This window comes from Vanellus vanellus (genome assembly GCF_965231255.1).
Source record: "Vanellus vanellus genome assembly, chromosome: 4".
In the NCBI taxonomy this organism is placed as follows: domain Eukaryota; kingdom Metazoa; phylum Chordata; class Aves; order Charadriiformes; family Charadriidae; genus Vanellus; species Vanellus vanellus.
Window position 1 is genome coordinate 36289087 of NC_138909.1, and position 71753 is coordinate 36360839.

The 71753-nt window shown below is 44.9% G+C and overlaps 1 protein-coding gene across 1 annotated transcript; it reads left to right on the plus strand.

Moving 5' to 3' along the window:
• Nucleotides 1-5295: 5295 nt before the first annotated feature.
• FHDC1 (FH2 domain containing 1) lies at nucleotides 5296-36560 on the plus strand (the record flags this gene model as incomplete). The annotated part of the gene is made up of 11 exons (XM_082482714.1): nucleotides 5296-5778; nucleotides 13177-13238; nucleotides 13823-13925; nucleotides 22718-22803; nucleotides 22889-22989; nucleotides 25653-25723; nucleotides 25826-25933; nucleotides 26835-26905; nucleotides 29109-29226; nucleotides 31332-31496; nucleotides 34515-36560. The coding sequence occupies 11 exons, from the start codon at nucleotides 5296-5298 to the stop codon at nucleotides 36558-36560; spliced, it is 3414 nt and encodes a 1137-aa protein (XP_082338840.1).
• Between the last annotated feature and the right edge of the window lie 35193 nt (nucleotides 36561-71753).

Sequence of the window (71753 nt, forward strand, 5' to 3'; positions counted from 1 at the left end):
CATGAGCTGCCTCGTGTGCCATAACCCAGGGCTGCGATCACCTCTGAAATTGGTCAGAAGTTCTCTCACGCTGTCCGCGCTGGAGACTGACTCTCAGCCTGCTGCTGACAGGAGGGGCTCTGAAGGCTGGTTTATACCCCCATCTTGCCTACATGCTCCCACCTGCTTGGCTGAGTAGGTGGGGAGCACCTGGGTGAGGAGGAGGTGGTACGGGAAGGGGATGGGAAAAGGGATGGAGAAGGGGGGATGGAGCCTGGGAGAGAGCGCAGAGGGCTTCTAACCGAGAGCGTGGCCCATAGCGCTGCTGTCTTGTTTCTATAGAAATAGTTCTTCCTGTGACTTTGGTGGCAGCACGTGGTAAATGATATATTTATATACCCCTCAGAGAGCTTATATCTCTCTCGCTTACACCCAGACCCGCGGCGGACGGCCCTGTCCACCCCCGCAGCCCCCGGCGCTGGGCAGCGGGCCACCCTCCCCCCGCACAGACCTTTCGGTAGCACCGGCCGCTCTTCCGAGGGCCGGGGGCGCTCCTGGGGGGCGCCGCCGCCGCTGTCACCTGCCGCGGCCCCGCCCGCGCCGCGCCTGCGCGCTGCCCCGCCCCCGCCCGCTCCGGCGGCGCGGCCGCGGCGCGATGGGAGAAGGAGGCGGCGGCGGCGGCGGTACCGGCACCGGGCCCTGCTGCGCGCGGCGCCGCCTGCTCCCGCGGGCGCGGAGGTGAGCGGCGGCGGCGGGAGGGACGCGGCGCGGACAGGAGGGGGTCTCCCCTCGGCTGGTCGGGGGCTCCGCGCTGGCGGGGGGGGGGGGCGCGGTCAGAGAGCGGAGGGGAAACGGGCTCCCGACCCCGCGGTCCAGCACCACCCGCCGCATCCTTCACCTCTCCGCCTCCCCCCTGTCAACGGGCGGGAACCGCCGCCGCTCCACTTGCGCGGGGGGGCGGGGGGCGTATGCGGCCCCGCGGGGACCCCCGGCTCTCCCCGCCGGGGCCGCCGCCGTTGGGGAGGGGGTCGGGGCGGGCGGTGGGCGCCAGGGCGCCCCCTGCGGGCGGGGCCGGCCCGGGTCCGGCTGCTGGGGCGGGGCGCGAGGGAGCGGCGGGCGTGAGGCGCCTGCGGGAGCCTGAGGTGAGAGGGTCGCCATTGTACCCCGGGGCGGCAGCTTCCCCTCCGAAAAGCCCTCGGCGCTCCCTCCTCCCCCCTCCCCAGGGCCTGCGGTGTCTGGTCGAAGGGAGTCGGGTCGGCAGGAGCCGCTCCTCGGGTGGTCACGGCGGCGCCTTTTCTGCGCCCCGGCCCGAGACCCGCTGCAGAGGGAAGGTAAGGCAAGGCGGGGGGGGGAGACGGACGGACGGACTCTTCCCCTGGCGGCCCCCTTCCCTGCAGCGGGGTGAGCGCAGGGGCTAGGAGCCCTAGCCAAAAAATAGCTGGAATCGAGCCCCCCTGACAAAACCCGTCTGGTCCCTGCCTCGTCCCGGGGCCCTCTGTCCGCCGCCCGTCTCGCTGTGGGGTTCCCTTCCCGGCATGTCTGGTTGTCGGAGGAAGGGGGGGGGGGGGGGAGGCGATGGCGCCCTGTGAGGGGCTTCGTTGGCTGCGTGAGGTGGTGAAGCACCAAGTCGCTGCGATAGCGCGAGCTGTGTCTTTGCTGTAACCCACGCGCCTCGGCAGGATGGGCGGCTGGTCGTGCGGGGCAGCGCTCGCAGCTCCTCTGTCCGCGGGTAGCAACTGGTTGCTCCCTTTGCCTTGTTCGTATAGCCGTTGTCGGGACCCAGACATCCAAATGCTGCGGTTGGGCTTTGGTGTCAAAGATCGGCGTTGTTCTCATGAGAATTTGGAGGACGCCTTGACGCAGAAACGTGGGCAGCACAGAGAACGTAAGGCGCGAGTTAAAGGCAGTAATATCTTGCAGTATGAATTATGAGATGCCCTTCAGCGCATCATGCATTTCACCTGTTAATTTGTGTATGTAAATATAATGTATGCCCGTCTCTGGCAACTGCCTTTTTTGCAAGAAACAAATTACTGTAGAGTGTTTGTCTTCTAACCTGGGGAGAAAGTTGTCCCCACCCTCCAACTTTGAAATACATTTCCAAGTTAGATTAGGTTGGCTAAAACAATGAATGAGACAAAGAAGTAAAATATTTCTTTTATGCCAAATGTGGACACAATTAAAACGTGCGGTAAAGACGTTACTTTCGAGCTCTTGCGCTTCTTGGGCTGTTTTGGATAACAAACATGCAATAATGAAGTGTAATTGGGACATCTTAAATGTTTGTTCTTGGGTCCCTTTTTTTTTTTCCCTTTAATCCTTTGAAAAGTGTAGAGAGGCTCCTTAGGAGTTAAAACTTTGCTTGGATTTTATTACGCATCCCCATCCCGGCTGTGTGCCTTGGTAATCTGTAGTTCACATTCAGAACGGCTGTGTTGTTCCCCACCTCCTCTCACTGTACTTCCTGCTCAGAGGCACCTGCTGATGCCAACAAGCAGCCCAGAGCCTGTCCTGGCTGCCAGCTTCTCTCTTCTCCCACCCATGATAATGGTGGAGGCACCGGGAACGTCTTCGAGCCACTCAGCAGCAGAAAGGAATTTTGACCAGTCTCCTGGTAACTTGAGATCACCTTCCTTTTTACAAGCAGGTGACCTCTATCACCTGCATCATGCTTATCTGTCAGAAGACAAAGCTGAATGCCAGCCTTTATGCTGTGCCTTTTCTTTCGTGCCTTCCTTCCAAATGCTGATTCTTCCCCTTTCCTGGTTCTGGGTGACGGTTACCTCATCTAAAGCAGTACAGGGCTCATTGGCTCAAAAACAGTTTTTCTTGTTCTATCTATCTTTACATCTAGGTTGGGGTGTTTTCTTCCCTTTGCGTTCTCCACTCCTTTCACTAGGAGCGTCCCTTGTCTAACTCAGAAGCACTCGTGTCTGAGATCAGCCGTTTTCCACTCATCTCTGTTAGCGCTGGGACTCTGGTGATTCATCACCTACAACTTTGTTTCATTAGGATTTGATCCCGTTTTTCTTAAAGCATCTAGCTTTATTGGAAGTTTCAAAATGAGGTTCTTGCACATTGCCCAGAGGCATGGTTGGTTGGTCTGTCTGTCTCTCTCTTCTTTCTTTTTTTTTTTTTTTTTTTTTTTTATTAAATCTGTGGGAACGTAAGTTAAAAAATAATAATTGTTGAATAATGCTTTGTGATGGTGGAAGACTACCTAATACATTTTTCATTTTTAAATAAGTGGTAGGGAGGAAAATATTTTTTCCTAGTTGAGTATGTCTTTAAATTAATGCAACACTTAATTGCTCTGAGTGCTTAATCTCTTTCCACCACCTTGCACCTGCTTTTTTATGCCTCTCTGAGTCTATGATCATGAACTTGGGAGAAGAGGCATGAACATACAGAGAACTCTGTAATAGCAACTGGGTATTAAAGCTGATTTAAATTGGAAACCCTCTGTCCTGATCCACTTTCTTTGTAGCTCTTCCCCTTTTTACCCTGCCATTAAAATGTTTTCCATCATTCCTATGACTTAAACCTCATGCAGATTTTTATATATGTTTTCTATTCTTGCGAATAGCTTGATGACATAAGGTGTAAGGTTAGAAAATCTGAAGCAGAGCAGAGGAGTTTGTTGCTACCTATGCAAGCTTTTGAGAAGAAAAGGTACAGTGGATTATTTTGTATTGGTTTCCATTAACTTCAGTGAAGCTGTGAGTGACTGAGTCCTTGCAGACCAAGAGAGAATTTGCCCTAAGGCTTGTTTCTGTGACTCGGGTCTGTTTGTTCGGGTACACTCTAATGACGGATCTCTGGCAAAGATAGTGAAGGTTTTTCATCACTATTATACAATGTCAAATTGATCTGGATTGCTATTAGCTCTATGTGAACCCTGCTGGAGAGGCATATGGCTGAATCGGTGCCAAATTTCTGATTTTATATTGTTCTTGTGCCAGTGCATTACTTCAACTTTTTCTGTTGAGTTTTCCTGTGACTGATTTTCGCTCAGAGACTCTTTCCTCTATCTAAATTTTTATTGTGCGGTATCCTAAAATTTTTTTGAGATAACTTACAAATTTCCATAAAATCATGGAATCTTAATTGGTCTATATTTGAAATACCTTAATTTGTTTTCTCCAAGACTTATGAAGTAAATTTGTTTTAATAGATGTGGCTTGTCAGTTGTGCTTTTTACAGAAGTCAAACCCTTACTTGAAGGTTTACTGTCAATAACAGAATCTTCATTGAGTAGGTGACAGTATAAGAAAAATTTCTCAAAACTATTGTGATTCCTGTTAAGCTGTTTCATGAGGTAATTTAGATGTAAAAGCTTTCCTAACAATTTAAAGTTTTGCATATGTACAGCACTTAGGATGTGTAGGTTACTGTTCCTGTCAGCTCTTCTCTCTCTCTCTGCTTATTGAACTGGCTGTGTTAACCTAGATACTGAAGTAAATTATAAGGGGCGGCTTAATCAAACTGCGGTCTGTCTTCTCGTAGTGTGTTTTGGTAGGTCGTGTAACCAGACCAGTAATGGTAAAATGCAAATACTCTAAGTTTGTGCTCAGTGACCATAGAGAGTTTAGGGACTTCACACTGTTTTTCCCTTATTGACAATTGTGTGAAAAATACAAAGGCAAAAAAAGCAGTACATTGGGCTAAATTGTTAAATCATCGACATATTGTTCGCTATTGTAACGCAGCTTGGATTTAAGCCATGAATTAGAAGAATTCAAACAGGGTCTGTTTGATCCAGCTAATCCAGTATCATAGTTAGTACTTATATTTTCTAACTGTGTGTAATCACCTTTTTTTAAAAAAAAATCTAAAATTAGGAGTGGAATAATATTTATCTGTTATTTTCTCTTACAAAATTGCAGTGAACTGAGATTAATAGATGGACTTGGTATGTACTATGGGTGATTTAAGAGCTATTCTTATTTTTAGATATGTTTTTGAAATATAGGTGTCCAAAGCTATTTGAAATCTTGGTGTGGATACATTTTATACAGTTGTCCTGGGAAAGAATTTTGATTCACTAATTTTTCTTTCTGGATTAAAAACTTGATAGCTGTTATACCTTAATTTTAGCGTCTTTTCAGTGCGAGGGACAATATCCAGTCTCTCTGATCTGAATCTCCCTATTGTCCTTTGTTGTAGGTTGCAAAGATGGTACAGTCCCCTCTTGTGTTGCTACTGCTGGCAGACTAGAGTTTGAGAGAGCGTGATATCAGTTGCTGTTGCACTCGCTATTCAATGTTTCGAACCCGTCCAAGGAAGTAACGCTCTCCTCTTTGGAGAGGCCATAAAATGCATGTTATGAATTGTCTCTCCTTGGTCAATGATAAAGAAAATGGGGCTATTCCAGTTGCAACGGGATTAATGAACGAGGAGACGACGACAGCATCTCAACTTTCGCAGCCTGCAGCACCACCGCCCCCTCCGCCATGTCCCCTGACAGGGGCACCCCCAGCCCCTCCGCTCCCCCCGGGGATGCCGCCCCCACCCCCTCCTCCTCCTCCACTGCCTGGGCCAAACATACCTCTGCCTCCGCAACTGATAAATGGGCATGACAACCACAGCAAAAAAAAACGAATGCGGAGCTTTTTCTGGAAAACTATCCCTGAAGAACAAGTCCGCGGTAAAACCAATATCTGGACGATTGCCGCAAGGCCGCAGTATCAGATTGATACAAAGACAATCGAGGAACTTTTTGGGCAGCAGGAAGAAACCAAGCCCCAGGACCCTAGAAGTCGACCTTTAAAGTCTTCATTCAAAGAGACTAAAGAGGAGGTAAAAATTGAAGTAAAACTTTTCTTTTACATAATGCTGTAGGAATTGGTGTGAATTCTCACTTGCCTTTGTCTCTTTCTCTGTCACCTTATGTCCTTATGGCAGATTTTTCTTGGTTTGAAGGGGAGGGGAATGATGGGGCAGATAAACTCTTTGTTCTTAGTGACACACACTTGTTTTTCAAAGAGCTAACTGTTCTGTTATTTTAATTTGGTAAGTGCTGTGATTTGATCACCTGTTAAAATAAATATAAATAAGTGAAGGGAGCGGAAGGCATCTATATTTACTCATGTTGGATAGCCCTTGAGTTTTCAGTGTGAAACACAGGTGTATTGTAACTTTTCTCTTCAGCGCTTCCACTATGTCTGTTGTGCAAACAAAATGTTCTACATGCAAACATGCACCAGGTGGGAGGGAAGAGAATCATATTGCAAGGATTAATGCTGTATATACTCTCGATGTCCTAGAGACATCACGAAGGGAAGTCCCAATATGACAGCAAGGAAATAAAATACAATATAGTGATCAAGAAAATTTCATATTTAATTGAGATAATTTTAAAGTTTCAGCTTTCATAAACATTGCTGTCCTGCTAATTAAAACTTTATTTCATCTACCCTGCTTTTTCTGGACACTATAATAACCTCCCAAGAAGGTCTGAAGATTGTTTCTGATTTCTTTTCTGGTGGTGAGAATGTACATGCCAAGCACTTTCAGGTTCAAACGCTCTCTGGTGAACTGATAAGTAGCTTTTCTAGTTCTTAGATCCTGATTTATAGACAGCGTCTTTGTGAAGCCTGAACTGAATTGTCTCAAGTGATCTTTCTGTGAAGTAATTGGAGGGTTGAAATGCAGATTTAATCACTGGTGTGTGTCTGTATATGTGTTAGCTTGTAAACAAAATACAGAGGGCATGGGGTTAAGAGATGTAACAATGTATCAATTTTTAGTGAGAAAATAGGGACTTGAGGTTGGTGGAATCTTTCAGGATTCAGAAGATGTCAAAATAAGATCAGCAGGGACAAGATGAGAGGCCAATGTACTGATAGTGTGGGTGTTGTACATAGACTAAAACAAGGGGTTTAAAACAGGAATGTGTATTGTAGAGTATGAAACCCTGACATCGGGAAGGAGTAATTGGGGCCGTCATCAGAGGTAGTCATTAACCTCTGTGCTGTCTTCAGGATATGTTCATCTTCGAATCAGGATTGCAGTGAGTGGACTTCCTGTACTGCCTACAGAGGTACACAACTCCAGCCCCATGTGTTTCCTTAGAAGTTCCTCCTTTCAGGACTGCCACGTGGTGAATATCTAGTTATAGTAAAAATGGTGATGAGTTTAATAAACTGAATGTGGCCCCTAGCGTACGGTAGCTGGGGCAGAAAAGACCCTAGCGTGCTTCAGAACTCACACGTTTTCATGCACAGCTTGAAACTCGGGGCATCCTGGGGAGGTTAAGAGCAGTGTTAGAGATTAAAATTACAGGCCTGCAAAACAAGGGTTTCTCCAAGATACAGTGCCTTGGAAACAAAAGTCTGCCTTGCTACAAGTTAATGTTTTCGTGCATCCATCTGGAGCTGATATAGTGGTCCAATGCATCTTTACTGCTTGATGCTTGTCCACCCTGGTTCAGGGCTCCCACGGTGCCTTTGCAAATGGCAGGTGGTGAGGCAATAGGACTTGCCTCTGAGTTACGCTACTTAAGTGACAAAATGTTCAACTCCGTTGCTAAGCTTTGTCAAGCATGCCGCAGCAGTGTGTCAGACAGTGATGAGCAATTTCTTGTGTGTTAATGGGCTTTGCAGTACCAGCTGCTTAGTAAGGAGGGAAGGAGATAATCCCGAAGAGCTATGTGTTATTGGAAGTGCGGAAGCAGAGGTACGCAACAGCTCACATGTTTAACATTACTACAGGCATCATTCAGCAGGAGTATGGAGATTTGAGGCATAGGCAATGTTTGTGACTTCTGTCATTGGTGCTGTCAGCTGCTGTTCAATTACTTTAATGGTATGATGGTTATCCCCGGTTCACTGCAGTAAAACCTAAGGAGGTTGAAAGGAGTTGGGGGCAGGCTGAGGTACACAGCATCCGGGTGACCTTGTGGAGAGCGCATTAGCGTGAGGCTGAGGAAGCTGTGGTTCTGTTCCTGGCTGCGTCACTGGCCTGACAGGGGAAGGTGGACAAGACATTTTGTGTTTCAGTATCTCTATTCTTTTTGTGTAAGTAAAACACAATTAATTTTAGAAAGTGCTTTATGGTCTAACAGTGGAAAATGTTCTTTGGAGTTTAATAGTGGAATTAGTCTAAGTGCCATAGTATGTTAACAGTGATATTTCAAGATAAATTCAAATATTGCTTTGATCCAAACCTGAAAAAAACAGCACATGTCCAAAGTGCTGTACAAAAGTGCATGGCTGGAGAGTCTGCTCTTTTGGCTCAGTGGGGTGGTTCTTGGTGCAGTGGCATAGCTTCAGTGGGAGCTGTAAAGAGTGACTCTTCAGAGTTGAGGGCACTCCTCCAGACTCTGGTGGAGATACAGTTTTCGTACCTTCTCCAGAGATTGCTGTTGATTATGAAATCATGGGCAGTTTCAGAAAAAGTTCTTTCTTGCAGAACTGCATGTCCTTTTAACTCCTCACTCACCAGTGTTTTATACAGGGAATTTAGATGCCCAACTCAGGTTATTGAATCCCAATTCTGGAGGTTCAGCGCTAAACATCATCATTATAACAGCAGTCCCTTTTGAGATTTGAGTCAAACTCCTACAGCAAATGCTTTCCTTTTTGTAAACAATCCCTCACCAAACCCGTGGGAGATTAATTAACATGTTCCCTTGACTAAAGGCTTAATTTGCCCTATGGTTTCATATAATTGGAGCCTTTGAAAAATAGGGGGTATAGAGTGAAGTTTACACACCGATTTACTTTCTCCATCCTTAAGTGGTGTCACAGTATGGCACAACATATGCTTACCTAGGCTAGAGCTGGCCTGGCAGTGGAGCGGGCAGAACAGCATGTTGCCAGCCAAGGGAGCTGGCATTGCCTTCTCCTTTGAACCTTTCCTCTGCTCCCGTCCCTCACCTCCCCCTATCTGTGTGCTGCCTCTGGCAGACATTGGACACTCTGTAAACAGATTTAAGTCAGTAGCTTAGCAGAATGCTGTTTGAGGGTTTTGTTTGTTTTCTACTGGAGTACTTTTCTGCTGTTTTAGTGAGTTTTGATGGCTTGTGAAAGGGTGCAGTGAATTCCAGAACCTGTGCAAGGGCTAGTGAGAGGAGGAGAGAAGGAAGATGGAAGGGGTGAAGAGGATGTCTCTTCTCCCCTCACCTGGCCATGCCCTCTCTCTGTTTTCCCCGTACTGGCTCTGATGCTCCTTCCACCTTCTTGAGAGCTGATTCAACCTGTTAATCCAGTAGAGGACTAACACAGCAACAAAACAATGAGATGAGTACCAGTGCCTGCCTAAGGGAAAGAGCAGGATAGGAACGTGACAAGGAGGGTGACATGGAGCAGGACAGCCTTGTAGTGAGCTGCTAGGTTCACTCTGCCACACTGTGGAAGTGCACCTTTCCTCAACCACTCCAGGCAGTGCATGTGGCTTGGAGAATAGAGGCCAAAATATTAAACTCAACAGTGATGGTTAGTGCATTGTAAAGTGAAGTGGAAGCTGAAGCAGGAAGCTGTTTCTATTCTTCCTGACGACCGGCACTGAGCCTGTGCTGCCAGGCTCTTCTGTGCTTGCTGTAATTTGTAAACTGTATCTCACCATATGAAACCCCATTGTTCTTATCCAAAGAATAATGTTTTGCTTTTACTAATCTGTTATAAATCCACTTTGTCATGTTCCTGTTCCTCATTGACAATCTCATGGTAAGAAACTCTTATTTGCATTTCTGCAGCCACTACAAAGTCAGTATTGAAGGAGGTCTTTTTGTGTCTCCCAGAACATTCCTCTGAATCTTTCCTGTTGATTGCAAATTTCTGTCAGAGTTCAGGAGTAGATTTCCTCTTACCATCATCACAACTTCACCATGGTACTCCAGTTAAATTTCCCCTTCTCTTAAAACAGTGAATGATTCAGTGGTGGATTAACATTTGTCAGACTGATGCTGTTATTACCCCATATGATCTGCGCCTGCCGCAGTTTTCAGAAACAGGCTGACTTGAGTAGTGTGAGGATGAGAAGCAGATTCATGATTGAATCATCTGTTCTTGCTTCCAAGATTGCACTGTCTATGCAGGAGAGGTGGCAGTTGTGTTGAGGCAGTGACACTTGCATTGGCTGGCAAACTGCAGGTGTTGAGATGGTGCAAAGTATCTGAGGGAACTGTAGTATTTCAAGAGTAGGATCAATAAAAATTTAATAGTTTTCTCTGGCAGGAGAGTTGAAGAAGATGAGAATGGAGAAAGGTCTCCTGAATTTATCTAAAATAAATCATAAGAAACTATGTAATAGTTTTCTTTGGTATAGAGGGTCCCAGTGAGACTAGGAAAATCTCTTCTCAATTCTTATAGTCCAGTGTAATTTCTTGAGTCAAGAAGGCAAAGGATATCACTGGTGGATAGCACTTTAAAATCTCTTTAGGATCTTGAACAGAGATTTGGAACATGGTGTGCTGGCACCAGTGCTGGAGGTGTATATGAATAGAAGATCGGAGCAGACTTTGTAGAAAGCTGGGTAATATTTAAAGGGTAAAAAGCGACAGCTTGCTAGGAAGTCATATGCAGTTTTCTGCCAGGACAAAATTGAATGAAAGCTTGGTCGGGAAGAAGAGTAGACATTAGGAACAGATGTTAAGGCTAAGATTGTGAATCTAATATGCAATATGGTGGTATCTTCCAGCTCACAGTCAGTATGTTTGTGTGCAAGGAGGAGGAACTTGTATTTATGGTGTATCTGCCAGGTTCCCCCTTTTTCCTCCTCGCACTCCTGTCTGGAAGCTCCTTGAAGGTAGTTATGCAATGACAGCTTTTTCATTCACTTCTGATAATCTTGAAGTGGACACAAAGCAAAAAATGGCTAAAAACTGAGCCATGTGTTTTGATTGTGTGCTTGAAAAAGAAAATGGGGAAAAAAATAGAGCACAATCATATATAGAGCAAGAAGTGTGTAAGATGCATGTACTTAAAAGAGAAAAACAGTTATGACATTTGTTTTATGTTGTGCTGATAAGGCAAATGCAGCTGTATGTGTTGCCATCTGTTGTTTTCCTTCAAGGGAAGATGTTAAAAAAAAAAAAAAATCTCTATTTTTATTGAGTTTGTACTGTAAATCCAAGTTGTGCCATGGAAACCAAAGGTTCACCCAGCTGATGGTTAGTCTTATTGCATTAGTTACCAACTGTGACTGTAAGTGATATGTACAGAAGGTTAACTGTGACTATGCTTTAAAAAAACCCAGCAAACCAAAAGCCAAATCATGATGGCAAAGCTTATAGGCTTAAACTAGTACAGAGAAATCGGAGAATTAGGAGTGACCAGAGCAATTGGAGACTGGAGCTGCAGTTTGAGAGGTCATTGAGAGGTCCCTGCAGTAAAGCATTTGAAAAAGATTAGATACTGCAGGGGGAGAGATAGTTGAACCCGTCCTATGCTAAGGGGCTTTTCCTTAATGATCTGTTGGGGGCCTCACAACTCCTAAGATAACAGGAGAATAAACTACAATCTGTCCTCTTATCTTTGCATATGTTAAAACTGAAGGGTTTCAGGCTAGCAGTCATCTAATTAAAACTAATGCACCGATGTTTCCTGTGTTTTCCAGTCTTTGCTGGTTTCAGAAGAGAGAAAATTCCAAGATTTCAGAGAACTTTTTAATTTGATTCACTCTTTTCAGCAGATGAGGAGGCTGTCTTCCAAGTGTATGTTGGGGATAGCATGTTAATCATACCTGTATTTTCACTGTTACTAGCTGACTGCAGGCTAATTCAATTTTGTGATGATGCCAACATTGCATTTATATATGTATTCCTAATTTGTGCACTGTCACAGAGGTCAAGACACCTTTCCAGTTGTCACAACGTCAAACATCATGTGAATCCAACATCAGTCTTGAACATCTGTGTGTACTGAGTTGTTTTATTGTAGCAGTCGAGTGGCTCTGTTCACGTGAAACAATTCTCTTGTCCTTGTAAATCTCATGACTTTTGTAGCTGTTATCACCAAAATAGCTGTGGTAAAATTTTAACCTTGAGAACATGATCTGCTACAACAGCTCAAACATCTCAGATTTGAAGTTGTATGCATCTACAGGAAGGAAAACTAGTATAAAAAGAATTGATGCTTTTATTTAATTTTTTTAAATGAATTAGGGGAAAAGAGTGATTATTTTTTTTTCCTCTGCTTAATCTCTAGGATTGTACACGTAAATTGATATAGCAAATCAATTTTAAAATATAAAGCGGGAGAAGACTATTAGTTTATTTTGGGTTTCTGTTTGCTTCTAGATAAAGCAAACAGATTTGAGCATTATCTGTCTCGGGTTTTGATTCAAGATTGACTTACTTATCTTTCCATGGATCAGCGTGGCTGTTAGTTTGCGTAAATGAAATCAGTAGTGCACACTGACCTCTGCTTAGAAAGCCCATCCTCACATTTGTTACAAAACCTCTGAAATACGTGGGTTTTAAAGTGTGGTGCTCACTAACCATGGGGCCTCCAAATGTGAATACAACGTATTACTTAAGAAACAACATTTTGCAGATGCAGTGTTATAAAATGTTAGAAGACTGTTTTTACTTCGTAATGAAATAGAACTTGTCTTGATTTCTTCCTTCTATAAATTGCTATGTTTTTTTTGTTTTACTTGAAAAAAGGTGATGTGGGTGTGTTGTGTATTTCCTTGATAAAAACTAGTTCTGTAACGTATGATCTTCGCTGACAAGAAGTGACTCTGTATTGAAGGAGCTGGGACTGTTTAGTTTGAGGCGGAGGAGGCTGAGGGGAGACCTCATCACTCTCTACAACTATTTGAAAGGACACTGTAGAGAGGTTGGTGCTGGTCTCTTCTCCCAGGTAATTAATGACAGAACAAGAGGGAATGGCTTCAAGCTCCAACAGGGTAGGTTTAGACTGAACATTAGGAAAGAATTTTTCACAGAAAGGGTGGTCGGGCATTGGAATAGACTGCCCAGGGAGGTGGTTGAGTCACCATCCCTGGATGCGTTTAAGAGACGTTTAGATGTGGTGTTGGGGGATATGGTGTAGAGGAGAACTTTGTAGAGTAGGGTAGATGGTTGGACTCAATGATCCCAAAGGTCTCTTCCAACCTAGACAATTCTATGATTCTATGATTTGATGGCAACTGCAAACAATTATCTGTAGCAATTTAAGGAATGATATCTGCATTATATGCTATTTTCTTAGGTATTAGTAGATTAATCTCTCTTGTTTTCTCTCTCAGGTTTCCATTTTGGATGCAAAAAGAAGTATGAACATTGGAATATTTCTCAAACAATTCAAAAAGTAAGATTTGATTTTTCCATGCAGCTAGTGCAGGCTACAGATGTGTCAAATTCTTTGTAGTTCTTATCAAATGTAGTGTATATTGTGCTCTGTTCCTTGTGGAGTTTACATTTTTATACAAGTTCATCATAAGTAACTATATTTCATAATTTGTTTTCTAATATGTTTAGTTTTGAGTGCCGTTGTGACTTAGCACTAAACATTTGGAGTTTGCTACTGTTAAACCAGATGAAGTGAATTTTCAGATATAGTTAAGGAAAACCTTTATATCTCATGTAATACTGCATGAGAGCTGCTTTTTGTTGTCTGTCTTTCTTTATAAAGAATTAATAGAAAGGGGTGAGGTGTTTATTTTTTTTTAAGAGCAAGCTGATTCAATGCTGTCTTTATTCACTGATAATGTTGCCCTTTAGTAAAGGCATCACTGAAAGTGGTGTTAGAACAGTGCTGCTGCAAACACTGATACGTAACCTTATTATAATTCCTTTGAATAGCCCAGGCATGGTTGTTTTTTTTTTTTTCAATTTGTGTAACTATTCACCCTGCAAGTGTTAGAAATGTGTATGCTCAATTGTTTTTTCAAGGTCTGCTGAGTCCATCATTGAAGATATTTATCATGGAAGAAGCGAGCCCTATGGTTCTGAACTGCTGCATGAATTTCTTAAATTATTACCAGAAGCAGAGGAGGTAAATAATGGTTTTACATGGAACTTACTGTTTTGTAGAGTTCTACTGCCTGGGATTCCAACATGAAGGTTTGTAAAAGAGGAATCCCAAAGCCTTCCTGAGGTCAAAGGATAGGAAACCACTGAGTGCAGAGGTTTGATCTTCATTTGACCTGTGGTATTGAGGTTGCAGTGTAGTCGCTCCATTTCACCTACTTCTATGCTTCTTAATTAAGTTAGTGATAAGGTATTTTTGTTTCTCTTATGTCCATTATGATGTCCCTTTTTTCCCCTAAGCTTTTTACTAAGACCTGGAACTCTTCTTTGTGCACTGTAGATAACTCTGCTCTGGGGTTCAGAAAACTTGGAATCAAAGTATATCCTAACACAAATTAAGTTTCACTTTTTTGGCACCTGCCTCATGCTTTCCTGTTGCAGTGCCTGCAAACTGAATATTCGTAGCCCTATGCAACTGTCTCTTCTCCCTTCTTGATTGCTACCTGCTTGGTGCATCCAGGACCTGCCTGCTCTTGGGCCTGGGTCATCAGGTTCCAACAGGGCAGAAAGGCTGCTCCACTGTGCAGCACCCATAGAATTTACTAACATGGCTTAGTGCTCCAGAGGAGACATGCTGGAAGGCACAGAATTACCAGCAGCACCTTCTGCCATGTCCCCGTGCTCACCATATGACCAATATGCAAGTGCTGCTTTCTCCCCTCCCAGTCCTAACCTTCAAGTGCATTCACCGGATTAAAGGGGTGAAGCTTCATCGACTGGCCCGGGAGCCCTGCTTAATGATGCGCAGTTCCTTGTCTGCTCAAGTATTTGCACTGACCCATTTGTATGTACTTGAGAGAAAGGTATACCACAAACTTGACAAAATTAGCATTAGAATTGCTTGAGTGATTCACATCAAAGCCATGGCTGAAACCTGGGAAATTGCTAGTTAACATCCATATATAGATCAACCTCAACTCACATGCTTTACCACTTCAAGGTCATGCTGTCGAAGCACTCTGTTTCCTCTGTGCAGCAGCAAATCTCAGATCCAGTCAACAGCAAAACACATATTATTTTGCTATCAAATATATAACCCTAAATTGCGCTGCTTTTGCATGGAATAATGCAAAAACTGTGTTATGTTATTATACTTGATTAATATGTTTTTTAGAGTTGGGGGTATCAACAAGTTGAAATGTAATTACTCTGAGAAAAAAAAAGAGGTGACAGTAGTTCTGGGAGCTCAAAACTATCCCCCCTTCCTTTTGTTTGAATTTCAGTACATATTCATGTATTGAAACAGAATTTATCTCCTTCCTCTGAAAGAGTCAGACATAGGAGCACTTAAAGTGACTCCTGGTTAACTTTATGTATATATTCAGCAGATTAGACTGAAAGAAAGGTTTTTTCTTCTTTTCCTCTTTCTGGTTTGGATCTTGGTTGGTATTTTAGCACAAGTAGAAAATCTTTCAAGTAGTGTACTTCTATGTGATATACATGTTGTAATTCAGCCAGAATTGTAATGTAGGTTGTTGAATTTTATCTTTTGGTGCATGACAGAAGGGAAAACGTGCCCTTCTCATAACTATTGGTAGGTAGTGCGTGGTTTCTGCATCCACAGGAGATTGTCTGCGATACTCAGCTAGATACTTTAGATACCCGGTAGGTGCTGCTAAGAGTGAAGAGGTGTATTTATTTCCCAGTAGATGATTTGACGACAGGCCTGCCCCTCAGGATAGTGGGTCCAGAGCACTTAAGAAGTGCTTTTAAGGAGGCGTTTGAGAAATTAATAGAAGAGATTTTGTGGTACAGAGGAGTATTAGAAATTAAGGGGCATTAGATGTTAGATTTGTTGCTATTCCCAAGGGAAAGCTGGAAAGAGACTTGTTCCCAGCGTGCAGGTGTTTGTATGTATTTAATTAGTTCCATGCTTCAGAGATCTCATTGCTCACCATCAGGAAAAGGAAGGACCCCCTTTCCCTTTGTTATTCTCCCTGTAATTGTTTCACTTCTTGGGAGGTTTCCCTGCTTCCTGGAAAGTACCACAGCAAGAACTGGGGTGGGGGCGCAAGACAGGGACAAGATCCTGAGTGTAAGGGACTGATACTTCTGTTGGTATGAAAACATGTTTCAGTGCCTTCATGTCCTCAGGCTTCAAGTGTTCAAAGAATAAGTCAGTCCAATAACTTGTTTACTACTGCAGCTCCTAAAATTTTAGTGTAGTCAGTTACAAAATTTGTTCTTTTTAGGAGCTTCAGAGCTTTTATTGTTCATCTTTCTCAGCATGTTTCTTTCCCTAAATATATATTCATTGTTCTTCTTGTATGTCTCCACCTTTTTTGTTAGTTTATGGTCTTCCTCCTTGTCTGAATACTGCTTCACTGCTTGCTAAGGGGAAGCCACTGGAACCCCTCATGTACAAATAATCACTAGAGATACCAGATGAAGTGGTGTTATTTGTTCCGCTGTTCCCTATTCTGTTCAATTGTCCTTAATTTCTTTTTGATCTGGTGGTTGTATCACGTGAGATAACTTTGCCAAAGTGTTATCACATTAGCCTGTCCCTGCAGAATGTTGCACCCATCCTCAGCAAGAGTTCCCTGGGATTACCCTTAGATACTTCCCGTTTTTCTGAAGACCTGCTTTGTAGTTGCAGGTGTTGAGAATTACTCTGAGCAGAAGCTTAAGCAGCCAGGTCCTAAAAGGTTAGTTGTTATTCAGTGCCAGTGCTAAATGTCTTGGTGTAACCATGGGTGCGCTTCTGCAGTTCCCCTTTGTATGCTCCTCTTTTCAGCAGCTCAGCTATTTACAGTCACATTTCCCAGTAGCACACTTGTCTTGCAGGTTGGAATGAGAGCCTAGTATCCCCAGCCAGGCATGTGTTCCACCCCAATAACTGTGTTTGGAGATGTCTGACACTTTTTCTTTTATATGGTACCATAAATCCTTAGTCAGTAAAAGCAAAAAGAGGGAGGGAGGAACACCATTTCTGGTCATAGCTGTAGAAAGGGCAACTGTGGACCCTCACATTTCTTCTTTTTTTACCAACAACCTTTTCAGTTTATCTAGTGTGAATAAACACTAGCTTTATACTCCAATCTTATCTAGAAGTGTTGTGATATGTAGTCACATTACCTGAACGTTCCCCTGGTCACCAGTTTGACGTGTGTGATGTATTTTACATCATTTCAGTCCATATTATCTCAGGCACCTGATGGACATTCCAACGTCTTTGAGATGGAACAGCTTTTTGACAATGGAGGCTAAGTGCTCGGACTAACAAGTACATTTCACGTCTGTTGTCTTTAAAATTATTCTTTCTTTTTGCAGTATTGTAACGTAGCAACTCTGTTGACTTGCAGAAATAGGTGTCAGTACTAGTCATTTTCTAGCTGTTTTCTATTAAAAAATCCCAACAGCTATGAATGCTGTTGGGATGATTGTGTATAAATGGCAAATACTGTCTCTTTGTTGAATGTCTTAGTCAAACTGAGTAAGACCATTATTGAAATATTGGCACTGCTGTGAAGTCTTTTGTGAAACTGAAAACATTTGGGTATTTTCAAATGTTTAATTTGAAAAACTTGAAAAGTTCTTGAAGCTGGCAAACCTGGAGCTTGCTGCAAGGTTCCACGTAATCTTTTGTTCAGGGCTGTGGGTGTGGCAGCAACCTAGCCATTATACAGTGGTTAAAAAAAATGACCAAGAAAAGGTATAAAAATTCTCAATACATCATCAAGTAAGATAAGATCACTGATTTTGTGTAAGCCTTGTTAGAAGTCCTGCTGTTTGTACTGAATCTCCTCTGATTCATCCCTTTTGCAGCTCATGTTTTTTTCCATGAAGTCTTTGTCTTGACTGAAGCAACGGCCTTCTCTGATATATCACTTCTAAAAAGACTCTTAGCTGTTTATTAACGATATCCTGTTAAAATGGCTGACAATTGTCATTTACTGGCATCCTAAGCAAAGCAGAGGAGAAGCTTTTAGCTGCTTTTATCTACGTATCATTGCACTCTTCAGCAGGCCCAGACTGGTAAAAGTTCAGAGAGCCCAGTGTTTAACGAGCTAGAATAGCCAGAATTTGTACTTTAAATACATACAGAAGAGAGCATATCATACTGCTGATCTGCTCACCCACACACATGCACGCCCAGGTTATCGACACAATGTCTTAACTTCTTTTATAACGTCTCAAACCTGTCCTTTGCTCATATACTCTGTTTTAAAACCCTAGTCATCTGTCACCTGCTTTACTGGAATTGTTTCTGTCTGTCAGCTCTACCCTTTTCAAACCATGTTTGTGTAGTTAACTGCCCCCTCCTTTCCTGCTGTATGTGGCTGACCATCCTTCATAGCTTGCATCTGCTTCCTTTTTCACCCCTCATGATAGTTTCAGGTTTTTCTCCTTTTCTTTTTTTCGTTTGCTGATAGAGGTTTGCTGCTGCCCACGTGTGTGCCCCATGGTGCCTCCCCACCTATTACATTAGCTGCTTTCCCACCTGCCCTTGTCTTTGGATTCCACTGTGATGCCTTTTGGAGTTTTGGTATTTTTTAGCTCTGTTTTTCTTTGGTACCTTGAATGTTTGCAATGGTATGGAAATATTTAGAAAAAAAAAAAAAAAACCAAAACAAAAACAGAAAAAGTTTACTGCTCTGGTCTATTACACTTGTCTTTACTTATTTATTTGTGTCATGAGGAATATTTCATAGAATCATGGAATGGTTTAGGTTGGAAGGGACCTTAAAGATCACCTAGTTCCAACCCCCTGCGACACCTCCCACTAGACTGAGTTGCTCAAAGCCCCATCCAGCCTGGCCTTGAACACTTCCAGGCACGGGGCCTCAACAACTTCTCCAGGCAAGGTTCAACTTATTTGATCGGAATGCGGGAAAATACTTAGTTACAAGCATATAGGAGCATGATTCGTGTACCGTTTATCCTGTTCTTCAAAGATCCTGCATGGGAGTGCAACATACCTGTTTTATGCCAGAAAGTAACATCCCGATAGCTGTAAATAAGTGCTACTGGTAGCTCAAAAATGACTGAAAACTTGAGTGGCAGGAATGTAGTAGCTTTCCTGTCTGTGAGGAATAATGAGATACTTGCAATAGGCATATCTACTCCAGTTGTTCACAAATCAAATCAAAGATCAGTGTTTCTCTTTCATAACTGTTTTTAAAATAAATCAAATTACATATGTGAGAACCTTCTGTATCTAAAATCTGATTTAGTGTGCATGGGCATGCATGGACAGTGCAAATATGTATTCCATATACAAATATAATGAAAAATTAAATTAGTAGCTCTGCACTCAATTTGAGTAATACAGAACCGTGCATACAATGTAATTATGCTCTCTTGCATATATACATTACGCTGCCATATCTTGGTAACGTGGCTGCATACTGTTGTGGAAAAGATTTTGTTGTGCTCGAAAAGTGGAGGTCATGGCCAGAACTGATAGTTATTCATTGTGATTTTAAAATGAACCACATACTTTAGCTCTTTTGTGTTCTCAGACTAATTCTAAACCTATCTATTATATCTCTTAACATAATTAATAGTGAAAATTGTTGTCAGTCCCCATAGTTTCTTTGCAGTTCCTGGCTGCATTTGGTATTTGAATTTGACCCCCACTTCTAGAAGCCATCAGCGAATCTCAGTTCTCCTTGTGAAGACTTGGATAACATGGCTGCAGGGCAAAGAGGCCAATCCCACGGGCTTTTGAGTAGCCTCCCTTGGAACGTGTAGGGACAGCCATCCAAAAATGTGTTTCAGTAATTTTTAGCTTTGAGGTTCAGAAGCTGTTCTTTTATAGGTAGTGTCAATTAAGTCAAATAACTTTTTTTTGTGTGCTTCATGGTGAGATAACTGATCTTTTTCAATTATGAAATTTGTAATAAAGAGGGAACACAAAATAAATTGTTGTCCTAACTTTACATTAGCTATTCTCCAGACTATTTACTGTTTTAAGGGCAGGTTAACAGAGGATGTAGTCTCCTGTGTCAAAAACTTAGATGCATATGGAGAACTAGGCTATACTGTGCTGAATTCCAGCATGAAAAGGACATTATACCTCTTTCGTGTTTCTGTTTTGTCTGTTTGTGGAATGGGTCGCTATCCTCCACCTTGCTTGGGTTTTGGGCCTGTCAGGTAAGCTTCTTTGCTGCTTCTTACAAAAGCACTTTTGGACATCTAAGGCAAAGACAGTGGGGATTAAGATGGCTGATGTGGGCTGGAAAAAGTGTAAGCAGGCAGTGAGCACATCTTTGTTTTAAGGCTGATTACACAGACTGTCTTTTGGGTTGACTACTGCCCAAAGCTTTTTGCATTGTGACATTCACACCCCATCCTTCCCATCAGAAGGCTGTCTGGTCAGCGTCTTCAGTTGCGCATGTACAGGAAGGTTCCTTCTCTGGATGAATTCTAGGATTTAGTACTCCCTTGTACCACTCCAGGCATTTTTCGTAATATAATAAGGTAGAAGAAAGAGGATTTCATCCAGTGTCTGTAAAATTTATGTACCACATAGATAACATTTATTGCTACTTACTGTCAAAAGTATATTTAAATATAGTACAGTTAGCACGAATAAGTTAATATTCCTGTGAGTATCTCAGGATATCTTGTTGCTCACTTTTTGTGTTTTTTAAATCCTATAATTACATCTTCCTATAATTGCCTGTGGTTTATATGATCTTGATTTTGGTGATTTGGGGTGGGTTTTTTGGTTGGCTGCTTTTCTTTTTTTCTCCCTCACCCGCCACCCCAAATCTGAATGCCCATAACCTTTTCAGGCAAACATTGATTTTTGCAACACACTAAAATGAGGTTGGAGAATTTGCAATTTTTGTTGTTTTGGTTGCAGACCACTATTTTTTTGGAAGCTAGGTTAAAGAACACCTGCAAAGACTGAGATAGATGTCTCCCACTCCCCACTTCATGATGTAGGAATAAGTGTTTATTTTGGTTTTGTTTCTTGCTCGTTTAACACCTTAGAAATATCAGGAATGTCAAGTCTGGTCTTTCCTGTTTTTTGTTGGCGGACTTCTTGAATGACTCTCTAAATTAGGAGTTTTCTCAGGCCTCAAAAAATGGGTATGCTGTTTATCTTTAGAAGGAGCTTTTGTCTGAGTGTCTTGAGTTAAATGGTGGGGGAATGTGTGTTAAGAAATGGAGTTAAATAGCCTGAATAAAAATTGCTCTTTGATTAGAATTCTCTTTCTTGGTCATAAGTTTTTGTTGGTTTGGGTGGTTTTGTTTGTTTTTTGTCTGGTTGGGTTTTGTTTTTAATTGGAAAATGAAGTTTTTTCCATTCTGGTTTTAATTTGTAATTTTTTTTTCTCATTCTTAATGTGCTTTCAACATTTCTGTTTTTTTATGATGTGGAAAAAGAATGGGAATAAACCAGAACAAAGCTGTTAAAGGAATCCTTTTCTTCTGCTAGTCCACAATTTATTTTGAAACCTTAATTTAGCATAGCATATATTGTTTTCTGCTACAAATCAGTTACTTTTTTACTGTGAAAGCAAGAAAATGTCACTGAAGTGATTAATTTGGAGCCTGATGCTTTAAAAAGCCCTGTGGATAACTTGCTAAATCATGGCAACCTTATAATTGTTGATGCCCTGATGTTGCGTGCCTCTCTCCAGGATAGCTTAATATGCTTTCTAAACCTCAAGACCATCTGTGTAAATGTGGTTGTGAATGGGTTTTAAGTGTAATGTTGTAAAAAGGAGGGATGATGGGCTGGTGTGTAAACCAGTGGAAACATACAACTGATACTGGGTGTGAACTTGTTGGTTGTATAAAGAAATAGAGTAATTGAGAGTGAGCTCTGCTTTTGGACGCAGTTGCTGTGTTGGAAGATGTGGAAGAAATTCCAGTTACACTAAAACATATGTGCATGTATTTTCCAGTTCTTCTATATAAACAAATAGTAAGTACGTGGGCAGATCACTGTCTTCCAGATCATGCAAATATATGGATTTTGGTGGAGCTGGGAAGGAGGATTGACAAAATTAATCCAGTGATATTTCCTTTGCATGTAAATAGTGTTCTCAAAGTACTGACAAGAAAAAACTTAAAATGCAAGATTGCATTTATCTTTAAAATATCTTGTATGGATGAAAAAAAATACAAACTCATGAGCATGAAGTTTATCCCTTAAGAGAGTTTTAGAGGAAATCATTGAAGCAAGTGTCTGGAAAAAAAACCCCATAGCTTAAACCTTAACTGCATTGTGCCAAAGAGATCTAGGCAGTCCTATGCTAGGAATGCTGAACACAGTTAACTTTAAGCTATTCCCAAGTGTATATCACAGTTGTTGAAGAGTTGAAAATAATTTTTCAGATCATCACATAAGCAGCTATTTCCTGGGCAAACAGCTAGGAAACGGCAAATTGACCAGTTGGAAAGAAAAGAGCCGATTCTCCTAGGGAAACTGGAACAGCAGTGTCCTAAACATAGTGATGAGAGTAGTCATTGATCAGAAATCAGAACGATGAATTGGAAATCAAATCCTTGATCAGAAATCAAAATCACAAATCAGAACGATGGCATCGTATTTTTTCTGCTGGACTGCGTAGCTAGGTTTCTGGGAGAAGAGTGATATTGTTGGCTTTATTAGGTTGTGATTGGGGTGTGTGCAAATTACAGGAGCTCGGACAGTGAAGCCATTCAGTCAGTCACTAAGTGGACTCTCTAATGACTCCTGTTAAATTTACTGCTTTTCAAGGTGTTTCCTTCCAAAGTCAAGTTAATCTTGATCTTTGATAAAATTCTTTGCTAGTGTTTTTTTCTCTTTTCTAGGTAAAGAAATTAAAAGCCTTTGATGGAGATGTATCAAAACTGTCTCAAGCTGATTCCTTCATGTATTTACTAATCCAGGTGCCAAAGTAAGGAGATAGTAGGTTTATTCTGTTAATGATAAATGTTCTCTTTTGGCTGTCAGTTCTAAACCTGTTTGTTTGTGTGCTCCAGCTATGCTCTTAGGATTGAAGCCATGGTGTTAGAGAGGGAGTTCTCACCCTCCTGTGCTTCTCTACAGGATGACATGAAAATTATAAGACGGGCAACAAAAGGTAATTAAGCATGTTGGGACATGCATAATACTCTTGTTTTTGTTAGCATGTTAATTAGTCTGCATTATGAAGACCAGAGCTTGAATTTCAGGTACCTTGGCTATTAAAAGGAAGCTAACTCCCCTCTGACAAATGCCATCAAGGTGTGTCTGGTGAATCTTTGCTTCCAAAATCAAAAATCTGGAGACTTTGGACACACTAGCAATGAATTCATGACCAAAGCCTACAAGCAGTGTATCCAAAACTGACAGAAGCAAAGGAGTACATGGCCAAGTTAGGATAAATCATCTTTTGACTACAGTTCCCTCATTCATGCATCACTGTCCCTCTGAATGCAGTTGTTACATCTGTTTGCTCACTCTTTCAGAGATCCATAGAGAAAATCACTGTATAGTTTCCAAATTTCTCTATATGCCATTGCCTTTTGAGGTGGCAGCATTGATGGGCTAAAATCTTTATTGAAGAGACTTAATACTATTGCTGTTTCTTTGTTTTCTGTTTTTGTTCTCTGTGTTTCTCTACGTTTCACAAATTTTTAAATGCTGTGGCTGATTATTTGTAAGGTAATCTGGTGTCTTCTACTCTGCACAAAAAAAAGTTCATTTCCTGGTTTCAGTTAAACATTAATGCTGACCTTTTCAAAGTACCTATTTGTCCTGTTCCTCAATATGAAATTTCTATTTCACGCTAGCAAATTTTTTGACAGGCAACTAGAGTATGTTTAGATTGCTTCTAGTGGTATAAAAAGACACAGTAGTAAAAATATTCAACTATGAGCACCAGTGCTTTGGATAGTCCTTTTTAGTGAAAGAAAATGGAGAAAAACCTGGTGTGTTTTTCCCACCAGTGGGGATTGAATTAATCCTTCTTGACTCAGAAGAATGCGCCTTAGCTTAGGCTGAGGTTTGAGTTTGGCCTTTTATTGGGATCTCTTTCAAATCATTGTTCTTTGTGTTTTGAGCAACAGACGTATGTGAGGGAATATGTTATGTATAAAAGCAGCCGCGCCCTATTGTCCTTCATGTCCTTCACCCAGGACATCTGTGAACTGATGAATTCACTCCCTCCAGAGGAGACGCTTTGGTCTCCAGCTCCTGCATCAGGCCAGTCATGCAAATCAAACTGACTGAGCTTCCCTGTTTTCAGTCCACTTGTGTCATGTGCTCTTCTCCATTTGGTCTTTTCAATTCAGGGTTTGTTGATAGCCCGAAGTTGTTTAGGAATTACGTCTACTTTTCTATTTGTATCTCCAATGTTTCTTTCCTTGTAATTAAGATGAGAGAATATTTACTTAAATTCCAACGCTGATAATCACTAAGGGTTAGGATGGTCTAAATAGCCTGATGGATTCTCATCTAGCCTGCAACTGCAAATGGATGTATCTCATAGTGACGCTGAGCAGGCTTTTACTATGCAAAATCTTTAGAAGTTACCTTCTCCTCTTGGCCTTATGAAATTTGGTATTCTCTTTTGTATTCTCTCCTCTTTCTTCCTCCTTGCCTCCTCACCTATAGCTTGTTAGATCAAAGGTTATTTAATTAGTTCTATGTTTTTAGGCTGCTAATATTGAAATCAAAGATACAAGGGAAGCTGTCTGCTTCCAAAATGATAGATTAGAGTATTGTGTTGAGCAGTTAAATGCAGGGTGAATTATAGAATGTGCACTTCCAAGCAAAATAGTTTTAAAAAGTATTTACACTGTGGTCACAAGGATTCCACCTTTTATTATGTTCATCAGTGTAAAATATAGTACCTTACATTAAAACAAGCTCATGTTACTTTTCTTGCCATATGGGCACTTGCAAATTTGGAGTTACGTGGTTAGCTGTGCCGCTTGTGTGATGCTAATTTATTAACTCTTTACTGTTCTGAATTTCTGTATCTTATTTCTAAGGCAATCCCTCTGGTGACTTTTAAGCACGTGTATTGTTTTGTGTTCATATGTGGCTAGGTGAAAAGGTGTATGAATTCAGATAGAGCACTACTGTGCCCTTTGGAAAAAATGGAAATACGTACAAAACAGGCTTCTGTGATGGAAAAGCTTTAAAAGGCAGTTTTATTTCATTTGACTCTCTGCATCTCACTGAATACAACTTTGAGTTAAATCATATTTTATGTGACTGAAGTAAAATAAATGTTGCTTTGAGTTGGTGATAATACAGAAATAAAATGATGATTCATAGTGGGGGTGGGATAAGCAAAGAAAATTTAAACATTGCCTGTTATCTTTTCAGGCCTGATGGCTAAGTCTACCCCCAAAAAAAGAATAATTGTTCAAAAGCCCAATCCTGGCAGATGGCAAATGGATCCTGCAGGGTGCAGAACACTTGCCTCATACTGGAATTAGTAGGTGGTGAGGACACTTAACCCCTTGCATAAGACTTGCAGGATTAGGCCCCAACTGTTTTGTTAGGGATTGCGTTGCAAATACTACACGTGTGAAGCTAAAGCCTGAACATATACTTGAGGTTTGTCAACTGTGCTTGTGAATTTGAATTATATAGTATCATTTTTTTCCCCACGATCTTTTCAGTTTGTTGTAGTTTCCTGTTAAAATAAAAATTTTCACCTTTAAAAGCCTGAGATGAAGAGGAGTTTGATAACTGACTGTGTATATTTCTAAACAAACAGTTGTTATACAGCAATTTTCTTGTTCCTTACAGAGTTAATGACTTGTGAGGAACTGCATTCCATATTGCACTTGGTCCTTCAGGCTGGCAATATTATGAATGCGGTAAGTGACATCCAAAATGGAGATGGCTGATTGACCAAACTGCCTTGTTAGTATTGCACTCCATTGATGTCATGCCTCAGCTGTTTGCTCATTTCTTTTTAGGGAGGCTATGCTGGCAATGCTGTTGGATTTAAACTGTCGTCGCTGCTCAAGCTGGCGGACACAAAAGCAAACAAACCTGGGATGAGTCTGCTGCATTTTGTTGCTCTGGTATAGAAAAACTATTTTGCTGGTATAAGCAACTGCTACAAAAGTAGAGCCATAGATATAGAAGAGGCTATGTGCCTCAGAAAATACAGCTTTTTTACAGCTTTGATCCTAATCTTAAGCTTTCCTCTCCTGCCACAAAATCCAACAGTTTACCTATGTGACTGATCATCCTATCCAGAAACCCATGGAAAGCTTAAGGGTGTTTTTCATATCATGTAAAATCTTGCCTTCATCTAACTTCATCATTGTAGGTTTTTTCTTATTGTCCTGAATTCTTACACTGTGGAAGTGGCTTATTTTGATAAATATTCTTTCAGTCTTCCTTTTGAATCTTTTGAGTAGCATTTTTGGTAGAGGTTTTGTTTCTTTTTTTTCCTCTCTCAGTGGCTGACGTATTTTTAAAGCTGCTGCAGACTTTTTTTCAAGTTATTTTTTTCTTCCTTTCAAACTTCTTGATTTTAGAAGGGAGAGAATTTCAATGCTTCCATGTGTGACTTTGGTTATCTGTGTATAAACTGGCTTAACAGATTTCCAGTCAGCTAACAATACAAATTGATGTTTGTGCAGGAAACATCGTATCTGCTCAAACAATGGGCATCTGTAAATTTTTCTTTTCCTGACATTCCCTGTTAATACATGTGGCTTGTGCTCACTGGCAGAAGCAGCTATTATTGTATATTACAAAACTGTTGTTTAAAGTTTCCAGTTCTGATCCCTGCCTTTTGTTAAGGGGTGTCCTCTGCTCAGTTGTGTTAGGATTGAACGGGAAGAAAAACAGTGCAGGAGAGAAATCTTTAAGTGTCCTCTCAGAGGTTTTAGAACTGCTGGACTTAGGGACTCTGGCATGGTGGTGGAATGTTAATGGATTGTGTGTGTTTTGGTTTTGTTCTCTTTGTTTCAGGAAGCCCAAAAGAAAGATGCTGCTCTTCTCAACTTTTCTGAAAAAATTAGGGATGTTCATGATGCTGCCAGGTAAGTCAAAAGAAAACAGAGAACTTTTAGTTTGACTGTGACTTGGAATTTTCTTATTTGTGGAGCAATGAGGCTTATTCAGAGAAGTCTTGGCACAAAACCGGAGATCTTTACAGATGTTTACTATAGCTTTGAGGGCTTCATTTCCATTTGCTAGCAGAAGTATGCCTGCAATGTGCCTTCAGGTATGAGGGGTTTTTATGACATGATCTCCATGGGTTTTTGGTAGTTCTGTCTCTGTCGAATACATGTGCATGTATGTTACTTTTAAGAGAGTGAACTAAAGCATATTACTGTTTTTCCTTAAACCAATTGTCATCTGTCTCTGAGCAGGCTACAGTAGTTTTCCAAATCTGGTACCAGGTACAGGTACTGGCCCTGGCTTCTCTTAGGTGCTTTTTGATGTTTCGCTTATTCTCCATTTCTGTCTCGAATGGAAAATCTGGGGCTTGGGGCATTGTATTGTTTTCATCTTAAAGTCCCTAGCTGCATAATTTTAAACTGAACCTGATTTGTACCTCAATAACTGTGCTTGCTTTTGTGAGACAGTGTGATCTAAAGCCCCAAACTGGAAGCTAGCAGTACTGCAGTTCTGTGCCCAATTTTGCTACTTCCTTACTCTTGAGCTTTGGGCAATGTATTTACATTCTTTTCCCAGCTGTAAAATGGATCCAATCTCTCAGATCTGATGCAGGGTTAAGTAATGTTTGCAAAGAACTCTGAAATCTTCTGAGGAAAGGAGTGGCCATGGGCTTAATCAGAAATTTTTTGAGGGACCACCTGTGTGGCTCTCTGCCATCCAACCCACACACCTTTTTGGCAGTCTGCCATGTGGCCTGCTGGGGAATGTAGCTTCCTTCGGCATCCAAGCCCCCTGGCAAACAGCAGGGGAACACGCAGAATCACAAATCTGGTGATATTTTTTTCTAACGGCTTTGTTCTTTAACCACATTTGTTAATGTTGAAAATCTTCTGTTGTAACTCATGCTGAAATCTATTCAGGGAATGCACTCTGTACAGGAAAATGAAACAAAATGAAATACATTGGGCATGAGGAAGATCTTTATTAAAGACAACCGTAATGTACAAGTTGCTTATAAATCCTCCCAATTAGAGCATGCTAAAACAACTACCATTATGTTCTTTTTTTTCTATTGTCTTGACACCTTTACTTGTAGGCCATCCTCTTCCTCCTTCACAGGCAGAAAAATAGAGCCTGTATCTTCTACTGCTTTTCTTATTTGAAAAAACGCCCATGACCTGCCCAGACCAGGGATCTAACCTTTGCAGATGAAGTAAGCAGAGGAAAAACAGCACACATGATATTCATTTGTGTGTGCACTGACAAACTTTTATCATTTTGGAAACTGTAGTGCTTCAGTTCTGAGGCAAAGCTCACTTCTCCAGTGAAGGAAATGCCATAGATTTAGAAGCATTTACCTTCAAAGTGACCGAGAAGTTTGGGTGGGATCTCACGTGTATGGAACGTGGGTATCCCAGGATAAAGCTTAGATTACATCACATCAGAGCTCTTTCCTGTGGTCTTTGATTTCTCCACAAGAGCACCTCTGCTGCTGGTATGTGGTAGAAGGATGAAATGTTACAACTGCTGGGTTGAGGCTGTGTAAGGCTGCATTGCTGTGACTGCTTAGAAGAAAGTAACGTGCAATTTCATGATGCCAAATGCTACTGCCCAAATGGGTAGTCCTGGCTGATGATCACTTGTGACTCCCTTTTTGTGCCAGCTACTGCACTGACAGTCATGTAATCAGCTGTACCAAGCAAATGGTCCATCTGGAAGCAAATTGGGTTTTTCCTTTCCTAGGTTCATTTTCAGTACACAGATATGGCTGGCCATCTAGAAAATGAGCGCTAGCCCAGGCATCAGAGAGAGAAAACAAATGCCTGGTTAGAGGCAGGGCAGTATTACCCTTTCTCGTGGTAAGGTTGGGTAGGACTGGCTGGAGTGAATCGTGAAACCACACCCCATGGGAATCTTTTCAGGTTGCAAATAAGAAGAAATGTGCTTATCTCTCTCCTAACTTCCAGTATCTACTCTGGAAAGTTTTCCTGAACAGGTAGGTCTTGTTTGATAGCCAGGTTGCACCTCATGTTAAACATCCATTTTTGAAGCATATTGAGGCCAACCTGTGGGCAACTCCTTCCCCCTCGATAAAACGTTCTCTGCATATGCTATTTTTAGGTTATCCATTGATAATATAGAAGCAGAGCTCCACTCGCTGTCTTTCAAGGCAAGATCTGTGAAAGAGAGCATTCGGCGAGACCCAAAACTCTTTCACCAGATGGAAAGCTTTCTCCAGGTTTGTAGGATATCTATGTTAATATGTTACTGTCACCTGAATACAGGAGCATTCCTCAGCTCAGTGTAATTTGTGTGGACATGTTAATAAACAGAAGCATTGTTTTAATATGTCTACCCTATCAGTTGTACAAAGGTATTCCAACTACATGCTGCTTGTCGAGTAAGAGTGTTGGAAGGACGATGTTTTTACAGGGAGGGATATTGAGTGTACATTGCCCAAGGCTTGTTAGGCAAGCGTGTTTAATGCCTGTAAATGACTGATGAAATCAGTAGTTAAAATATAAGACAATTTGGATTGGTCTCTGGTTTTGTACTTCACAGCTGCCCAAAATATAGTACCTGCATGTTATGTGACACTGGAGCATGTCAGTTTTAGCTGAGGTTGTGCTGTGTGTATGAATTCTGATTGTTGGGTGACTGGAGAGATATTGTTAGAAGCTGGAAGGTTAAGGGACTGTTTTCTTTACTAATTTCACCTTAGCACAGAGTGTATTATTCTGAGTCATAGCATTACTTCTGGGTGGGTTCTCCTTTTCTTTTTTAGTACTGCAGTGACTTTATAGACGTGAATGTGCATAACACTTAACTTTGAAGCAGAGTTCCTGGTATTTTCTGAGTATGTGGTGATGCCTGGAGAAATATGTATTATACTTCACTTAAATGATTTTTATGTTTCGTGCTGTAGATAATTATTAAAAGTAAGAAAGCAGGTGTTGATCTGGAACTTAACCCACCCTGATTTTCAACTTGCAAATGTAGTTAATAGTCCCTGCAGTTTTTCAGGAGATGAGAAGTTGATGAAGAAAGGGGCGGGTTAAGATTGAAATACTTGTCCTCATTCACTCTGAATTACTGGCTTTTATCCATTGCACCCAGACTCTTTAATGTTATGTTCTGACATGTTTGGGATTTTTTTTTAATTTAATAGCTGGTTTTATGTAACACTACAACCTTGTTTAGGCCACATTCCAAAAGAAATGTTGGGAAAAAAATCATTTTACAAATGCATACCTTACATAAACACTTCCGGTTTTTGTTTCTAAATTACAGGTGATAACCAAGCTGATTTAAAAGTCAGCTTTCGTTATCTCATCCTCATGAATAACTCACTGAAATATGTGGGAGGAACTAATCTTCTATGTATGCTTTTATCAGTTGTCCACTTTATCTTCAATCCAGCTTTTTATTGGCGCTTTTTTTTTAAAGTAACCTTATGGCAGCAGGGTTGGTTTAAATGGTACCAGTGCCTCCAGCTGCCTGTTCCCACTCCAGTGCTGCAGTATCAAAAGTATTTAGGTGATCAGGGGGCCCACGAAAGTAACTGAGTCGCCATCCCTGGAGGTATTTAAAAGACGTGTAGGTGATAGTACTGAGAGACATGGTTTAATGGTAACTTGGCAGTGTTAGGTTAACGGTTGGACTTGATGATCTTAAAGGTCTCTTCCGACCAAAACAATTCTAGGATTCTGTGAGTTAGAATCAGAGAACAGATTTGTTGGAAAATTAACTTTTCTCCCTGGGTTACTTTCAGCCACATGTGGTCTTTGATCTGGGATTGTGCAAGGATGGGAGTGAACAGCTGGTGATGCAGATAGGGGAGACGGGCAACTGCTGAAAGTGTTTTAAGCAGTTCTGCTGCTCAATCTAACTACAGCCTTATTCTCCTCATCCTGAGAAATCCACTAATCTACTCCAACCCTGTCTGTATAGCTCTACACTTAGGATTCAAAGTGCTACTTTATGGAGACGTTTTCTGGAAGTCTTAAAATATATGTATTTCCTGCAGTTCCTTGCTTTTCTGGCATGAAAACCTTTTTTATTGTGGTCTAGGGTCAACTTAGGAAGGAGTTGATTCTGTGATGTATATCCATGAAAGCAGGGTGGAGGAATTAATCCATTTGTGCTTAGTTGAAAGTGGCAGGGAAAGTGGGAAAATAAGGCATGTAGACCTTTTAAGGGGCTCTGAAGTGGTCTGTCACTGTACTGGGCTCTGTAACATCTCCTAGGTTGGAACATGAATTTTCTAAATTCCTAATATGGACAGGACCTGTTGTGACTTTAATTTTTCTGTCTTGTTCATGCCGTATATGGTTTTTGCTACAGTTTGCTATAAGGCATCTAAAGGAGCTTGAACACCAGAAACGAGAATTACAAAAGGAGGGAAACGCTCTCATTGATTTTTTCTGTGAAGACAAAGAAACTATGAAGTTGGATGAATGTTTTCAGATATTTAGGGATTTCTGCGTAAGGTTCAACAAAGCTGTTAAGGTAAGAGCAATGAATGGCATTCTCATGTATTTAAAACAGATATCGACTCCCATGAATTAAATTGGTTTTTCTGCTTAAGGGACATTTTATATCTTGTGGTATTTGATATGTTTACTCAAGTGGCTACGGCAGACTGCCCTCTTGTAGGCATTCCTTGCCAGAAGCCAGGTGGTTAATGGTCATTCTCGCCAGCCCTATGTGCAGTACCACTGCTTTGCGTCTTCTGCTGCAGGCTGACTAGACCACCGAGATGCTACATCGGGGTAGCCTGTTGGCCTGCTTGTAAGTGGGCTCCTTCCTTCTCTTTTGGTGAGGAGGTTGGCGATTGCTAGGCTGAGCAGTGAAACTGATTGTGCAGACTTCCTGACTAGTGCTCACTGTTCAGGCCCTGAACTGGCAATGTTAGATCACTGGAAAGGCCTTGAGATGTGGCACCACGTTACATGGACATACCAGTCTGAATCAGCACTAGCTCAGGCTCTCCACTGCCCTCCTTTACGTGACTAAACACACTTTGCCAAGTAAAGTAAGGACTGTATCTTTTACTGTGTTCTTTCAAATGCTTTTTGTGGGTGAAAACTCAAGAAATTAAACAGGGCTACACTTCAAAGATACCTCATCCCCAGTGTGACCATTCATTTGCTAATTACCCTGAATTTGTCCCAAATAAGTTGAGAAGTATAATAAGATGAAGGAGCAGTGTCAGCATTGGTTACCATTTTGGTTCAGCAAAGTCTGCCTATTGTTATAAATATTTTTTTAGGCATCTATAAATAGCATGAATTAGATGGAGCCACACATTTCTTTATTTTTCTAGCTTATGCAATCTACATTTGACAGCACTTTGTATAAGAGCTTTAGTTCAGAAAAGAGAGAACAATCTTGATTTATAGCAAGCTGACAAGATGTACAGCTAACATGCCTGTAGTACCATTAGCTGCCCTTTACCACCCAAGATAGCATGCATGTAGTTATTCATGTGTATGAACTTTACACAAACTTATGAAACCAAATGGTGGTAACTGTTGCAGACATTTTAGTGACTTCATGCATACATGTTCAGTTATTTAGGGTTGGGAATTTAATTCATAGTCATGCAGTACCAGTGGTTGTCGATAGCTATTACTTCAAGGTCCAACTGGGATCTTCCTTCCTCTCTCTGTAGTAAGTAGTTACACTCTAAAAATGACAAATTAGTCTCTTGTTTGCAAATATTGAGGAGATTGGCTTACTAGGTATTTTGTGGGGATTAACCTCTGTCCCTACAAAATTAACAGGACAATTCAGAGTAAAGATTGCAGTTCTGACAAATGAATGCGATGTGTGTACAGCACAACCAGCAGTCTAAAAAGATGGCTCATACCGCAGTAGCCATGTGTGCATATTTCAAATGTTTAAACATTTTTTGCATTTTTTTTAACGTATCTGTGTGCCATTAGAATGTATTTTTTGTTTGCATAAAATCTCCTAAAACATCTTTTGGATGAGGTTAAAATGTTCTGTGTCTTATATGGAATATGATAATATCTACAATTATTTTCAACCATTTCTCTTTACAATGGAATATTTAAAGTTGAGCTTTAGCATTTGGCAATAATTCATTCTGTAATTCCATACCTGTGAAAGAAAGTTTCCTGCCACAGACATTTTTCCTGAAATGCAAGGTTGTTTTTTTTTTTCTTTCTTAGCTGTTCAGGTTTCTTAGGTCTCTAATGCATCTTATCTTTCACAGCCCAGTGTAGTCTCAAATCCACGTTAAGCAGCATAGATTAACCCATTCATCAAAAAGAGCTTCAGCATTAGGCTTTTGTTTACTGAAAGCTTTCAGGTGACTTTTTCTAGTTGTGCAGCTTTTCTGTTGTCACAACAATGGGAAGATCAAACTACAGAGTGCTTCAGACAAATATAGGTGTGGGGTTTTTTAAATGGTGTGTCATTGCTCAGAACAGATTTAACAACATGCTGGAAAACTATGTAATTTTTGAATCCTCTGTCAAGAGGAGCCTCCCCTTCTTTCTTTTGCTACAGCTGTACTGGCTCTAGAAAACCAGGTTCTCCATTTCAGAAAATAATCTGGAAAGTTCAACCGAAGGTTCAGCTAGATTAAATCTGAAGCCTAGACATGACAGTTCAGATGTTGATGTCTGCAGTAATCCACTGCTAATGATTTTAGTAAAAAGGTGTTATTGTGTTGTCTTTCAAACACAAACTACCTCTTTCTATGGATTCCTGAACCAAAACCCCTCAGCCTAGCTGCCAAAATCTCTAGCCTGCCCTGGGCAACTTCTGTGCAGTAGTTGCCAGTTTTTGAAGCCAACAGTGAATACGAGATCCAAAACTGGAATGAGGCATTGATTAATGATTCTTGAGTAGTGTCAGTTGATGGCTAAGTAATGATCGTGAGGCATTGTGTAAGCTTTTCTGTTTCCTTTCGTATGCAATTATTTTGCAAAATTTCCAATCAGTAATGTTTGAGTCAGAGGTAAGTAGCACCCCATAGAAACTGCACTTGCAGAGGAACAATTGCAATTGTAATAAGGGAGGATGGAAGGAACACATTGGCTGTGTGCTCGTCAGACAAGTTTATCTTAAAATATGAATGTAATGATGAGTTAGAGGTTTGCTCACCTGTTAAAACTGCCAACTTTAAATTTAGTGGGGACTTGAAACTCTCCATCTTACAGCAGGAACTCTGGCTGGACTTGACATCTGCTTGGGTTTGATAGGTCATGTTCTTGGTCTCTGCAGAGACTTATGCATTGTTATTATTTTTTTTTTATGCTGACCAGACTGATGTGTCTCCAGCATTAGTTATGCAGGAAACTGCTCTCCGTGTGGTTAATGGCTGCAGGCTGTGGTTGCCATGGTGATTTCATGTGTGCATGGGTTGGGGGAGGGTGATAGCAGTAGGAGCTAACTTCGATGGGAAGAAATAAAAGGGAAGATAAAGGAGTGTGACTTGTTCTCTTGCATAGGACACTGTCCCCTGAGACATGTATTTATGTTTTTACTCATCAGGAAAATAAGGAACGAGAGATCCAGGAACTTCATAGTCTGCAAAGGCGAAAGGAGCTGGAGGAGAAGCGTCGATCCTGGGCAGCTGGAGAGCTTGGGAGCTTTGGCCGGAGCAGCAGTGAAAATGATGTGGAGATGTTGGCCAAAAAAGGACTTGAAGAATTTCTTCCCTTCTTGCAGCAGAGACCTCAAAGCCCTTCATACAGAAACCCCAATTCTAGACGCTCTCGACTTTCTTTGGGGATTACTGCAGACAGGGAGTTGCAGAGTTTCCTGGAAATCTCAAAAGATGAAGATCCAAACAAGTTTAACAGCCTTCCCCGTGCAAACACCCGACAAGCAAGACCCAACGTAGCCTGGACTGAATCCAAAGAAACAAGAGATCTCAACTTAAATACCTTGCACTTACACCAACAGTCTGAAACCAAAGTGAAAAGTGGTGGCCTACTGCAGGTGCCTCCAGCTCAGCCCAGTCACTTCAGTGGCTCAACTGGTCCTGGTGCCCGTTACTCACAGAGAAGCACCGACTACAACATGCACGCTTCCAACATGTCCTGCGAGGAGTCCACAGATATAAATGCTCTGGCCCTTGCAATTGAGGAGCGTGAACTTGTTAAAGGATTACGCAAGTTTGATATTCAAGGAGCAAAGCCTGCAGAGGATACACCTTTAATATATTTAGAGGATGCTGGTGGAACAGACTTGGAGACTCTAGATGATCTAAGCTTTCATTCCCTTAGCACTGCTGATGACGACCTGCCTCCAGCTGGCAGAAGTTCCAGAGAGGCCCACGACCATAAAGCCAAGGCAGTGGGGTGCAAGAATGAAGCGTCAGAGCCCAGCAGCAGCAGCCCCATGTCTATGGATACAAGTGTTTCAGGGAGTAGGGAAGATGGGCCAATGTTCTATGTGTCAGATACGACGACTGATTGTTCTTTGACATTGGACTCTGAAGAGGGAAATGATTTTAAATCAGCAGGCAATGAAATAAGAAGTGAGGCTGGCAAAGCACACTCTTCTGGGAATGATGCTCAATACAGGGCTAGAACATTCTTCTCAAACCTAAATTCAGCTTCTGCCAAGGATCTGTCTCTTCACACTTCTGCAAATGATAAGGATGATGCAAATAGCAAGCACATCCATCCTAGAGAAAAGCCCATGAAAAATAAAGACCCAGCAGGACCAAAGAGAAACTCTCTAAAAGATAGATCTCCAAGCTCCTCGAAATCCAGTGGCACTCGCCTTAGCCACACAGCTTCGTCCAGACCTGTAAGAACTTTGAATGCCTCTGAGAATGAAAGTATGAGGAAAGTGGTGCCTATTTCTCGGTCAAACAGAGCACCGAGCACCGTGAAAAAGCCAGAAGCCAAGCCGGCACTTCGTGAAACTAGTACAGTGGAAAGTCGTCTGTCTCGTCGCAGCTCTGTCCGAGGCACAACAGACACGCTGCCAAGAAGTCCTTACAGGCATAGCATGTCGGTAGAAGAGCCAAAGTTACAAAGGGGCACTGTCACCTCGAGCAGCGCTCATTTTGAGAGGGACAGAGTCTCTCTCAAGAAGCCAAGCTCTAAACCTGTTAGGAGTAACATCAAATCAAAGGCAGATGAAATGAAGATGTGTCGCTCCAGTGTAAAACCTCAGACCCCTACAGATGACACTAAGGTTGCCACAGTCAGCGTTCCCAAAACACCATCCACTGTCCCAAACTTTGCGAGGAATACAGTGGCTTCATCTTCAAAGCGTGCAAAAGTGGATCTGTCCAGCTCATCCAAACCTCCAACCATCACAAGGTCTGTGTCCCAGAGGCTGCCTAAAGCGAAGCCACCAGCAACCTCTGATGATCCGAGTCCAAAGGAGAACAGTGTGAGTACCTTAAAGAGAGCAAGTAGTGCCAGAGTGGTTGGAAGAAGCGTCCTGCAGGCAGAAGCTGTCAGCACTAGAGTAGAGCCTGCACTAAAGGAGCAGGGACAAGCGGAAAAGGCCTCTCTTAAACTGAAGGATGCAAACCGGACCACAATTGGTAAAATACTGAAGCCATTACTGAAATAAGGGAGAGGGTTTTTTGAACCTTGGAATGTGAACATTTGTTCAAGCACTGGATGTCTGTGTTGTGAAATTCCTTAAAACAGGAACATTGCTGATAAGCAACACCATGTGCTCATTAAAGTACGGCACGCTGTTGGAAAAGGGCAAGTAGTTGTGTTCTGGTCTAAATCCTTTTTTATGAATTTGAATGTATTTGAAGCTACTGTGATGCAATGCAAGCGTAACAGCAAATCTTTGCATATTTATAATACAGAAGGTCACCAAAAGCCAAAAAGTTTTAAGAAGTTAAACTACGAGATGGATTACTTTGTGACAGCAAACATGGATAAAGGCCAGTTTTTGTGTGTACATAAGATTCTTCCTAAGACTCAAGCCCTTGTGCTAGTTGATTCCTTCTTCGATGTCAAAGTGAATCCTGTGGAAAAGTACTGAAAACGAACTTCGGTGATTGTGCTTTCCGTTGCTTTCAATTCCTTGGATTCAGGAACTGTTTTTTGCCTGTTGCGAAGTCCATTGCTGGCAATTGGACAGACGGGGAACTGCTGGCCAAAAAATAGTAAAACGAGACATTTGCTGTTTGTGGCTATCTTTTAACCTCACTGAAGAATTTATAGCATGTTTTATGAATGTGTATGTGTGTCTGGAGAAGGCTTTCTGCTGGGCAGGAGGCTTATTCTCCAAGAATGTGGCAGCATTTTCTTGCATGCACAAGTAGATACGGCTGGTGCTGCATCGAGTAGCACAGCTGGAGGCTGTGCCTGGTGGAAGGGCCATCAGTAACCATTGGGATGATGACTACTCCTCACTTGTTTCAGTCACAAGCAAACTTGCCAGCTTTTGGTCGTACAGAAGTGCCATATATTTATGATACATATCAAGGATGTTTGCAGTTTAACTCTTGAAGGCTGCGATGTAGTGCTGAGCACTTTCTTACCATTCCATGTTTCCACTGGTTTATCTACTACCAAATTACTTGAATGTTGCAATGGCTCTAATTGAGCCATTAATTTGTTTCCCTGCCGCCTTCTCCTCTTCCTCCTCCTCCTCTCCCTCTCCTTGTCAACATGAATATTTAGCATGAAACACAGAGCTTACGCATGACAATGTTTTTGTAGATTTCCTTGGTTGCTTCAAATGTGGTTTTTAATGTTTAAAGACTCTAAAGGATAAATTAAACTAGTATTTGATAAGCTTTTTACAAAATAAAAACACCTCTTTTTTCCTGCAGATACAAATTTTAACTCCTGTCAGATTAAGGTACAGAGAATGAGGGAAAACTTGTTCAGCATGCTGTGTGTCTTCCCGAGAGAAATGTATGTAGGTGGGGAAACTGACTGCTGTTCTCCTAAGTATCTTATTTAACGAGTTGCCTTTTCATTCACTTACGAATGAAGCCTCATTTAAGAATAAAATAAAAAATAAAAGGAAAATCTCTTTGGACAAGTGGCATTGACTTACCAGTGGTCGATCTGTTTGTCTGCTCTATCCCTCAGTGCTGGGAGAGCGTAATGCAATGAGAATGAGATGTTTAATTGCTCACGTGCTTCTCATGGGCTAGTATCAGGGACGGCTAGCTTTGTGTTTTGAGTTTGGCAAGGGGCCTTTAGCTCTTCCCACGTACCAGCAAATCTTGATGCAGACATCATACCCAAACACCATAAAGTATTGCATAGGGCCTCTTCTTTGAGTCTGTCCCATGGGGAGAATTTATACAGCCTGCTTTTTGGCAAGGGTGAATTTTTGCTTGAAACCCTATAAGCTTTTTGGATACTGCCTCCCTTGTGGGTTAGATACAAAAGTGTCTCCCTTCTTATTTGTATCTGTGTGTATGTATGCGCATCTGCAAGAGCAGATGATTGACTTTTTTCTTTAAAAAAAAAAAAAAAAAAAAAATTTATTGGTAGCAAGCTTGAAAAATAATTTAAATGTGTTTGGAATATGTAAATAAATTTCTATAAATCTGTGTAAAAGAAAACTGAATGTATTTAATGGAACATTTATACATTTCGGAGTAACTGGGTAGTTTAATAAAGTTCCCATTTACTGGGTATGAGGTTTGTACTTTCTCCTTCCTGTTATACTCTTGGCTTTGGTCCTGGAGATCTCAAGCAACTGGAGTCTGGGTATAGGTGACTGTGGAAAAGTCCCAAAAGGAAGGACTTTTCAGCAGAAATCCTGGTGTTTAAAATACTAAGTTTGTTTTTATACTAAGACCACATGATTTCACTTCAGTTTCGGAACGTTTCTGAGGCGGGACTTTCTGCACAGGTTTGGGTATAACATGGAAGGCATTAGATGGTAGATGCCGCACTTTGTGTACACGTTGTATGTTGTGGCCAAGACAAATGTTCATGGCACTGACAAGTCTGGATCTGTCGCTATCTTCATGCCTTTTAGCTTAGCACACTTTATTGAGAAATCCTGGTTTACAACTCCCAGGACTTTGGAAATAAAGACTAGCCTGTTTTGCAGGAGCAGGTGCTGACATTTACACTGCAATTCTGAATTTTTACATTTAATCCCATTCTCCTATTATTTTTTCCTTCTTTACTGTCTACAAAAGAACATCTATTCAGCAGAAAAAAAGTGAAAGCCAGCCAGCCTCCTTGTCCTCAGGGAGCACTTCCTCCCCTCTGCTATGGAAATGATTTTTGGACTGGAATTGCTGCTATTTGCAAACTTGTTTCGCCCCTGACTTTTCTCGTTCGGTGAGTGCATCTCTCCCCGTACGGAGTGGCAAGCACCTGCTGTCTGCCAGTGCTGAGTGATGGCTGCTGGTGGAATCTACGTGGGAAAGCCCTTCACCATCAAAAGGTGTGTCTCAAAAGTTTATGGTGTTTTTTAAACTTCATTTTTATTTCAAAAGGGCTTATAATTACCAATTCATTATTTAAACTACCAGCTGTCAGAGACAGCGGTGCCCTGTAGGTTTAATTTCCCATGTCATGCAATTTTCCCAAACGCTAACAGGCCACGGGGCTGGCCCGGTTCTGTCGGTTTTCAAGAAAGAGCCGAGACTTTTTCTCCAGCTTTGTTCTGCCGAATGGCTGTCACTTCTGACTGTGACCAGGGGCGCGTCTCTCTCCTTTGGTGGCCGTTGAGGTTGCAGTGAAGTGGGGGAGACCAGGGGACCATAAGGAGATCTGGAGCTGTGGAGATTGGGAGATAGGGGAAAGAGCTGTGGGAGTAAGAGGTGCTGATTCATACTTAGAGGAATTTAATATTCACATCTCATGTGGGAACCGCATACAAATGAGGGGCTCAGTGCATCCCTCATTACAACAGCTCATTAAATTATCAAGAAAGACAGAAAGAGTTCCCATCACACCTCCCACAGTGTACAAGTCCGGACTATGTCATTCAAAATAACCCATCGGTATCTTTCTAATCTTAGGGTATGTCTGCGTGGACGGATGCAGACAGCCACACGTTGGCTCCAACCTCACCAGACACGAGCCAGCTCCAGGCTGGAGGCCTACGGCACGTTAGCTCGGCGCTGACCCCGAGCTGGTAATACCGCGGCTGTAATTGCATACCCTCCACCGGGCTCCCTGCGCGCCGGCAGGGCGACCCTGCTTCAGCAGCACTGCGGCAGAGCCCTGGCCATCCGCGCCCAGGAAGACCTGCCCTCTGAAAGCTGCTGCTGCTACACGTGAGAACGTAATCCCCGGGAGAGAGAGGCCCAGCTAAACACAGCTCCTTTCAGATTTTGGCTGCTCGATGTTTTCCATTAACTTGATACATGCTGTTTACATCCTACTGCCGCCAGCGCCGGAGATAACTGCCTTGGGAACAGCTCCCTACAGGTATTGTTAACAGCTGCCGAAAACAAAGGAGTTTGTTTTAGCCACGTCACTATCTAAATAGCCAGAAATACATTACTTTTTTATTACCCGTAAGCCAATATTAAAAAGTCTGTCTTGTTCTCCTGGCTGAAAGACGCATGCTTGAAATCTTGCATGCTGTTAAAGCTGGCACCTGAGCAAATATCCTCGCAACGGTAAAAGAAAGTGACAGTGAGGCGAAGGACATATGAAGGTTCTTGATGCAAGAAAGTGTGTTTCTCTTCCCAACGTGCAATCACCACCGCCACCAGCATCCACTACTTGCACTTAAGAGAAAATTGTTTCCAGCCAGCGGTTCTTCCTTGCCGTACAGTTGGTTTCTGTGTCTTTTCAGGCTGAAGGCTGCGGGATGTGCACGGATGCAGCTAGAAACTTGCTCTAATTTAAAAAAAAAAAAAATAGAAAAGAAAAATCCTCATTAACCTCCATCTGCTGATGTCCTTCCTTTTAGCCCTGAACCATGGGGGCGCATGGAGGGGCCGTTAGCACGTTGGCTTTAGTGGTGGCGTTCAGAGTGAGGTTTGCAATGGGCGAGCAAACGCTCAGCAAGGGCGGCCTTGTCTGCACGGAGGGGAGAGTCACAGGCGTTTCTGAGACTGTCCGCCCCAGCTGAAGCAGAGGTTCTAGACAGACTCCCTTTGAACAGAAATGTGTCTCTTCTGCTTTTGATCAGGCCTGAACAATGGCTCCTTTTTTATCCTATTCCATCCTTATTTAGTGGGAAGAGGAGGAAAAAAAAAAGGCAAAAAACTTTGATGCCTCCTCTTGGGTCAAGTGGAGGAAAGATATGAACTCTACCTACTTTCTTTTTTTTTTTTCTTTTTTTTTTTTCTTTCTTTTTTTTCCAAACAATGGGACTTTGACTGATAAATAGAGCCGGTAGCTTCAAGTAACTCTCTGCTGCACAGGGGCACCAGATATTTTCAGTGACTGCAGTGATCCAGCAGCAAAATAGGCATAAAAGCAAGAGCTCTGTTTAGCTCCGGAGCACATCCAAGTGACTGTTTCCTCTTTCCTCTGAAACACGAATCCCAGCAGCTGAACACAGACAATGTTCATTTGGGCACCCAAAAGGAGCCGGCTAGAAAACACTTGATTCCACTTCTAAATAATTGTTTACGATGAATTTTATTTCCCATCACTCTTCCATTTCCTCGTCATTAGAAGTTAAAAAGAACTCCCTTCAGCGGAGGGCAGTAAGGCAGGGCTCAGGGGTGCAAACCCACCACCCACCAGTAGCTGCATCATTTCCCTGGTGTGTACTCCTCACAGTCCTCCTCTGTAGGGTGAGGGAAACACGAATCAACTGTTTATGCGCACGTTTGATGATTTCTTCAGAAGAGTGAGATTTAACATCTTTCCGGTGGGCTAGCACAAGTTCTGGGAAGGAACTGAATACGGTTCTAAGCTGGATATGTGCTCAATAGGTGTTACGAATTACTGAAGCCCAGTAACTGGTGTGCTGCCGATGGAAATCAGGGAGAGGCGCAGAAGGGAAAATGCGATGACGACAAATGGATAGGCACAACTGGAGACGAGTTTTCAAAAACCACATGGGTCCTTTTCTCTCTGTCATTTCCATCCTCATGCTTTCCCCGAGTGTCTGCTGTTTCTGGTGAGTCCAGGTTTAAACCACAGTCTCCAGGAGAAATGGGGACTCCCCAGTGCCTGACTCCACGGAATCGCTGCAGAAAGCATTTGACTGAGAGCTGCTGCAGCCGCTTGAGTTTTGGGGCTGAAAACATGACACGTTGCTAGCTTTGTGCTTTGGTTTCTGGTGTTTCTCACGCAACATTTTAAACCAATTCAGACATATTCCCTATGCAAATCTTTAGCCTCCTTTTTAGGATGAAAAATGGGCGTAAATGTGGTTTTGATTTTTCCCCACCCTTTTACAGCTGTATTTGCCCCTTTACGTCCCACGACCGCTTCCTCCCACTCCTGTTTCCTCTATTATATTTTTTCCATCCTCCTCTATTAAATTTTCCAACCTCCGCTAATAACTCATCCCTCTTCTTTATCTCCTTTTCACAGGGCAGGCTTTCTGCCCTCTTCCGTTCGCTTCATCCTGCTTTCTCTCGGTTTCTCAACTCCAGCGGCCGTTTTGCTCCGTCGCATGCTTTCGTCTTTCTGCCAATGCGAGTCTTTTCCCAAACGCCTGTCTGCAAAATCTGCAAGCTGAGACTTTTCGCTGCCAGCTTCCAGTAAGATGTGGGAACAGAGCAACAAAAAATGGACTCGATTTTGGAAGGTTTGCATGTCTGTATTTTGCAGCTTTGCCTCGTCACTGCGAGCAAGCAGCTGGAGGAGGCTATTACCGAGCAGAAGCGCATCTTGGCGTCTTTTCTATATGAACGTCGCTCACCCCCTGTGCTGAGCAGCTGCCGGGGAGGGGGGGGGCTGGAGGGGGAGCTGACTGCATGAGGTGATTTTGCAGAGGTGGGTGAGGAAAGTTTGTTCAAATAAAGGTGTGAGCAATTTAGCTTTGCGGTTGGAGTCTAAAATGCCCTAATGAAAGACTGTCGACGACAGCTTAAAAAGCCGTTTGGCGAAGTGACTCCTAACCCCGCCCGTAATCTTGGTACCACAAGCAAATAGATTTCTGCAGTCAGTCCGGTGCTGTTTCACTGTGCATCAGAGCACAATAATTGTATTATGGTTTCTTAAAGGAGCACGTAGCTTTTCAAGGTACGGGTTACGGCCCAGTAGATTTTGCTTTTCTCTCCAAGGTTGAGGACCAAGACCTCTTTACAACAAGAGAGCACTCGGATGTTCAAAGATGGCTCTTGGAGAATACGTACTCAATTTTCCTTCTGCTGGAAGTGACTAATCTCTGCATGAAATGCAGAGCGCTTGGAACGTGTGCCTAGTATATTTACATAGGGTATGCTCTGCTTATTGCTGCGAGTACCTGGTTTTCACCCATGTTCTTTCTAAAGAGAACTGAATCCTGCTTAAGGCTGTCTCTCTTCCCAGGAGGTTCTTGCCTAAGCCATTGACTAGTTGAGCTGAGAAGGCACCTCTGGAGGTCACGCAGCTCTAAGCTGGTCACTCCCACTCCAAGAAAGGTTAACTTCACCTGTAGGTCACTTTGCTGAGGGCCGGGGGGGGCTGTTCTTAGCACAAAGTGGTTATAAGAGGAAGGCGTGGTATTTTGCTACTGAAATAAGGGTGCTGAAGGTGGGAAAATGCCGGTCTTCTGTAGGCTATGGCTTGGAAAACATTTGCCCCCTAGTCCAAGAAATAGATTTCACTTTTTAATCCTAGTCTGCCTTAGGTGGTTGATGGTGGTGTGAAGTAAAGCAAGTAAAGGCAGGAGCCGGGAAAGAAATCTGAGGAAAAGCCGGAAAGCAGAAGGGAACCTACTGGGTGCAAGAAAGAAAGAAAGAAGTTTGTGGCTTAAGAGAAACCAGAGGAAAAGGAACCGCTGAAAGTTGCAGAGGCTTGTGAGAAAGGGTGGACATTTGCAGTTTGGCTGAAGACAGAGGAGGAGAGCTGAGAGGTGTTCAGTAGCCAGGCACTGAATGGGTCCAGCGCTGCTAACCTGAGGGCAGGGAATGTGGGCAGCTGCTGGCTGCGCCATAATCGATCCGTGGGAAACAGAGGAATGACCCTCCTGAGCTCAATAGCTCAACCCTTCCTGGTGGATGTTTGCTTGCCCTCTTCTTAAAGGAATTAAGGGCCAAATAGAATAGTGAGTTACAGTATGCATTGCCGATGGCCAGCTTGCGTCCTGCAGGATGGGATGGCTCTTTACGCCTGTACAGCTAAGCGGCAAGTCTCTTGATATATGTGATGCTTCTGATGCACATCTTTCCTTGCAACAGGGCTTTACTAATGAAATCAGCACCCCCACACTCACAGTAGAGCTGCTGTGGCCATCCCAAGGGATACAAATGCTCCTGTTGACCGTGTGAAGCGGCAGCTAACTGATAAGCCTAGAAATCTAGCAAATATTTTTTCATTGCAGCAAAATAGTTCCTGGGTTGCTCTGGAAGATTCAATGCAGTCTGTTGCCAGAGACTTGTAACTTGACTGGATGGAGTGTGGGCTGGATCACATGGCGGCCCTGCTGGTGCTTTCAGTGACCTCTGTAATACGTGAGACTGGTTCATACCCCAGCAGAGATGCTCCCAGATCGTGCTCTGAAGGACCTCATATTGATTAAGGCAGCAAGGAGATGGCGATAGGGCAAATATGAATGCTCGAGCCAAATCTTAACCCCTGCCCTCCCAGTGTGTACCTTGCAGTAGGAGCGTAACTAGTTCTCACTGACCACTTGGACCCACTAAACAAAATAACCAGCCAAAACCAGACCCCTGCAAGACAATTTGCAGATGAGTTTCCAGCTGAAGATACAGCAGAGAGGCAGGGATAGGTGGCCAGGAGCGGGGTGTTAGCAGGGGGAGCTCTTTCAACTATGGAGAGAAATATCCCTGAAATCACAGGCTGCTATTCACCTGCACAGCAAGCGGAGGACCGAGGCCACTGGGCACAGCCCTGGGGTCTCTGAAGGCCACGGTGTCCCCAACCCGCACAAAGGCAGTATCTGAAATAATGTGAAATGTGGCAAAGCAACCCGTGGGAGAAAGGCAAGTGGAAATACAGCCGGAGACGTTTTGTAATTGTGGAAGCAACCAACGGTATTATAAAAGAATATAAAGCAGAGATTTGTGAGAACGTGTAGCTTGAAAATTCAGCAAAGTGGGCCCATGACTAATCACAGAGGCCCATTGTACGATTGAGTCTAACCTCTTGTTTAATGAAAATACTGCTCTGAATGAGTCTCATTTAAAGTACAGTAAATAGCTCTGAATAAAATGTCCAGCCTTAATGTACAATATTTTAAATGACAGAGAAGTCACCCCAACCTTTGGTAAATAGTTTGAACAGATAATCAGGCTCTCTGTTTAAAACTGTCACAGTATTTCTAGCATAAATTAATCGGGGTGGAGTGTCTAATTGCTGGTAACTGGATCTGTTACAATGCTGTGTGCCAAACTGTCAAGCTCTTATTATCGGATTTCTGCTTCTCGGATTAAGCCTGTGCAGGAAAGGAGCTGTGATTTCCCCCAGTGAAGACCCGCAGCGGCTCTGGGGGCAGCGCGGGGTACGGAAACACCTGGGAAAAGGTGTCCTGGCATGCTCTCACTGCCGGACTGAGGCAGGGGGACCTTGTTCTCAGTGGGGCACGGTGGCTTTTGGCATCAGGGATAGTCTTCCTGCTTGTGGGCGCTGGCTCCGGCCTCTGGCTGGTCCCCCCCATGGCTATGTGTGGCCAGAGGCTGCCCTGGGAGAGTGGCTCTGGCCGGTGGGCTGCCGCTTGCCCGCTGGCCTCAGGAGAGACCCACAGGAACTATTTAGAAACCTGTTCAGCAGAGTTTATTTTGACACAGGGTGGAAGCTCTGGAAGGTCGGACCTGTGTTTTTTGCAGTGGTTTCCCAAAACCACACTTGGTAACCCAAGTTTAGCCTCTGTCACATTAAAGACCTGACTAACAAAAAGGACTTGTTTCATAACTACATGATGGTTGTGTTTAAATGTTTATTTTTAACTAGGCACCCACTATGTGGCTAATTATGGAGCCTGAATGCTGCTTGAAATCACCAGGGCTGTCTTTTGTCAGACCTGTTGTACTTGCTGTTCCCTTCTCCCTGATGGGGACAATGGGGATGCCGATAAACCCTGTCGACTCGCCCCTTTGTTGTCTCGGCCTGCAGCTCTTTGGCCTTGTCCTGCTGTCCCTTAAGCTAGGAATATGTGTTTTTTAGGAAACCTCTCTCCCTCCCCGCTTGGGACTGTGTTGAGCAGTTCTGCAGTTAAGGAGACTGTGATAACATCTGATGATTCATTTACTGATATCCTTTAAAAAGGGAGCTCTGACTCTGTCCCCTCTTCTCCTGGGTTTCCTTCCCTCCTTCCCTTACGCTTAGGCGGACCAGGAGCCTGGAACGATTCTGCAGATTAAGTGGTGGGTACACCACCTGCTTCCCAATTGACCATTTTTTGACTGCGTTGACCATTTTCTCTATTTTGAGGCTGCCTTTTAGAAAGAGGGGACTCCTTTTTATGTCTTTTCCTTTTCCCCCCCGATCTTTTTTCTTTTTTGAGCCTACGTGAGCCATGCTGCTCCTCGGTCACTCCTGTTGGCTGTGCCACAGAAGTGAAACCTGTCTCGGTTGAGCGTGACACCTTCGCTGCCGCGCCTCCAGGGGACTATAAAACAGATGGCCTCATCCCAGGTCATTTTTCTTTATTGATGTTATTGCGGAGCCCTGTGCTATGGCAACCGAAGGAGTTGTACTCTTTGGAGCCAGAGCGGGGTGGAGGGGGGAAGGACTCTGAAGCTGCCCTTTGGGACCAGCCCTGCTCCAGGAGCCGCAGCTTGGCCGGCGCTCCGCCAGCTCGCTGCGGCGCGGGTGTTTATCCAGCGCGGCGGTGAGTCACGGCTGCCATGCTCCACCAAAGCCACCTCCGGCAGCTTCCCCGTGAATCACTGCAGCCTGAGAAGACTTGCAGCAATTCCTGGGCCACCAGAAGGATGATCTCATTGCCTGCTGAGGGGAATAAGGATAAAGTCACGTGGAGCTCTGCTCTCGGAGCCGGGGAAAACGGCATCCCAGCAAAGAGCTTGCAGGTGACCTAAGCGGGCGTGTGATTCACTGTTACGGGACCAAACGGGGCAAAGATCCTTCTTGCAGGGGAGGAAGGAAGAGGCTGCGAGATACATACAAATCACTTGAAGTGGCTTCCGTAAGAAAATGTGTAAGGCAAGGAGGAATGTTATGGCACAGGGTCCACAGAGGACTTAGTTCTAAGTATTTCTCTTCGCATCGCTTGTTTTCATTCACTTTTATGATTCTCCAAACAGCATTGCCTATCCTGGGGGATCACGACGTGCAATCTGATGATGTAATCTTTGCATACCGTGTGCTGCCCGTGGAGCTGAGTTACTGTGATACTGGTTCAAACTCCCTTGCCCAGCCCAGCTGAAGGATGTACTCAAGTTTAACTCCAGCTGAAATCAAATGATTTTGCCTCTTCTAAAAAATGAATGCATGGCAGTTTTCTGTTTCCATTGGATTTGTTATTATTTCAGAGATCACTGATTTCTGAGCGGAGAACAAATGGTCTTTCCTGATCTCAAGTATAAAAGATAATAACCCTGTGCTCCTTCTCCTAAGGCAAATCTTGAAATGCTATGAAAAGTGCTGGTTATTTATTTAAAATGTGTGGTCTTGTAAAATCAAGACCAGTGCAGAAAATTGCTAGAGTTTTTTTTTTATCATCTTCAAATTTTACAAGGCTGAGAATTTTACGGAAATTAAAAATCAACTCGTGTTTTGTCAGGAAAGGCTGGTGGGGTGGATTTGATGAAGCTGGAAATTGCATCTGTGGCAGCGAAGCAACTCAAAGCTGCTCCTCGCCTCTGTTGCTGGCAGCCGGAGCTCACACCTCAGCAGAAAGAGGAGGAAACTTCCTCCCAGACATCCCTGGGGTTTGGAGGCGCCACATCTGCTGGCTCTGAAGCATGTGCCTGGGCTGTGGGACCCGAGTGGGCTGCGGCAAGGAGCAGTCAGCAGGGACCAGCTCCCGTACCTGCTCACTCCTCGAGCTGTGAGCTGTCATCCCTCTTCCCGGACAAGACATCCCCACATGTTGGTGCTAACTGGATAGTGCTGACAATCCCCAAAATAATATTTTGTCAGCTGCTTTCCATTCATTGACTTCATTAGGTGTATGTTGCTGGCTCACCATGTTTAACAGTGCGGGTTAGATAACGAAATCATTGGGCTAAGCTCTGATAGGACTAAAGAAACTGATCCCAGATGGGACTTCCTCACCGTAGACCGTCAGACCATACCACCAAGCCCACCTCCGCTCACGTCCATGAATTTTCCCTTCCCCAGGCCCAGCGTCATGGAAAAGCCTCATGAAAATATCAACAGAGGACGAACGTGGTGGTTCTCAGTGGCACATTGGTCCAAAGGTATCAAGCCCCTGTTTGAAGTACTTGTGAAAATTGGCCTGGTATGTTTTCCTCCTGTACAGCTTTCCAGTCTGGTTGTAACATTTGTCCATCTTGGGGCAGCCTGATTTCTTCCCAGGTAAAAGGGATGGGCTGCTAAACTGGGGGAAAGGATCCTGCTGCAGCTGTGGGATGCACTGCGTGACCCAGGAAGCTCTCTAATGATTTTGCAGGTCAGATGGAAACTATCAGATAAAAGGCTCTTTGCCTTCTCCAGAAGAGCTACTTTGCTAGCGCAAGTGTGCATCTGAGCATGGCCCAAGCCAGAGCCGGCGCACCGAGGGCACTATTTGCACGGCCTCCATGAATACCGGCTCTGTTCTGGCTTGCAGGGGTTTAAGGAACTGATCTGCAATCGCGATGACATCAGGCAGCCAACGCCAAATTCGGGCTCGGTGAACTCTGAACGCGCCCGCTCCTTGGAGGTGAATCTGGAGCCTTTGGAAAGGACTTTCTTCAGCCGCTGCGCTCCCTCTTTTGAGTCATAACCGCAGCATGCATGGTGCTGCCCAAATGCAGCAAATGACACAAGGCTTGTGCTTAGAGAGAGGTGTCTCAACAGCTTTCAGTGCAGTGTGTTGGGAAATCTTGAAAATACCGATATCTTCCTACCCAGCCGGTTTTAAAAAGTCGGAGCGCGTGTGGATGGGAAGGGGTGTGGGGTGGTTGCTGCTCTCCACCTCTCGCTCCTACAGGACCTGGAAGTGTGGCACCTGCAACCGGTTCCCTGAGGTGGCCCTCACTCTCTTGAAAGCTTTAGAGATGAGGAGGTGGGCAAAATAGCTGAAATCTTTGAATCATGGCTATAAATGGAAGAGGGGTTTTGAGATGTTTTCCAGTGAAGTGGCTGAAAAGCAAAAGCATCTGGAAATGTTCTGAGCGCAGAGGAAACAAGTTGTTTATTATCCTGCAGCTCTCTCAGGCCTGCTTTATGCACAAATATGGCCAAAAGTGATGTTTGAAGAGCTACATAGTGATGGGGAAGGACAAAGAAGCGAGGAGATCTGTTGGTCGGTTGCCCTGCTCACCAGAGGGGAAGAGGAGCCCCAGGGGCCTCATGCTGGGGAGGGGATGCTCTGGGGAGGAGATGCTCCTGGGGACACTGTTGGTGGCCAGAGACGAAGCACAGCTCATGTATCCCTAATATTCACCGGAATACTGCCAAAGGAGCCTGCTCTTAGTCCTTCACCGACGCCTGAATTTCACCCACAGCTGCTGTGCCGCCTGTTGTGCCGCCAGGCATTGGTGTGCTGGCAGTGACCAAGCCGGGGCCACTGTCCCGCTGGGAGCAGGAGGCAGCGTGGCTCCCGCCTCCGCTTTCCGCAGAGGGGAGCGTGGGGGGTGGCCCCAGACCCCCCCTGGAAACTCAGCCCTGTGGCCCCAAATCAGTGCTCAGCCCTGCAAGCTGGGCACAGGCACCTTGTTTTCATGAATGGGAAAGCTCAGTGGGCCCCAATATCTTTTTTTTTTTTTCTTCCCTGTCTTTTATCAGTTTATTCGTCATAATAGGATTATGTTAATGTTCGTCTTGGCCTGATCCCAGGGGTGCCTCGTATCCGCTAGGAAAAACCAACAGCCACAGCCAAGCCTTCTTGTTTCAGGACAGATATCTGGGGCTGTGAGAAATTAACTGTGTGACTACAGGACTCTTCGTTGTTGGCGTGATGTCTTAATCGCTGCGACTTCAGCATAGTCCAGCATCTGAACTGTGGGCTTCCTTTTGGTATGCACCTGAGTTTAATTAATGAGCCTGAAATGTACTGTGAGGCATCAAAATATGAACTAGAGGTCTTACACAAAGCTCTTTGCCTTCATCCAAAGTGCCTTGTAATGTGCTGTATGGATATGGTATCTAATAGAAAACATTCTAAAGATTCCCTCCTTTTTTTAGAGTGTTTTACATCATCTGCTGTACACAGAGCTGTGCTGCTTTTCTGGCAATTTGTGATATTCTGAGCTTTTGAGAAGTAAGATGCTGACAACTTTCCAGTGAGGAATCCAGTTCTACTGCCACACGTTGAAAATAAATCTTTGTTATTTATTTATTTTAAGGAAAGAAAAAAGGAGGAACCCAGGGGGAAGAGCGTGGGGCATGAGATGAGTGAGACAAGCAGAGCCAACGGCATCGGTGGGTAGTGACCAAGAGGTGTGAAATGTCAGCAGGTGCCCGGCGTGATTCCTTGCAGAAGAAGCTGCTCCAGGAGCAGTCGGGTTGAGGCACGCACCACGTAAGCAGTGAGCTGTTTGTCATTACTCAGGGGAGCAAGACAAATGAGAAATCAATTGAACATCAAACCATTGTTGCTGATTGCCTATGTTGAAAATAAATGATTCATCGAGTGCTTTAATTGATTCATATACGTGGCAAGGAGTTCCAGTCTTGATTTACAGACCTCTCCACCAGTCAGGCAGGAAAGTCTTGCTCCCACTCTATTTGTGCAACAAACATCCTTTTCTCTTGGCATTCTTGGCATGGATTAAGCCAACCCACTTGCAAACCTCTTTTTTTTTCTTCTCTCTGATTGTTTACTTTGCCTTTAAGTGATTGGTAACTCCACTCACTTACATGGTGCTTTTTTTTTTTTTTTTTTAAATTTGGATTTTACAGCGGAGGAGCCCGGAAGGGATGGGGATGGCTGTGTGCAAAGCGCTGGGCTCTGTGCCCAGCAGGGCAAGCAGATGACCCCAACCGTAGAGAGCTGCAGTCTACAGCGTTACCATGGATTTACAGAGTCCACTGCTGAATCGGTGGGAAAGGGGACATTTGGAGACGTAAAAGCCTTTTGTTACTCCTCATCCGATATACTGTGGAGCACTTTGTGTCTTGAAGTCTGTAGGCCCTCTGTAGATATGAGCAGTTGCTCACAGGGGTTGAAGGAGGCTGTGCCTCCTCCCTGCCGCTGGGTCTCTGTTTACCCACCAGCCCGAGGAGGAGGTGTTGGAGATCTGCCTCTGCTTTTCCACAGCAGTTCCATAGAGTCGTCAAAACAGAAGGGAAACATGGAGGTGTTTGCTGTAGGTGAGGGGAAGGAACGGGGAGGGAGGTGTATCCCGCCTTGCGCAACCAGTGGGTGGTACGGTGGTGGAGAAAGGCGTGAGGAGAGCTGCAAGAACAGGGAGGTGTGTGTGTTCCCCCCCCCGCCTCCCCGGGCTGATTCGGGAGGGCAGGTCTCCAGTGGGGCTGGCTGGGGGCAACACAAGTGGAAAAAAGGAGGGAAAAAGAATTTGACCATTGCCTCGGAGTTTATCAGATGGCTGAGGCAGAGGCAGCCTCTCACCAGCCCTGGGTGCCCCCGGCCGTGCGAAGGGGAGATGGCCCGCCAGTGCCTTTGCCACCCAAGCCATACCGTGGCTGCCATCGCCGCTGGGTTGGGTGGCTTTGCCCCGGTTTCGCCGCGTGTCTCGGGGCCAGGCTGCAGGGAAGCAGTGCGAGTTATCTGGGGAGAGCCTTCTCCGGTCAAAAATACCATAGTGCCACCAAGCTCCTTGATCTGCCCACAACCACAGGAGAGATGGCGACCAGCAAAATGGGGCTGAAACAGCAAGAGAAAACAACAACAAACCAGCCACAGTCTCTTGCAGTTATTTGCCACCAAGTAGAAGAGTCATACCTCAGTTGCCCAGGGGATGACGAAGGATGGAGCCTGACTAGCTTTTAACTTGGTACAGCCCACAGGTGCTGCTCTAGGATGAATTGGATTGCAGAATTTATCTGGCTGAGAAATAATGCTTTCCACCAGGTTGTTTTTCAGCTGGATCATTTTTTTTTCACCCATCTCTTTCTGCCAGCACTGGGCCTGGCGGGACGGGAGAGGCAGCGCGGGAGAGGGGAGCAGCAGGAGCTGTTTTTTTTCTAACAGTTTTGCTTCATACCATCACTGCAGGGGCTTTGGCTGGCAGTAACTACGCCAGCCTGGCATAAAGGGTCTCCAGCCTCTGTACACACAGGACGCCTTTGCAATTTGATCAACTGACTCGGCTTGGTCCATTTGGCGGTGAAAGGGCTAACAGCGCCACCACGTATATCTGTCTCTTTTTGGGTGACATGTTTTTGCATTGCACTGGAAAGAGTTCACATCCTGTGTCAGTCTGCTCGACTTGCACCTAGGAGGGAGCCCTCGCAAAAGGGAAGAGCAATAACCTAGAGACAATTCCCGCACCCGACCTGTCTCCAGCGCTTGTGAGCCTGAGCATCCCGCTGCCCGACAGCACAGCACAAGCATTTTATTTATCTGTGTTTTTCTTTCCCTAATGAAATGCTGGTTTCTTCACCAAAACGATTTGAAAGGGATGGCTCCGAGACCTTTGCCCCCCGCCAGAGAAGCTGTGCAGGGGGTGGTGGGACGACCCCTGTGCTGCACCTCGGTGCGTGCTGGCTCTCTGGCTGCAGGAGAAGCTGGGTCTAGTTGTTCCTCTCTTTGGTGTGCAACTTTCCTCGTTCAGCGATGTTTCACTGAAGACAGCATGGATTAGGTATGGCGAGGGAGCGCAGGGTTAAGGATTGGGAACTTTGACTTCAAAATAGTTTTTTTGGGGGGGGCAGATAGCTTGGGAGTTCAGAAGAAGCAGTCTGTGGTGAAAAGAAAGGAGAAGAAAGAGATGCTGAGGATGGTGCCGGGCAGATAGACATTGTGATCATATAGCTATGGATGGGGACCAAAACCTGGAAGGACGCCAGTATGCTTGTGCTGCTTGTTATTTCTTTTCTCATTACTGGTTAAAAGGCAACGATGTAAATCTGGGAGGATTCGGCATTCCCCATCCGAAGGACGTACGTTAGCAGGGAAGTGCCTCTGTAAGCATTGCTTCAGCACTGGTTCTGCAAAGAGGTTGCAGGAACTCATTATTCACGATTTTATCTTGCTACCTGAAATACATAAATAGCCTAAGGGTTCCTCTGATGGACTTCTTCCAGCTCTTTGATGTGCCAAAGATAATTTCTGTACATACTCCCTCAACCTGTCCCCACTCCCTACCTAAGGTTTAATGTTTCTACTTGTTATGTTTACCTGTCTGTACTAGACTGTACGCTCTCCAAGGCAGGGACCTTGCCATCTTTCATGTTGAAGTACCTTGAAGGAGTTGTAACATCAACAGCTATAAAATGTGATATAAATTATCAAAGCAACGTCAACTAATGCAGCTCAACTCTTTGGCCTCTTCTGCGCCAGGCGAGCTTTCCGCGGGGCTGCTGGCTGCTCCTGACACTGGCTTGGCATGATCTGTGCCGGCAGCCCGGCTGTTGTGAGAGCAAGCGGTGGTTGTTATGACGAGCAGGGTGATAGAGCCTGTGCCCACCTGTAGCCGGGCTCCTTATGAGGTGCCAGCAGCGGCAAGGCTTTTTGGAAAGCCTCTGCCCAAGAGAAATCACATTTCCAGCGGCAGGACCCCATGCCTCCGTTGGTTTAAAAACTCAGGGCTACACCCCAGAACTTTTAATAACTCGAGAGCCTCACGGCGCTCTGGATTTAACTCCCCTTGTGTGAGGCTGTAACAGTGGAAGCACATGGACGCATCCCTGGCTACGGGAGCTAATGTGAGAAATGGGCAGAGCCAAGCAACACGTGCTCCCCTGCCCCAGCTCCCACATGGCTCTGGAGCATCCCTGGGGCCGCAACCACCATCCCACAGCATTTCTGGGAGCCTGTCGCTCAGACACATAGTCCACAGTGCACTTGTGGCCAGGTCTCTCCCGCCTCCCCTTCTTTGGAGCTGGTTTCTTTGTGCAGCCTGGGATGTGTCAGGGAGAGACCTTGTTTTTATAACCTCCTGTTATGGCTGGAGGTGATGCCTCTGCGGTGACAGCTGGGGAGCAGACTTTGATCTGGTGCATGGATGCCTCCTCTGGGAATTCAGGCCTCTGAGTCTTACTTGCCCTGGGCAATAGTCCAGAGGATTTCCCCTAAGTAAAGAGCCATCAAACCTTATCAGCTGTCTTGCTATTCTTGTGTCACCACCCCTTGAAGACAGCATCTGCCACCGAGAGGTCGGGCCGAGAAATCTCTGGGTAAAAGCCCAGGGTGCAGCCCGAAGCAGCGCGGAACTGGAGGGAACGCGTCCTGGGATTGGCCCAGCCCTGTGGCACCCCCAGCAGCTCAGAAACTAGCAGCCATCGGGACAAGAACCCAAGTCCCAGCTATCTCCCCGCCAAGCACGTGGCCTCTCTGTCCTCCCTTCAGTCTGCGGTACATGTGGGCAGGGTGCCATCAGCAGGGTCTGACCACACACCTCGGAAAAAACCCTCACAGAGCCCCGGCCAGTGGGCGAGGGGGCAAGCTGGGCTGCGGCCGCGGGCAGGCAGGCGTTCGGTCCTGCAAGTGGTCCCTGGCACCCAATGGTGACAGCCTGAGGCCGGGCTGTGTGGCTGCAGCATGAGTAGGGCTTGCTTTTGGGTTTTGCAGCTCTCATCACTGCAGCGTCCCAGAAATCAGAGGAACGTGGGCTTGGTGGAGGAGCAGGGTTGAGATTTGCGATGAGAAGCTGGGACATCGAAGTTCTGCTTCTGGCTTTACTACACACCCTTACTTTTCCCACCTGTAAAAATGTTGTTAATGCCTTCATGTTTTTCGTGCCAGTTTGGTTTCTGAAGGGTTGACCATGATATTTGGTGATAAACTAAGCTAAGCTGTAGCGCTATTGCACATAGAGGTTGCTTTTCTTCCTCAGTGAAGCTTATTTCCAAAGACAGGGGAGTGTGGTGCTGTTAAAGGCCCCATAAACTGGTTCAGGCAGGGAGCTGCCGCCCCTACGCCCAGCCAGACTGCCTCGCTCCACACTGGCTCGCCATTAGACCTCAGAAGCGCCTGCAGTTTTGGTTCCTTCTTTTGCACATCTGTGCCTGCAGACTGCTCAAGGCTCTTCCATATTTCTTTCCAACAGAGCTATTCTTTCACTGACCCGGGCCTGTTATTCACTGGTGAATTGGATGCTGTTCATTGCAGCTTGAAATACTTTTTTGCTACTCTTAATGCTTCCCATTCATTTTCTGCAGCGATCGGATTCATAACAGCAGATATGCAGCTTTCATTGATACTTGATGCAGCACCAATACCCTCAGCAAAGGCTTTTTTGTACGTGGGGCTCCAAACCTTTCAACCACGCTATCATGGAAAGCCATAATGTCCCTTTTCTCCTTTTCTGCAATGCCCCGAGCCACCTGCAGCCCCTGAAAGAGCACATTGTTTCCCCAATTAAAGAAACAACATGGGCAGTGTCTGGGCTGGTCTGGTCGCAAGGCAGGGCTCTGGGTAATCTCTTTTTGCCCTGCCCCCATCCTTCATCCCCCTTCCCCATCCTGTTTGAGGCTGAATTTCAGCCCCACTGCTGTTTAAAACTTAATGGGAGGGTATTTGCAGGGTGGGTTATTCCAGCTGCTAAACGAGCCTCCTGATGTTACGCTACCAGGTGGGTCCGGCTCTGCTGGGGCAGCAATCCCGCTGGGAGCGATTCCTGGGTGCTGGGGTTTTACAGGAACAGCCACAGTTTTCTTCTTCTTGCTGCCTATGGAACAACATTAGCCTCTAAGTGACCGGGGGGGGGGGGGGGCTGTTTTTTCTTTCTCCTTTCCTTTTTTATTTTCCAAAAAAAGCACTTGTGTGGGGAGAAGATGCTGCACTACTTTTGCTTGGAGAAAAGGAGTCTGACAGCTTAGCGCTGCTCAGAGACAGGAAAATTACTTTGTCTAGTGAATATTCTAAAGAGATGAAATAACAGGGCACGATCAAAATCCTCTGTTTAAAAGAAGGGCTGTCTCATTCCTACTAAGCCAATAATTTCATTGTTTTGCTCATCTTTTGCAGAATAACCTTAGAGAAGGAACAGTGGAAATATCTGTAAATGCTTTTTGCAGAAGAAAAGTAAGATTCAGGCCATAATCCACGTTGGCAACCAGAGGAAAAAATCTCTGCCCCAACAGATAAGTGGTGGTTTATTATGGGCATATCTTTCCTGGCACTTGCCTGTTTCACCTACTGGAAAAAGGAGTTGTCACCCACAACTTGGCGCTGTCAAGCGCCACCCAGCAGCAACGCGGCTGCCATTTGGCGTGGTGTGATATCAACCCTCGCTTGTTTTCAATAAACAGAGCTATGTTTTCAAGGGAATGGCAGTGTTGTTTAAGAAAAACAGACCACTTAAAAAAGATGGATTATACGCTGAGCTAGAAAAGAGTCAGAGATGGCAAAGATAATCTCCCAGCTGGCACGCTGCAGCCCCCCCCGGGATTCGTGGCGCCGGGACAAGTGGCTGGCACATTATTATTCCAGAGCCAAGGGATACGGGGAGGTGGACATAGTGCTTTGAAACCCACTTTTTTCTCGGCCCCACATTTTGTCTTTCCTCCATGTGACTGTCTCGGAGGGAGTGGACTCACCTCTGCACCTCCGGGGCAAGAGAAAGTCACATTACGCGCTCAGCCCTTGTAAAAATTCCCCTCCTCCTTTCACAACCTGTGCCTGTGTTTGTGTCCCGCTCTGTTTCAAAGCAACAGCGGACACAGAGCGGGCACAAGCCCCTGCTGCCCCCCGTGGGTGAGGGGCTGTGGGGAAGCGGGGGTCCGGGGCACTGCCCTGCAGGCGGGCAGGCAGGCAGGGGAAGGCCGTCCCCGGGCTCCCAGACGTGGCTCCTGCCAAAGCCCTGCAATAAAAACCTGGCACGGGAATAGCTCTCTGGGATTCCCCCTTCCTGCTATTCCTCTCGAGGGCTGAGCCACTTGTTTATCTTGTGGGAGAAGTCCGCAGCCGCAGTTAGCTTTGCATATTTGATCCTGTCTGAGGTCACTTCTTTTTCCTATCTGCAATAATTCTATTGCGAACGCCTGTAATTGCTTCATTGAGGTAATGCTTACAATTGCTCAATGAACATATTACTTCTATTGTCCCCATGATCTCAAATACAAATGTTGTGGCAGTCACCAATTGTTTGCGGGCTTCAATAAACAAGTGCCAGAGCTAGCCACAGGTGGCACTTCAGAGCCGATGCCTGCAGAAGCCCTGGGAGCCAGGCACGGGGCCACCACCCCGCCACCAAAGGGCCACCAGGCACGGGGCCACCACCCCGCCACCACCCCAACACCTCCGGGACATCTGGTGAGGTGGCTGCAGTCAGTTTTGGTGCACAACCCACTGCAGCAAATCTGATTTTTTTTAAAGGATGCAGGACCCAATGCCTTTGGTTCCTACTGAACAACCTCGGGGTTGTGCGTGTGCGGCACTCCTGAAATTCAGGCTGTGCTTGAACAGGAGAGGGCAGACAGATGTGTCGTGGGAAAGATCAGAGATGTGCAATGCTATCTGTATGAGATGAGACTGAATCAACTTCAGTCTAGAAAGAGAGGACTCTGGGCTACGCTGAAGTCTACAATGTGACGAATAGCAGGAGGAGTGGCAGCAGTTGCACATAAGACAAGAGCCGAAGGATGTTAAATGAAATCATCAGGCAGATACTTTTTAAGGCATAGAGGAGGAAGTCTTTTTTTTCACACAACCATAATTAATTGGTGGAACTCATTGCCACAGGATGCTTCAGGTGCCCAAACTATACATTGGTTCAAAAACCAATTAGGCAAATTAATGGGACGGCAGCCTATGGAGGCCTGTTAGAGCTGCCGCTGCAGATGCAGCCTGTGGCTCGGGAAGTCCCTGGGGTGCCGAGCACTGGGGCTTGCAGGCTTGCGCCAGGCTTGCCCCACTCTTCCCCCCATAACCCCTATGGGCCAGAGCTGCGGAACGTCTGTAGTGTGTCTTCTCCTTTCTGGGCTTGCCACGCCAGGCTGGAAATAGTCCTCTGTAGGGATTTTTCTGAAATGTGAAAAATCAAGGCGCTTCTGAATACCACAGTGAGGTACCGGGAGGGAGGAGAACTTGGCAGCTCTCACCTCTCTGAGATGCATTACTGTGGCAGCGCAAATTGGCCCCGTTTGGGGAAGCCGTGTTTTTGCCTTCCGCCCAGTCCCTGACTGCACGCTGGCAGCGGTGCTGCCTGACCAAGGGCAAGCCGAGGCACCGGGAAAGCCGACGGTGTGGGTGCCAACACGGGGCATGCGAGGCTGTGGGGGCAGCAGGAGAGAGACGGCAGACGGGATCATGTTAGCTGCTCCAGCTGCGCCCTCAGCCTTGCATCCGTACACCTGGACACCTTGTCCTTTACCCCGGCACGCTCTGTTTAATTGTGGGATGTGAAAGTGCCACTGGATGCAGGTGTAACATCAAGGAATTGCGAGGAAACAGCCCACATGTATATGCAGAAGGAGAGAGAGGGGTAGTCTGGAGGCCGTGATTAAAGCTCAGTGCGTTTACATTTTAAATGCTCCAGTACTCAGTCAGTTTAGATAGCTTAATCTTTGAGAATTAGATAGCTTAATCAGACAGAAATAGAAGCTGCACAAAGAAAGTTCTGTAAAACCCCAGGGCTCTGGGTACGAGAGCCCCAAGTTCGACTTCATTTTTGTTTAACGCAGCAGTTTGCTAGGCACTTCGGAGACAAGCACAAAGACAAAGTGCCGGAAAGAGATTTCATGTGTGGGGATATGTAAAACAAGACCTATGATTTGTTTATTATATTAAAAAACACAGCCAGGCCTTTAGGATAAAGGGGTATAAAATAAACGGCATGGGAACCCAAACAGCAACATTTTTTGCCTGGCAAAAAGAGAGGAAGGACGTGGATTGTGTCAGGTCACCTCTTCTGCACCTGCTTGGGGTTAAAGTGATGCTATTGTTGGCCCTAGGTCTGCCCTACCCAAAGGTCTCCTGGTGCTTTGCAAGGAGCCACAGTTTTGGGGTGGGCTTTTGTATGTGTCCATCCAGACACACTGTGCTGTGTGTAGGACATGGGAAACCTGATGGGGTGTCTGCTGTGGCTGCAGTGGGTATCCCTCAGGAACTATAGGCTTTGGGTCGTAAGGACACCGATTGTCCAGATAAGGGGACAGTCAATGGATGTGATCTACAGTGAGTGACACCAAGGCTGTTTATTGCAAACCAAAAATTACCTTTGGAAATTGGTCTTGGAAAAAAACAGAGGTGACAGCCATGCTTGCCTGTGACACAGCATTCCTGGGCTTCCATGGAAATTCATGAGCCCCGCTCTATGATCTTGTCTCTTACTCCTGGCTATCCTGTCTTGCTCACTTGGAAAAATCTGTATTCACCCAGGAAAAATGTCCTCGCCCCAAGGTGTGCCAGCGTGGGATTATTTACCAGTACTCCGGAAGGGCAGAGGTGCTCCGCGCAGGGATGGGCTGTGTGTGCCTTGTGGGGAAGCCCTGCGCAGGCTAGGGGGAGGCCATGCTCAGCTTGTCCACTGTGGGACAGTAGGCACTTAGTTCACAGAACTGAGAGAAGTTGCTGTAAGGAAATATGGGAAGCATCTGCAAGGTGCAGGGGCATCTCCTGTGCCCTTCATTGATCTCTTGGGTTTTTGGTTTAAACTCTCCATCCAGTTGATACCATACTTCTTCCTTCATTGTTTCTTTCCTCTGTTTATTGTCTTTTTTCTCTCTTTTCCTCTAGTGATGCTTGAGAAACACCAGAGAAACATTCCTTTCAGGCAGTCTCTTCCCCCTTGTCCTTTCTTGCTCGCTCCAAGCGCACTCAGCCAGGTTCCCTCTCCTTCCTCTTCGCCTGTTTTCTGCTTTGAGGGTGGCCCTGGGGTTTGTCTTTGCAAATGAGCCACCCCTGGCAGGGCAATGGGAGCTCCTCGGGATGCAGCACTGCATCATCACCCCCCTGCCCTCTCCCTGAAGCTGAAGCTGCGCTTTAAGGCCTGAAGCGAAGCGAAAATCTCTGCAGTTTCCATCCCCAGCCAGAGAGCACAAGGTGGCGGGGAGGGAGAGGCTAATCTATTCAGGTCATTAAGATGTGGGCAGAACTCAGCCTGTCCTAACGATCCCCTTTGAAATCCTATATGTATATAATTCATCTTGTGCTCTGGTGGATCCTGCCTGAAACTGGTATTGCAATGCTAGGCATCTGCTTTTTTATTCAGTACTTTGAGGTAGTTTACATAAATGGGTGGCTTTAATTTGGGTTCCCATTGTAACTGCCTCGAAGCTGTGTGGGGCTGGGCCACCTCCACCCAATTTTTGACAGGGGCAGCCTTAAGGAGGGTGTTAAGGGGCTGTGGCTCTCGCCTGGAGCCCTCCGGGAGGTACCAGCAAACACGCACGTGTTCTGTGGCAGGGGATGGGGCAGCCCTGAGGTGACGCCTGCCCCGCTCCCCCCATCCCTCCCCACCCCTCAGAGGGGTCTGTGCCACCCTTGCCGCACGGAGCTGGGCCACAAAGGTGATGACGGTCTGCGTCAGCCTATGAGGGACACCGAGAGCTGGCTGGAATAGCTTTCAAAGACAACTGGCTCTATTTGTACAAGGGTTTGTTTGGTTTCCTTTATGAGTGATTTTGAAGGATCAATTTGTTCCCAGAACACACTTTCTAGGCTGATCAAATTCCCATTAGCCATGGCCTTCCTCGCAGCCGGTTGTTTGCTCCCCTGGCCTGTTCCACATCAGGGTGGAAATTGTTTGTGGCAGGGTGTGGGACTTCCTGCACCAGCGTATCGCTTCCAGCATCTACCACAGCCCCGCTCTGATCTTGATTTGGGGTCTTTGGATGTGACCACAACAGACACCTCTGCAGAGGCAAGGCGGGCCACTGCTAGGCATGAGCATTTCTGCTGTTGGTTGAGAGGCATCAGCTTTATTTTGGCAAAGAAAATATGGCTTTCACAGGACAGCAAGAAGCTTCCCTGACAGTTGTTGCGCTTTCATCGTTACCCAGTGAAAGGGTCCTGGGAAAAAGACACTATTCCTGCTGCCTGCGGGGCATTTCACGCTGCTCTAACCAGCTTTAATTTCAGCAGCTTGGCATGACTCTGTGTGTGTGTGCGTGTGTCTTTCATGTCTCCCTTTGCAGCCCCGCTCTGGAGGCTTTGCTGGAGCTTGTGGCCTGGAGCCTGAGCACACGGCAGACAAACGTGAACAAACGACAGGAAGATTTGTGATAACTGAACGCTTTCTCCAACTGTTAGAGCATTGATCTCCGCTCAAAGCTGAAGCTTTCATGGTAAGCAATAAATACCAGATGCCGGGCTTAAAAACAACCTCTCGTCTGTCCTGAGAGGACACACAACTTCTTTGTAAGTGCAGCAACCAGTCTTGGTGGTTATAAAGCAGAGAAAAAGAGGAGGAAGGGAGGAAAAAACAGCACCACCATATTTAGGGCAGAACCTGTGGTGAACAGTGCCAATGGGCATACACACAGAGAAAAGACACCTCACCTTACCTCTTTCCTGGCTAAATGTTAAAATCACTGTTAGAGCTGGCTGAAAAATTGATTTTGGAGTTTGGCAGCCAAAGAGAAAACTCAAGACACCAAATATTGTTTCTGGCAAACCCAAAAAGCAAAGGGTCATTCTGTCTCCGTACTGTTCAGCTCTCCTCAGCGTCACCTGTAAAGTGAGCATCACAGCCAAAACAACCCTTTGCCATTTCATCCAGGTGACCCTTCTCATGTGCCGGCAGTTTTTAGCCAGGTTTTGCTCTCCCCCAGGCAGGGAGTAGAGCTTTCCCCTGCTGAGCCCTGGTGTCCAACAGCACTGGCCCCACAGCAGCCTGGCTCCAGCAGCACAGCTACCCCTGCACCTGGCTGGGCTCACAGTTTTGGCAAGTGACTACCATGGGCCAGAGGCTGCTTTTACAGCTCCCTATCTAGCCGCCTGTGCTGGGAGGCACTGTGTAGGCAGTGGTTATAGGGTCACTGTGCCCCAGTTACCCCCATCAGTGCACGGCCTCTTGAGAGATGCCACCTGAGTCCCGGCATCAGTTTGGACCAGTGTAAACCTGTCAAAGGACAAGGGATTTAATAGTCTCTCTTCTCCCCATGTCAGCCAGTGGGTGAATCCAGCCCGCCCTTTATTGAGGAACAGTGGTTTGCCCAATTCCCCAACTAACTGGAAGGTGCTGCAAACTATGGCCACATGACAGAGATTTGGGGTGGTGTTAGAAGTCCTCCTCCTGCTGAAAGAGCTTCTCTTCCTCCCGCTCCCAGCACGAACCACCACCTTTCAGGGGAAAAAGTACCTTTCATGCAGCTCACTGTGGTGGGGGACATGCCCTGCACTCAGCTATGCTGTGTCAGTGAGGGTCTCTGGGTGGAAAGAGAGACACCAGCTCCCCGTGCACCTCTCCCTGCGTGCTGTGGCTCACTGGCTCTCCTCTCTCATTCCCCACCAGGGGCTCAAGACAAAACCCCTGAACAGCAATGCTGATTTATGCTTGCTTTTCTATTCGAAGTCACGGTAACGTGTTGCAGCTTAAAGGCAGGATTGCCTTTTAAATGAAAGGTGATCTGAAAGTGGCTGTCAGAAATCCTCTGATCACTCCCTGCCGTGTTCCTTAGTGCAGGTGCCAAAATCCCCCGTTCCCTTTTTGTCTCTTTCTCCCCCTTCTTCTTCCATTTCTTGTGCTGAGCTCCTTGGCCACACCATGCTGTATGAACTTGTAGCAGGATTAATGTGAGTTGAAGTCCGAGGCTGTATTCAGCTCAGATTTATATCAAAAGGCACGGGGTCTGCGGTGCTGGGAAGCAGGCAGGCCAGCAGCAGCTGAAAGTGCTCCTCGTCACCGCTGCAGCGGGGATGTGCAGAAGATAACGTCAGGCTTGGGGGGCTGGGAGCTGGGGACCCCCTGGACGGGACATTCACGTGGCTCTTCCTCTGGGTCAGTGCCATGCTACCACCATCCCCTTGCGCTGATGAGGATGAGGGAGGATCTTCTTCACACACACCATGAGCTGAGGTGAAACTGAGCTTTTGGGCAGTGAGGCTCTGTGTCCGGGCTGCTGCAAGCCCCTGTGAAATTGGGGAGTGTAGGAGCTAGAGAGGGCCCTCAGCAGCTTGAGGCCAATGTGTGTTTCTTACAGGGCAGGAGCAAAGCTTGCAAACCCCCTCGGGCAACGTCTGTGCTCGGGGCAGGCTTCGGCACGCTTAGCCCTGTGACCTGCACGCTCTCGCAGAGGGTCACCTGGGCTGCCAGCTGCCTGGCCGGGGCATGTGGGGCTCGATGCCACCTCTGTCCAGCTTCCCCGGTGCCCCAGATCCGATGGGCTGGACTTGCGCAAGGGTACCTGAGTTTTCCCTCTCCAAAGGGTGCCCCGGGGGACCTGGAAGTCCTGACTGGAGGCTGGTGTGCGAGCGCGCTGGGTGGCCAACGAGTCTCGGCAGGTCTGGAGGCAAGCCTCCTTGGTGGCACGGGCAATGCTGCAATGCAGGACCTGGGAAACACAGCACCTCTGCACATTTTAGAGGGTGACCAAGGAGGCTTTAACATGACAGCATCACATCAGGGCTTCTCTTTCCCTAAGTCAGGTAGCACTGCTGAAGTCAGAGGCTGAATTACCCTTGGCTAAGGATGCCATCTAAGTTTGCCTAAAGCTCAGTATGGTAGTAAAAAAATAGTTTTATTTCCACTTCCCGGCATCACATTTCAACTACAATAGATACTGATTTGCTTTCTGAAGACAAAGTTAATTATCAAATTAGATCAGAAATCATTAAAGAGCTATTTCTGTTCATTACAGTGCGGTAATATATGGCTAGACTTCTGAAAGGTATCAATCATGAAATTGTTCACCAGGCACAGAGGGCCCAGATTTTCTCAGGCCATAATCCTACAGCTTCAGACCTGTGTGCTCCTTGAAGCTTTCTGGTAAGGCACCGGATGGTCACATCACACTTCAGTGTCTGCATGTAGCAAGGCTCGCTCATACTGCTGTTTAGTGATAATGTGGCTACTAAATATCACCTGTCCCAGGCAGCTAAGCAATGTGACAGTGGTGACTCACCCCAGGTTCCTGGGAACACCTTGGTCACAGACACACTGTTGTGAGCATACCACACCCTTTCCTGCAGGCTTTCACACACCTTGGCTCAAAAGCATCTTAGTATTGTCGGTTTGAGAAAAGTGGTCCTCTGACAGGTTAGCCACTTGGCTACCATTATAGAAACCTACTACTGTACAACCCGCTTTGCATAATGTACCGTTAAAACATCTTAATGGTGTTTGCCTGCAGACATTTGCCACTTAAAGAGCTGGGATGCAGAAAGCATTCATTTTATAATAATCTAAAACTGAGGTTACCATATTATGACACACACATGGAATAAAGAAAGTGAGAGATAATATACTGTATCTCTGTAGATACATCCACCTGATTAGGTAAATAAAAAAAATAGGTTTATTTTGGATAATACATTTAGGCTTGGACAGAAAGAGCGTATTTGCAGATTCATCCAATGTTTCATTAATGATTTTTTTTATGTAAATATGTAATTTGTGTAAGTGCATTGCAAAGTTTAAGATCCAATTCTATTCTCATGCTAGTTTCTCTGAAGTTTATACTGGACCTACTGCAGTGCAGATTTAGCTAATCCCTATTCCCATTTCAACATATAACCTAAATAATGTTAAATGTTACAAGCTGTTGTTGTATTTGCATTCTGCTCCCAGCTCACTGCAGTCCATATTTGTTGTCAACAGCTATAATTCAAATTTAGCCTGACAATCTGCATCCTAAAAAATTTTTAGATGTTGCCGTTACCTGATTTGCTGATATCTTTTATTTTTAACTTTCCCCCCCTTTTGTTTCCACATTCATTTATCTCCTCTGCTTATAACATCTTTAAGAAGATATAAGCAGATTTTCCGCCACCATACTCGTTTAGATATGGAAGCATTTATAGGCAAATTATTTTACAAAATAAACGGGATGGTTTTAACCACCTTTATGGTGGGATAATCCCTTCTGCTGTGGGGAGCTGAGCACGGTTCACTCTGCCTGCCTCCCAAGAGATGGAGACAGATCACTGCCAATGCTCTGCATAAACAAGACCTGGCAGCGTCACCTCTCTCAGGTGGGATGTCCCAGCATTGCATGTTTCCACAGTGCCAGTTTTCCACCTCTTGGCACCACTACCTGTCCAGGATGAGAGTGACAATCATTTTGCTACCAGATGCGCCTGCATTTTGATTCTTTCCCTGAAATTGCTGCTCTGTCTGGACCATGAGGCTGGGTTTTTATTTTACTACTGCTTTTCCCTGTATTTCTCTCCCTCTCTCTGTGGCAGTACACCTCACCAAGGAAGACAGGCTGTTTCATGTCCAGTTTGCTGTCATTGGATCATTTGAAAGGCTGGAGAGGCGACCACGGGGAAGCGGAGATGCTTCCCGCCTGTCTCCAAGGCTCTCAGGAGGCTGTTGATGAGCAGAAGTGTGTCACTTAAGGGCCAAGAGCTGCCAGACCCCCTTTCCCTACGTAACCAAAAGAAGCTATTACAGAGGAGGCTTTTCCACCCCATAAACTGTGGGGCATGCAGAAGCCCCTCCTTTCGCCTCCCAAATTCCTTTCTGGCTGCCAAATCTTCCCCGACTGACATCATCCTCCGCTAAGGGTGAATCAGCGTAGTTAGGGAGTACAGTTTTGCAAGCTCTTAATGACAATTCGCCACAGCTTGTCCCTGTATCAACTGGCCAGGGAAACATTAGTGCCCAGTAAGCAAGAAACATGTTTAAACCTGTGACTTAGGCAATGCAGCTGATGCTGCAGCTGTGCACATGGCCTGGGAGGAATTTTGTTGCTCAGCTCCACCTAGTGGCACCATCTTTGGAAAGATGTCTGTGGCCGTGGGAGGGTACAGGGTCCGTGGGGGCCGTGGGTGTCCGTCAGGCGTATTTAATGACAGCTTTTCTCCATTTGGATAGATGCATGCATAAGCGTGCATATTGGTGTGGATCTCTATATTTAATACATACACAAAACGGTGCAGAGGTGTTGAAATGACGCAGAATCACCAAAATGAGGCACAAAGCTGCTCTACGTAACCCCTCGTTCTCCTGTAACCCTTCTGCTTTCTTTAGGGGAAGTTTTGCTCAGTTGCTGCATCTTAACTCAGTCAGAAGATGATCTCTGGGACCACTGCTGCATATGCCTGGGAGGCACTTCATGAGACAGGTCCGTGACCCTGAGCCAGGGTGCTCCCTGCTCCTGAAATACAGTGAAGAATAATCCAAAAGAGATGGTGAGGTTTTAGAGCAACTAAAGGGAGCATGATCCTAAGTAGCAGTTTGGGTCTGGAATCTGGCTGGGGAACGTTTGGGCTGGGTCTCAGCTCAAGCCCCGGAAAGGACCTGGCCAACAAGTTTGGATATGGAGTCACAAAACGTTCTTTATTCCTGGCCGGGGATCAGCTGGGCTTCAGTGAACCTTGGAAAGTCAGTTCAGCTCCAGGAGCCAGAATGGATAAGATTCATGTCGACCTGTTGGCAGGTCGTAACACTTTTTCTTTGAATTTTTGTATTTCCCATGGCAACTTAACGTAGGAGAACCAGAAAGCAAGGGTGACTCAAAGCAATGGAGAAGAGATAATGCCAAAATCAGCAGGATTGTGAAAAGGCAATTTGCATTTTTCCCCAGGGATGCTCGTTTTTAATATAGAGAGGTGCTAAAAGTAAGAATATTTGCTTATAATGACATGGGATTTATGAATGACATCCTCAAATAGGAATTTCTTGGACATACTATTCCATTTGGAGACTGGGGTGCGTAGCATGGATTCGCTCTCTGCACTTCGCTGAGTAGAGGCATGTTTTGAGTGGCTTCGCGAGTCCTCAAGATCAACAAATCCATATGAAAGTAATGCTCAGCTTTTACATGCTGCAGAACCTTTCAACTTCAAAGTGCTTTGCACACATTAACTCATCTGAGATGCGTTCCGTCATGAAACTGTTATGCCTTTGTTTTTTTGCACCACACTATTATTATATATATTAACCTGGTGCCTAGAGGCCCAACTGAGCTCAGGGCTCTGCCATGCACAGACAGAATAAGAAAACAGCTTCTCTCCGGATGAGTTCACGATCTCCAAAAGTAGAAATGGGTGGGAAAGGAGAGAGAGACAGGGGGAAGTGAAGTACGCCTCGTGTCACTCAGCCAGCAGCTTGCGGGGCGCAAGCTTTCTGGGTTTGAGGCCGGCATGCAACCCCTTGGCTTCCCTGCCTCCTGTTAATGGCAAAGTTGGCAAGAAAGCCTGCCAGCCGTTTTGTCTCCAGCTCAGAACAGGGTAATACAAAGTTGCGTGCGACGCCCTCTCACTAGCCTTTTGCTTGGGTTGTTTCCATCTGGTCCTTAAATCCAAACTAAGGATTATTCTCATTGAAATCACTCTTCACACATCGTATAAAAAACCCCCTTAGTTATAGTGTCCACTGTCTGTGACCTCAGCTGGACAACTCAAGTATCTAACTGACAGGGCTGTGTATACATACCCATGTGCTGAGGCGGAGATTATGTCAGGTTGGACATTTCCCTGCTATAGATTACTGTTGTACCTGCACCGCTGTGTCTTGAGAGCTTGGGCACAGAGCAAGCGCATGGTTTTGTGAAATCTGAAATGCTGCAAGAAAAGCTTTTCTAGCAGCTTAGATAGTTAATTTTGTCGATGCTTTGAAGATACAGAAGAACAGAAAAATAACAAATGTTATTTTTACTAGGAGTACTTAGCATAAAGAATTTGCCCATGACAGTGAGGAGCAGTGCCATATATCCACAGTTAACTCAGAAATGTGCGCGTGAAGTGTTAGAGGGCTGTGCAACTTGGGGCATCTTTGGGGAAGGGAAGGGAAGGGAAGGGAAGGGAAGGGAAGGGAAGGGAAGGGAAGGGAAGGGAAGGGAAGGGAAGGGAAGGGAAGGGAAGGGAAGGGAAGGGAAGGGAAGGGAAGGGAAGGGAAGGGAAGGGAAGGGAAGGGAAGGGAAGGGAAGGGAAGGGAAGGGAAGGGAAGGGAAGGGAAGGGAAAAAGAAAACCCAAGGAAGCTGCAAACACAAATAAGTTGGTTGCAACCCGTGTGTTGCAAATAATAGCTCTGGAGACAATAGGTACAAGAGCGTATGTGCAGATACTGGGTATTAAACTGCATGCCAGGTATGATGACTTGCTACCAGGCCCCTTGAAGCAGGAGGACCATTAGATTCCCAAGAGACGTTCTGTGGAAAATCAGCCCTGAAGATCAGGTAGGTCCTAGGAGTTTCCTGCAGACAGGTGGGATTTGACACTGACTTCTGGTTCTGCAGCACGTCTCTGGAGGATGGCTCTGGGGCAGTATGGAAAGGCTGGCGTTGCAAACTATGTAGGTAGACACTTTCCTCTTAGAATAATTTCCAGTGTCTTTTAGAGTATTATCTTAGACCTCACTTCCACAGCTAGTTCATTCAGCTTATATTTTATCCTCCTCTCTCCTACCTTGTACAAGGAGAGCGTCAGTCTTTTTGGGGCAGAGACTTGTTCTGCTTTTACGTGCCTAACATAATAAGGCCCCACCTTGCGGGGCCCTAGGCACTGTCCTAATAAATAAGCTGAATTAATTGAACGATCATCTCCCTTCAACCATGTGGGAGGAATAATGCCAGTGGACCTTTTTCTTCTGTTGTCAGTTTTCCAAAGTTTGCTTTGGACGTTCATGGCAATTCAGGCATGTGCCATGGAACTTGCCCATGCAATCTGTCTTGGTGAAGAGCCCCATTCCCACGGCTTTTACATTTTCTGAGGCTTGACAGCATTTTTTAACAGTAATCTTCTGCTCTGGTGACTCAATTCCTTCTGACAGCTCTCTGACCCTCTGACCAGTTTGACGCCGGCTTGTCAATGGCAGTCAGGAGCAGGCAAACAGCAAATCCATAAATTCTCTAAGTTGTGGAGAAGCAAATACTTGTAAAGGTTTTGCTTCATTTGCACTTCGCCTTTATGTAATTTATCATCTTTCAACGTCTTGCCTGCACTTTTTAATTACTGCAACCCTTCCATCATTTTTGTAATTTTAAAAAAGCCAATTATATGACAATCTTGATTGCCCAATAGTTGTAGTAAAATGTGCACATGTGTAAGTACGGATGATTGTTCTTTCTTGTTTGTTTTTGTACTATTCGCCTTTCAGATTTCTAGGTTATATAATTGTTCCCTTTGGCTTGCAATCAAGTTTTCAGATTAACGATGGCTCTGCTGTAGTGCACTGGGGAGTTGACATATGGCTAATCCACCTGACAGGCTCTGGCTCCTCATTCCTTAAAAGTGTGTGGATGGAGGATTTTGCTGTTTAAATGGCACTGTCAGTCACACATTAAGTGAAATCAAGGTCCCAATCTCCATCTCTAAACCAGCGTGAAGAACAACAAGTTCAGTGCTGGAATACAGTGCTACTCCTCCTCTTGCAGATGGGCTTGCGGATGTGTTGGAGTCTCAGCTCCCTCTGGCTACTGGGGGGATTATACATGCTTAGCAATTCTGAAAATCAGACATGTATAAACCCCAAACCCACCTTTGTGTTCCCCAAAGTAATCATAATTGAAGAACACCCTTTCGAGCCCTTCTCTTATGTATGTAGGACGTATGATGTTTTGTGTCCTACCTCCAGAGAAACCTTACTGGTGAGGTTTCCACGCCTCAATTTATTTACTTCTCGTTGCTTATGTGTATTGGCAGAGATCTTAGCTACCCCAGGTGGTGCCCCTTCAGATGGAGAAGGGCAGGCTGTTCTGGAACGTGTATTTGCATTCTCCTCTTCAGAGGGAAGATGATGCTCGCGGAGTTCAAAAGACAAGTATGAAACAGCAATGTTAAGAAAAATGCTATTTTCAGGATTTGGAAAGAGGATTATAAAAAGCAAAAGGCTTTGAGAAGGCCTAAGGAAACCAAGAATACAATTAGATTATCAGATCACTTTGCAGGTAACAAAAAAAACCAAACCCTGTCGTAAAAATTACAGGATGTATGAAACAAAAAAACTGGGAAACACTGAGATGCTGTCTTCCCTGCGGATCATGATCAGTTCATTGCTATCAAAACAAGACATAAACAAAACTATGCCAAAGAGATCCTATAGCTTAAGAAGCATAGAAGTATACAGTGGCGGGAAGAAATAAGGGGAGGGAGGAAGGGTTTGGCTTGCTGATGCTGCAGGTGGGGGAGCAGCATGAGGACTGAGGATACTCCAGGAAGAGATGGGGGAAGGGGTGGACGAGACAGAGAACAGGAGTCAATTCAGACCAAGTTTGAAGTCTGCAAGTTAGCCACCATTAGATTTTATAGTGTAGTTCCTGCAGATGTTGAGAGTCAAGATAAGGGGTTGAGACATTACACTAAAAATTGAGTTAATTCACCTACAGTAAGCAGAAGCTCTGTGATATAAAAACCCATATGCTTTCATTTAGCTCATTATATCAGTTAAGTGGTTGAAGGAGGCAATGCATCCAAGGACATCTGAAGATATCATTGTATCTCTTTGTTGCACCCGCTTCAGTGTGGTCCTACCACTAAGCTTTGGCAGCAATTCTTAGAATAAAATTGCATTTTTTTTAATTATATAGCAAATTTGAAGGCCTAGATCTCACAGCTGGGGGCAGAGGAGGGGCTGCCTTTGACTTTTTTTGTCAAAGCTGGGTTGGGTGCTAGAACTAAAAATGTTTGCCCTAAATGAATTTTTCACTCTGTGTATTGATTTGACAGAAGGGGAAAATCTGAGAAAGCTCAGGTTGGCTGCTTTATGCCTAGCAGCAGGCCAACTTTGAAATTTGCATCCTTCACAAATACAAACTTGTATAAACACAAGCAGTTTTTCTCCTGAAAAAAAAAAAAAAAGCCTGTAAACACCAAAACTCTCTAAAAATGCACACTATGCATATACATCATGGGTTCAAGTTATGTCAGGGCAGGTTTAGATTAGATGTTAGGAAGCATTTTTTCACTGAAAGGGTTATTAAACATTGGAATAAGCTGCCCAGAGAGGTGGTGGATTCACCATCCCTGGAGGTGTTTAAGAAAAGGGTAGATGAGGTGCTTAGGGACATGGTTTAGGAGTGGTGGTGTTTTTATCAGGGTAGGTTAATGGTTGGACTTGATGATCTTAAAGGTCCCTTCCAACCTCACTGATTCTATGATTCTATCATTACTTGGTCCTTCTCTGCGTAGGGCCCTGACAACTAGGAAGGACCTCCAGCCCAACGCAGCCACGCGGAAGAGCTCCATCCTGATGGCGTAGAGCATTAGCAGCAGTAATGTACATTATTATTGCTGCTGGTTTGGGCCATAGGAGCGTGGGGAGGCCCAGGACACAGCCGTGGCCACTGCTGCCCTGGCACTGGTGCCCTGAGGAGCCCGTGACCAAGGGCTGTAGCCTCGGCAATGGGAAAGGTCACAAAAAGCCAGCGGAGGCAGCCATTTCGCATCGCTTCCCATTAGCAAATGGCATCGACATTACTCTTCTGAGAGCCCTTGAGAGC